We start from the raw sequence: 72,089 nt of genomic DNA, 5'->3' as shown, positions 1-72,089 counted from the left end.
GGACGAGACAGACCCGGGGCCGATGCCTTGTCTTCCTAGGGGTGGCATCTTGCTAGAAAGGAAACATAAGGAAGGTTGGAGCGAAAATAAAAGTGAGCGTCAAAAAAGGATTAAGTGTCGCCGGGCGAGGGCTTGGTAGGTTTTTGGGTACCGAGACAGGTCCTGAGGCCGATGCACTATTCTCCTTGGGTTACTACGCTCAGCTCCCTCCTTTTTACATGCCCGAGTATGTCAATAAAATAAAAGCCCTAAGAGCAGAAATGTGTTACAAGCCAATACTTCTTGATCAGGCTATAGGAGTCCTCGCCTAGTAGGAGCTCCTGGTTGTGTTATCCTTAGTTAGGTAGGTAGTTTAGACCACCACTTAGGGCAACCTCTTTGATAGTTCTTTTTAGTTTGGCCGTGTTGGAACAGTTGGTCAGTGACTAGTTTTGGATCTTTTATCAGATTATGCTAGGCCTACTCCTTGTGGATGTCATGCCTTGGTTTAGGGTGAGCATTGTGTTGTGTTTAGTATGTACTTATTTTGTATCAGCTTGATGCTTCCTTTGGTTGTTATGTGCAGATCAAATAGCTAAAAATTACAAAAATCAAGGGAAAAATATTCAACGTCGAAGGCGGCGGCTCGATCTAGGACGATTTTAAGCGCCAAAGTGCTTTAAAGGCGCCCGAGCGACACTTGTTAATTTTTCATAATTTTTCAGAGTGTCGTGCAGGTTGACAAGAGTTACTGGCTGATGTGAGATGTTAAGCCGGACGCCTAGGATTTTTCAAAGCTCGAATCGGAGTTCGGACGGGGAAATGGCCAAGAAACCGGTCAAGATTTGAAGAGGTGGACCAAACTTTGGCCAAATTGAGTGGTGAACTTTGGGGGCTCAAATTTTATCCCACTTAACATTTTGAAGATGAAAAAACGTGAAAAAACATGGAGGAGGCGTGAAGGAAGATGGCGCCCGAAATTTGCGCTTCTTGGATGGAGAGGCATTATGTAGCCTGCAAACAACCATGGCAATTGATCATGGGGCTTCAATCTCCCCTGGATGCTGAGTCTATCGCCGTGCTTCGCTCCTCCGATGGTGGTCTCTATGAAGAATTCTGATTTCAATCTTTCTCTCTCCTCGCTCTCTCTCCCCTAAGGGCAGATTCATGTGGTGAAAAAGGAGAAGGAGAATGGATGACGGATGCTTGTCCAATGAAGACCGGATTGCTCCGTGGTTCAAGAGGAAGGAAGATTGCTGATTGTGAACTGTCATGAGCATTAATGGTGGCTGGAAATCAATCCTGAGACATGGCAAATAAAAACCCGCAACCCACAAAGAACAGTAATCTCATTTTTACAAAGAAAATTGATGTTTTATGCAATTTGCTTCATGAATACTTGTTCCCATGGGATGATTATGCATTATAATGTTGTTTGCAATGTCTTCCAACTGTTTGAAATCAGAAAATTAGAAAATCATAAGTGTTGTGAATTAATAGTGTAAAACCCGTAAAATACACGAAATATGGAGAAATTTGGTGTTTTTGAGATATAAATGGAAAATATAATAAGACACACCAACTAAATTTGTGTTTTTGCTACAAATGAACTTAAGGGCCACAGCTCACAACTCATTTTGAATTTTCAGTCATTTAATATTGCGAAAAAATACAAGAAAAATAGAGAAAATGGGTAAAAATAGGGGGAAAATGGATTTTGAGTGCCAAAAATTAAGAAAAAATAAGATTCATGGTTGTGGATGTATGGGGGGTCTGAATTATGAGGTTTAGCCTTAGTTCAACTCTACCTTTATGTTCTAGTGAGTTTTTATGGCTTTTTCTACAAAAAAAATGTGGAAATGAACCCTAAACCTATGCACCATGCACAACCTAAACGGGTGAGGGGGTAGAGTATATGAAAGGTGTTTAAATGTTGAATGAAATTATGAAAAGCTTGCTGATTTTATGCATACCACTTAGGTGGGTCGATAATTAAAAAATTAAGAACCTAGTAGCACAAGGGTTTCTCGGTGCTAGGTTCATGCAACGCCACATATGAGCGATAGTCAAATTCATTGAAAGAATGCTTTTGCACTAAGCACAAATGCTGATTTTTCATTGTTTGAGCACGTGGACATTCACAATTTGCATGAAGCATGAATTTTAGAAGGGTATCAGACAATACCTCCTGGATGCATGGTGATTGCTTTCTAGAGAAACATGACCAACGTTGAGTAAGTAAGGTTGCCCAAGCTGCAGGCTAGGCGTTGAGTCTAGGGGAAAGAAAGTGAGGTAAGGTACATTCCTGGATACAATCAATTGGTACCTTGAGTGGAAATATGTGCGATGTTGTGTTATATATGTTTAGTGACGCATCGAGGGGCCAATCCCCAGGGTGTAGGAGAGTCGCAGTGAGGTAGCGGCAGTCAGCCATGGGAGGACCTCCTATGTTTGTACTTCGTGCTATTTGGAAATGTACTAGGGACTCCCTCTGAGGAGTGTTAATTGGGTTAGAGTTGGACTACGATACGTGATACAAACGCAAGATGTTTAGGAAGATGATGTATGTGTCATCCACGCTCCTCACCGCGAGGCCGTGGGGTTGTTGAGCGCATGATAGAGGTTCGACTAGTGCATGAGCTAGTGCCGGCCCGTTTTAGGTCCTATCATTGTTCTTGTCGAGCTTGTCAATGATGGGGCTTCCACTGTTCTCTGCCATTATTACAAAATTAATACCAACAACAAGCAAATCTTGGGCAACCCTCGACCTGTAATGTACAGCAATACACCAGACAACCTTTTTCACTGTCTGCTCAACAATACATGCAATTTGCAACCATTTTGCACATAAACCTTGTGTTTACTCACTGGTAAACACCTTTGAACTTATAGATCTAAAATCTGTAACCTGTGCACCCACTTTTGGTCAATACAGTCGAAATCACAGTGTACCTTGAAACTGTTGTCCGCAACCTTGCAGATCTAAAACGGGGCCTAAAACGGCCTCAGATGCCCAAAATAACTGCGGGAGAGCCCTAAAGGGCATATCTGCAGAATACATAGCGCTCTTCGCGAACACCAAATCTCACTGCAATCCGAGATTTTTGCTCGACCATGCTTCCGATGCCTCCACAGGCACTATCCAAGAGAGAGAGTGGAAGAATGGGAGAGCTTCTTACCCGTGGCTTGCTTGCTCGAACCTTGCTTCTTATCCTTCGCTTCAGCATTCAAAATCAACCTCTCTCAGTGGCGTGGCTCTGATACCATGTTAAGAATCGCGTGGTGGGGGGAATTGCTCAAGATGATGCGCCAAACACACACAGAATGCACAAGGAGAAGCTCACTCAAGAGACAAGAAGAGAGATGGAGGCCAAAACGTTTTCTTGCTGGTTTCTTCTTCTTCTTTCACACACTTTACAATGTACACAAAGTATAGATAAGATGCAACATAAAAGAAAGTGGCCTACTAACTCAAACAATGCATAACCGACTACACTAGTCGACTGGCGCTATAACTATACCAGCTATAAATAGGTGTAACAACCTGAATATACTAAGTAATGAGTCAGTGGCCATGTGAGAGTCATAATGACCACCGACGTGCTGTGTAGACATGTGGACCCATCTAACCAGATGGTCCATCATCAATGTCCCCATGTGTTGAGCTTGTCATCTCAACATTTTGTTCCCATGGCAATTTATCCTTACAATTCTCGCCATGAAAATATAATCACTTGGATATTCATCCAAAACCACAACTGATCCATAAGTATCCTTTGGGAAACAATCAAGCTGAAATAACCAACCTAACATCCTTTAACTAGAAAAATATCATTTCCTAATCCAACAAGTAATCATCTGCTTACTAACCTCTTTTCCATCTCAACCAAGGTCAACCCTCATTAGAAACATCAATGGTAAACCATCTCAATAGTTCCAAGCAACATGCTTAGCATAAGTCAACTACCATAAAGTTCGCTCTCCCCCTTAGGTTAGGGCTTCGCAAGGCCAATTTAACAAATTCCTTCTAGATCCTTCAAATGATCTAAGTGGTCTTCCCCTTGATCTTGATTTTATCAAGGCTAACATTGCCCTATTGTTTCAAACATAGACAAGTCTGGTGGTTTGTACAACATTCCTGTTAAGGTGAAGTTCATTTCGTAAATACCCTCAGCATTCTTCCTTAGGTCGATTGCAACCCGCAAGATCCGATACCTTGGGAATTGGGGTTTTCCCTAAGTTCACCTTTGCTTGTAAGGAACAAGAATCTACGTAGTCGAATGCCAATTCAACTCGTGCTTTTCGAGTTATGGGCTGGTGATCCGCCCTTTCCAACGACCTTAGCATCGATTAGGTCTTCATAGGAAATTTTCCCTAGATAGTTTACCTATCTAACTCCTAAATGTTGTTGCGCATTGAGTCCACTAGGACGTCCTTACCCTAGAATGTAAGTCTCCCCTTCCTGGAAGAACAAGAGAATTTTTTCGTCCCAAGTTCTAATGCATTTAAACTATATTTACAAACTTATAATTTACCATAAATCCCGAGTCTTAGAAAAACCTGATTTTGATCCACACGTGTTGAGACATTAACAGTTCCACTTGATTCGGTCTGCTTCTTTTCCCCTTTCATAGCTCCCACTCTCGTACTTCGATCACATCAAACGAGCTCTCGTCCTCCTTCCTCAAAGTGTGATCCTTGCAAGGAACTGCATAGCTTTGCTAGGAATTCGACAGCCCTCAATTTGAAGGGAATAGTGGCAATGTTCCCGCGGTTTAAGTGAGGGGGAAGGATGAGTAGGAACAAGGCTTAAGGAGGGGGGAGACCTTAGAAGGTTCTAGAATCTTCTCTTTCTCTCTCATTCTTTCTCTTCTTCTTCTTCTTCTCCTCTCTCTCCCTCTTCTTCTCCTTCTCTCTCCCTCTTCTTCTCCTTCTTTCTCTCCCTTCCTCTTCTTCTCCTTCTCCTCCCTCTTCTTCTTCTCCTTCTTCTCCTTCTCTCTCTCCCTCTTCTTCTTCCTCTTCTCTCCTTCTCCTCTCTCTCTCCCTCTTCTTCTTCTTCTCTTCTTCTCCTCTCTCCCTCTTCTTCTCCTTCTTCTCCTCCTTCTTCTTCTCCTTCTCCTTCTCCCTCTCCCTCTTCTTCTTCTCCTTTTTATTCTTCTTCTTCTCCTCTCTCTCCCTCTTCTTCTTCTCCTTCTTCTCCTTCTCTCTCCCTCTTCTTCTCCTTCTTTCTCTCCCTTCCTCTTCTTCTCCTCTCTCTCCCTCTTATTCTCCTTCTTTCTCTCCCTTCCTCTTCTTCTTCTTCTTCTTCTTCTCCTTCTCTCTCTCCCTCTTCTTCTCCTCTCTCCCTCTTCTTCTCCTTCTTCTTCTCCTTCTCTCTCTCCCTCTTCTTCTTCTTCTTCTTCTTCTTCTTCTTCTTCTTCTTCTTCTTCTTCTTCTTCTTCTCCTCCTCTCTCTCTCTCTCTCCCTCAACGTTGATCACGGGAGGGGGGGTTTCTCCGCCTGACGATGAGGAGGGGGGGTTTGAAGACTAGGGTAGGGGCTGCTGCGTTGAAGCCGAGGAGGAGGAGGCCACCGTCCGTTGAGGAGGAGGGGAGAAGCTGCAGCCGATGAATCTGGAGGGGGGGAGTGTGCTATGCCACAGTCGAGGGAGGGGGGACCACTCTATTCTCGCAGACAGAGGAGGGGGCTACGCTCTTCCGACCGAGGGAGGGGGGAGGCTTCCCTTTATGGGAGGGGGAGGAGGGTGGTATGGCCACCACCCCTCCCACCTGGGGGGCTACATGCCCCTTATCACTCACTTCACTCCCTCTCTCTCTCTCCCCGACGTGCTGTCAATGGTGGGAGAGAGAGAGGGAGTTAAAAAGATTTGCATTAAAATTAATTTTTTAAAAAGAGGGGGGTATATTACAATTTGGATCTTGTTCCTTATTTTGAACTTCCCAGAATTCTTGATACTTGGTCTTGAATTTGGATGTTGTTCCTTATTTTGAACTTCCCAGAACAATTGTTGATAGTGTGGGTCCTTATTTGCTTCATCCTTAGTCAAATCAATGATAGGATTAGTCAACATTAATACCATTGTAGCCAGATTTTTTGCACTAGATGGTTCTTCAGTGATAAGACGATTAAGGAAGGCTTTATGACTAAGGGCATTTGCTACTACATTTTCTTTACCAGGTCTGAACTTAATTTCAAAGTCATACTCTTGCAAAATTTCAATCCACTATCGTTGCCTCATATTAAGACTAGACTGAGTAAAAATTCACTTAAGAATTTTATGATCTATGACTAAGGAAAACTTATTTTCAAGCAAGTAATGTCTCCATAATTTGAGAACATGAATCATAGCTAACAACTCCAGGTCATGAGTAGCATAACTCTTTTCATGGACTTTCAACTTTCTTGAAGAGTAAGCTATGGGATGACTTTCTTGCATTAGTACGTATCCCAAAGTAAGAGAACTGGCATTCGTGACAACCTCAAATTCCTTGCTTAATTCAAGTAGCCTTAAGATAGGAGCAATTATCAAACTATGCTTTAGTTGCTCAAAGGTAGATTTTCCAATCAGCATCCAAAAAATAGCAACTTGCTTTTTGAATAGGTTTGTAAGAGGTGTTGCAATTTGGGCATAGTTTCTGATGAATATCCTATACCATCCTGTTAGACCTAGAAACTTCTCACTTCCTTGATAGTGGTTTGGGGTGGCCAATCTTGAACATCCTTGGCCTTGGCAAGATCTACTAGTATACCTTCAGCAGACACTATGAATTCCAAGTATTCAATATTCCTTTTGAAGAAGGCACACTTCTTCTTTTTGGCATACAACTTGTGTGTTCTCATTGCCTCTGGGACAATGCAAAGATGTGGTTCATGATCTTCTTCCTCCTTAGAATAAGTTAGGACATCATCGAAGAATACAAGAACAAAATCATTGAGATGAGTTTTGAAAATGTCTTGCATTAACGTGTCGAAGGTGGCTGGAGTATTTGTCAAACCAAATGACATCACAATGAATTTGAAATGACTATATCTTGTGTTGAAGGTGGTTTTAGAAATATCTTCATCCTTGATTTTGATTTGATAATATCCTGACCAAAGATCGATCTTAGAAAAGATCCTTACTCCTTGTACACGATCAAGAAGCTCATTCATCCTTGGGATCAAGTACTTATTCTTTATTCTTACATGGTTTAGCCCTTGATAGTTGATACAAAGAAGGAGAGTTCCATCTTTCTTCTTCTGGAATAATATTGGGGCTCCCCATGGTGACCTACCTGGCCAAATATACCCTTGATCTAGCAGTTATTTGAGTTGCTCTTTTTAGTTTGATGGCTTCAAGATGAAAGGTGAGAAGGATCAAAGCTTGCACGTGAGAGCTATGGCGGGAGAGCAAGAGCAAGAAAGATAGACAAGAAATGGGAACTCCAACAGTCACAATGTGTGGCCAGGCCTTCCTTTATTCAAACTGTCACTAAAAGAATAAAGAATAAAGTGATGGTGACGAGCGCCCACCACGTGTAGTGTGCAGTGGCAGTGACTGTCAGTGTAGTAACACACGGGCGGCAGGCAAATCTGCCCTAGTGAGGAGTGAAAAGATAAAAGAAAAAAGATAGTACAACATGTATACATGTACAACAGGATGAGGAAAGACGTCATCTCATCCCACGCCCATCAACCTCTTGAGGAAGGCAAAGCGCTCTGTAGAGAGGCTTTTTGTGAGCAGATCTACAGGATTTTGGTTAGTCGAGATCTTGACAAGGCCAACAGATTTCTCCTCAATGACCCCATGTATGAAGTGATACCTCACCTCAATGTGTTTGGTCTTCGCATGGAAGACCGGATTCTTAGCTAACTGAATAGCACTCATAGAATTCGAATGCAATGAGGGATAGCATCAATAACAAGGTCAGCAATCAAACGACCCAACCAAATGGCCTTCTTACAAGCCTCAGTGGCTGCAACATACTCCGCCTTTGTAGTAGAAAGGGTCATGCATTTCTGCACCCTGGACATCCAAGAAACAACACCTCCAATATAGATGAATACATAGTCAAAAGTGGACTTCCTACTATCGGCATGTCCTGCATAATTAGAATCAGTGTACCCCACGACTCTTGTATCCTAGCTGCCATAGCATATGCACATATCTGCAGTGCCCTTCAGGTACCTCATGATACCCTTCACGGCATCCCAATGCTTCTTGCCAGGTGTAGCCATATAGCGTGCCACAACACCAACTGCAAAGGCAATATCTGGACGAGTGGCTATCATGGCATACATAAGACTGCCCACTACGGATGCATAGGGAATCTTGGCCATCTCGGCCCTTTGCTCATCTGTCTGCAAACAATCAGCTATGATACCTTCACATAAGAAGGCAGTGAACAGCCAATAGGCTTTACGTCCTGCATGTGGAAGCGCTCAAGGACTTTATGAATGTACTCCCTCTGTGACAAGTAGAGGAGTCCCTGATATCTGTTGCATCTAATGTGCATACCAAGTATGTGAGAAGCATGTCCCAGATCTTTCATCTCAAAGCTCTTCTTGAGCTGAGCCTTAAGAGCATCTAGCTTATCATGAGCTTTTCCTGCTATCAGCATATCATCCACATAGAGTACCAAAATCAATAAAGAACCATCACAGGCTTTTTTCTGTAAAGATATGGATCCATAGCACTCCTACTGTAGCCATATGACTGCATAAAGGCATCAAACTTATGATACCACTCCCTAGGTGGCTGCTTCAAGCCATAAAGACTTTTATTCAATTTGCACACTAGGTGCTCCCTGCCAGTTTCTGCAAAGCCCTTAGGCTTCTCCATATAAATCTCATCATGCAAGTCCCCATGTAAGAAAGCCGTCTTGACATCCATTTGGTATAAATCCAAGTCAAGCTGAGCAACCAAAGCCAAGACTAAGCGTAGGGTGGTCATCTTAACCACAGGAGAAAAGACCTCATCAAAGTCTACACCATCCTCCTTCTTAAAACCCTTTAGTACCAATCTAGCCTTGTATGCCGGCTTGGGATGTCCAAGGGTACTTTTCAACTTGTACACCCACTTGCATGGCAAAGCCTTCTTGCCCTTAGGCAAGGAAACCAAATCCCAAGTCTCATTCTTATGTAAGGAGTCTATCTTAGATTGCATAGCCCTCTCCCAAGAGTGACTATCACCCTTGTGCATAGCCTCATTATAAGTGAAAGGCTCTCCTACATCTGTAACCAAGACATAATGCATTGAGGGTTGAAATCTATCAGGTGGACGTCTATCTCTAGTAGACCATCTCATGGAAGGCTTTGCTGCCTGCCCAGCTGCCTGTCCAACACCCTGATCATGAGCATCTACTGCAGCTGTAGGCTATCCAACTGGCTGTGCAGGAGCTCTCGGCTCCTCCTGAAATATGACCCTATGGATCTCAACAACTCTCTCAGGCATTCCTATGCATCTTGTCTTCAAGGAAGACTACATCATGACTGCGGATGACTTTTCACGCTTGCAGATCTCAGAGACGGTAACCCATCTCGCCTGCATCCCCATAACCAAGGAAAATGCATTTGACACTCTTAGGATCCAACTTATTTCACTTGTCCCTGGGCACATGGCAAAATGCCTCAAATCCAAAGACATGAATATGCGCATAAGAGGGAGGTTTTCTAGTCCATACCTCCTCTGCAACCTGGAAATCCAAACCACTAGAAGGTGATCTGTTTATGATATGCACAGCTGTACTAACTGCCTCAGCCCAAAATCTCTGTGGTAGGCCTACATGGCTAAGCATACTGCGTACACGCTCCTGGATAGTTCTATTCATCCACTCAGCCAAACCATTTTGGAGGGGTGTAGGGGGCAGTCAACTGACGCTTATTACCCCTCTCACCACATAACTGCTCAAAAGCACGTGAGACATACTCACCCCCATTATCTGTCCTTAGGCATTTTAGCCTATACCCAGACTGGTTCTCAACCAATGCAAGCCATCTCTGAAACACAATCAAGACATCGGATTTCAGCTTAATAGGATAAGCCCAAACTTTCCATGAAAAATTATCTATGAAAGTAACAAAATACTTCGCACCACCCATAGACTAACAAGGCATGGGCCCACAGACATCAGAACGTACCAAAATGCCAAGGGCTCACTCATGTGTGGCCTACCAGACTTCTTATAAGTAGACTTAGACTGGTTGCCATAAAGACAATGCTCACATAAATCAAAACATGCATAATCATGGAGCGATAAGTACTGCGAACCAGAAAGCATTTTCATTCCCTTCAAAGACTTATGGCCCAAACGGGCATACCAAAGAGATACATGTGGGATAGAACCCATAGACAAAACATGGTCAAGGGAAGAAGCAGATACAATCAAGGGATAGAGGCTGCCAGCCTTGGCACCTCTCGCAATCATAAGTCTGCCATGAGTGATCTTCCATGCAGAGTCTCCAAAAGATACATAATAACCTGCATCATCAAGCTGTCCAGCTGACATGAGACTGCATGTCAAAGCAAGTACATGACGTACATCCTGCATAATAAAACTGTTGCCAGAAGGAAACTACAGCCTAATATCACCAATGCCCACAATATCAAGAGACCTGTCATCACCCAAGCGCATAGAACCCAAAACAATACGGTATGAATGAAACCACTCTTGGCAAGGTGTCACATGAAAGGAGGCACCTGAGTCCAAGAGCCAACACAGTGCATACATAGAGCGTATCTCTGTCATCTGCAAAGCACTAGAAGAAGATGCAAGGATATAATCATCATCAACATCCTCAAGCTGCATAACATTGATCTCTTCAATTTTAACACTCAACTGTGTAGGCACTATGCCGCGATCAGAAGAATTATCCTACACTTTGTCTTTCCCCTTATCTTTGTGCCTTTCATTGCATAGTTCATGGCATTGTGGCCTAATATGGCCCTTTTTCCCACAATGGTGACAAGTAACATCAGCATTCGTGCCACGGGATTTGCTATGTGACTTCCCACGAGACTTGGACCGAGATTTCTAAGAATCCCGTCCACGGCCACTGCCACTGCCATGCTTTCCATATCCATCATTCTTGCCTCTAACTGTCATAGCATGCCACACACAAAAGGCATCAAAATTCTTACTATTAACCTCTTCCTGCAGAAGAGCACTTTCAACATCAGATAATTTCAAGGTAGCAGCAAAGGCACATAATGCAGTGAGGAATACATCCCATGACTCATTAAGAGTACAAAGCAAGAAAAGAGGAGTGACATCCTCTGCAAAAGTGAGGTCCTGCAAAGTCAAGTTCTTGAGTATAGCATGGAACTGGCTCAAGTGAGTAGACATAGTCACATTCTCCTTCATGCGCAGATCCATAAGCTGCTTCAGCCAATACATCTGACTCGTTGGACTTTTCTTGTCATAGAGATTCTTGATTTTATCCCACAACTTCCATGCACTCTGTTCTTCCTCAAATACATTGTAATGAACATGTTCTGTGAGAGGTAATACAATAGTGGACTTGCATAATTCATCAAGCTCAAGCCATTCCTCATCTAGCATAGTTGCAGGTGGCTGCCTGCTCAACCTCAATGGTTTGATCTGTGATTTCTGCACCAACACCTGCCAAATCTGGCTCTTCCAATAAGAGTAATTCGTACCATCAAGCTTAATGATGTTGAAAATAGCATGATTAGTGGATGAACTCGCCATAATGCAGGCTGGAAGACTATAGACCGCTCAAAACTGCTTGCTACTTACTGTAGAAAATGACCAAAAAATCACAAAAATCGAGAGAAAATGGCGAGAAAAGTGTAATCAAAGATGATAGCCACCAAATACTGGTGAAAGTACATCATTTCAAAATATTTCAGCATGAAAAATCCATGTTAGTCGGGAGTTGTATACTTGCTGTAATAAATGATAGTAGGATACTATGGAGTCAATTGCTGACCAAATCACTGCACCAAGTCAATAAATGACAGCCAAGACATGACCAGCCATAAATGGGCATAAATCAACACCAAATAGTCATCAAGACCTTGAGCAAACACCCAAACATGTCACCAAAGCATCCGTCAATGAGTAGGTATACCCCTTGGACAGTAGGGCAAAGTATATATAACACTCGCAAGACCTGACACCAGTAGGTGTATGCTCACAAGAGTGTAAAGCCCAAGCTCAGGTCAAAAGCAACTCCAAGATATCAATGCATGAACCATGCAACATTTAAGTGTAAGAGATCCCAATGTCTGAAGTATCTGCAAAATGCTCAAATAGCATAAACCTCCTGCTCAATGTCGGTCAAGCATACAAGATTCTCCCATTGGCACAAAAGGCGGATAAACGAGATCAACATCTCAATCAAACCAAGTCAAAGTACCAAAGATAGGTAACCAAGACAATGCCTCAATAGCATCCCAAGAGCATGACGGCTACAAAGCAACTGTAGGTAGCATCCATGAGCAAGACATACATCCCAATAAAGATCTCTAACAACCAAAATGACATCCAATACAAAATTTTGAAATAGCAAATGAGAATCCAAGCCAAGTCTTCAGAGAGCACTAAAGCTCAACAAGTACATGGTACACTATGCCAAGACAAATGCATCAAGCCGTAGGCGTCACGTAAGCATGTACCCAAAGAGCATATAACTGTTAAAGCACTGACCAATGTCAGGCATAGACAGATGTCAATAAGTGCGGGCTGAAATAAGCTCGAGCTTACAAAATCATCCAAATCCAATGACAAGCTCGAAGTTGTCCCTCGATGATCAATACATCATAGCATAACCCAAGACATACACCCGGAACCAATAGGCATATGTCAAAGCATGAAAGATAGCTTCAGCCCAAGAGTATTTAGCATACATTTACCATTATAAACTGTGTATTTCCAGCCCCCAATCAGGCCAAAATCATAGCATGACATGTAGCTTCAATCCCCCAATCAATCGGGATGCAATAGGCATCAAACTGGTTATGTAGTCATGCCCAAACAAGCATAGGCATAAACTATGAATGTAGCATTAGCATCAAATGTTTGTAGACTATTTATAATAGTCCTAAAACATTATTTTCAGCCACCAAACCAATGCCTAATCTCAAAGGATCAATTCCAAGTATCAATACATGTGCAAAAAGCCTGAAATGGAGCCCAAACAAGTGCTTAATGCCAAGCTGGAGCTGGAGCTGAAGTAACTAGTGCGTGGCTGAATGAAATTTGTCCAAAATTAGGTGTAGATCAGCATGATGATGCTGCTGCTTCTACTGGTCCATGTGGCAGGTCTAGAGAGATTGGAGGGCTCAAACATGAGCCAAAGAGGCCTTGGAACAAGTCTCTAGCAGCCCACAACCAGTGGCAAAGAGATATGAAGATTGGAAGCTTCAATGGTGACTGCCCTGTTTACCTAGACATGTAGACTGAAATAAATCTTTGAAATAATAAAGCAATACCTCAATGTCAATGCCTTGATGGTGCCTCAATAGGCCGGGAAGAAGCTTTGGGAAGCTGAGGAGTGATGGGAGCTCAAGAGAATGAGCTATGGGTGCTAGGAAGGAGACCCAATGCAAGTGGGGGGTCGATGGGAAGCTGAGAATGCCACGAGCCAAGCTCAAGAGTCGGGAAACCGAGGTCTAATACTAGTTGAAAGGTGAGAAGGATTGAAGCTTGCACGCGAAAACTATGGCGGGAGAGCAAGAGCAAGAAAGAGAGAGACAAGAAATGGGAACTCCAACAGTCACAATGTGTGACTGGGCCTTCCTTTATTCAAACTGTCAATAAAAGAATAAAGAATAAAGTGACGGTGATGGGCGCACCCCACCTGTAGGCGGTGATTGTCAGTGTAGTAATACATGGGCGGCTAGGCGGAGGCTCCTTTACCCCCAACACAAGAATAGACATTTTGTAAGGTATTTTTGCAATTGGAGCGGCTCCTGAAACAAGTTTGATCTCATGATCGAACTTCTCTTTCTAGAGGTAACTGAATTAGCTCTTTCGAAATACATCAGCATATTCTTTTAACTAGGATAGTTCTTCCTCTGTCTAACCATCTTGATTTATCTTGTTAAGCTTGATCAAGTAAACATGTAATCCTTTCTTCAAGCCTTTCACAATTCGAGAAGCTCTACCTTGGCAGTTTGAAGTGTAGAAAGCACTTCTTTCCATTTGCTAATTCCACAAGCAGTTTTGATGCATTTATTGTATCTATTCGTAACTTCTTAGCGCACTTGTGTAAAATAAATGCGTGTATACTTCCACAGTCAATCAAAAATTTAAATGATTTACCTCCGATGACTAGCTAGTGTCTGTATTATCAAATATTGACGATTTGGACCCTTCTTATGGAATGCAGCATGCACAGTTACTTTTTCAATATCTTCTTCCATAGCAGGGTCTTTCTCATTATTAATCTCTTTAAGGGTAATACTTGACCATAGTCTTGGCCTAGGCGATGGTTTCCACCAAGCTTTGGACAATCTCTACTGAAATGTCCTAACTCATTACAATGGAAGCACCTAAGACCATCCTTGCTTCCCTGGGTAGGAACAAAAGTTCCAATTGCATTGGATTTTGCCTTTTTCTTCTGGGCATGATGAAATTGACATTGGGTTCTTTTTGCTTGACCTTTGAATCCTCATTTGTTCTGGTTATTGTAGCTTGAGAACTTATTATTTTTTAGGCTTTGATTATACTTTCCGCACAATAGGAGCAGCTCGAATCAAAGCATCTTGGAGGTATGTTGGGCACATTGATTCTAGATGAGTGTTCAGAGGAGAATTCAGCCCATTGTTGCAAAACTTCAACAGTATCCATGGAGGGTGCATATTTAAGAAGTGAAACAGACTTAGAGTAATATGCCTCCAAAGGTCAGTCCTGTTTGCTTCAAATTAGAGAACTCATTCATTTTTTGGGTGCGACAAGCCGGAGGTCAATACCTTCCTCTTACAGCTTCTTTCAACAAATCCCAAGTAATGGTATTTTCAGGGACACCTTGATCTCGGCACCACTGCTTCTACTAGAGTCAAGCTTCTCCAATTAATTTTAGCTTAGCTATCATGGCTTAGTTGGCTGGGACAGCTCCAACAAGAGTAAAATAATCTTCCATGGATTCAATCCAAATTTCTGCATCATCTTCCACATTCTCGCCTCTCCCGTCAAATTTTGGAGGTTTGACTTGCTTCAAAAGATTCCTTTTTTCTTGGGCTTCATTGGGAATTATTGTGGGCGCAAGATTCTGGGAAATTTTCAACAAATCCCAAAATAAACTTTACGAAATGTATATAGCATTAAAATTAGAGTTTGATCCTCAAATTATTTCTTGCTTAATTTGTTGAAACAATTTCAAATAAAACTCTTTTCCCATTGCTAAAGTTAAACTGCAATTTCAAAGGTTCCAAGGGAAAAGTAGGGTTCCATTATTTCTCTGATTGATAAAGTATCAAAAAAATTTTATTTCAACGCATGTACAAGATAATCAAATGGAAAGAAATATATTATTCAGATAGCTCACAGTGCTTATCTTATTTTTTTCAGAAAAGGATTTCCTACTACAATCTAAGCATGACACTCTAATACATCCTTTATGAAGTAACTTGGATTCTGAGAGTAGATATCTAGGAATCTATATTTTTTAGGGAGATCAAGAAATCTATCATTTTTGTAGTTGTGACGGCTAGAGCGACCTATGACTTTCACTCTATTGGCAGTTGGAAGGATCTTTGTAACTTCCTCATAGATATATTGGTTTAGTTTGATCTTCTTACCCCTACTATACAGGGTTGAATTTACATTGGCTTCATAAAATAGATAGATCTTGACAACTTTAAGATCTTCCATCCATTTCACTCTTTTCATATTATTTTGAAGATAAACTAGACGGCTTGCATCGATATAGCAGTATCCTCTGTTAATCATCCACTATCTTTCATGATATAGAGGCGAGGGGTTGTACAACCGATCTAATATTCTCATCAGCTAATTCCTCCAGTCAAGGTTGGATCAATACATGACTGACATAAACTTTACTTGGAAGATTAAGAATCGTTACATTGTCATAATTCAAAAACATACATTAACAAAGAGAAGAAAACATGTCCTAAGCTGTACTTACAATCAAAGAAATTTTTTTAAAAGCTTACGTCGTATTCTATACTAGCGTGTGCTTTGATATTAACTGTGACGTGTCCAGCAAGCTCATTCCAAGGTGTACCTTTAGTATTCCATCAATAGGTTTTCCAAATGACGCTTCCCGATGCTTCCTTGCAGTATCACAGAGTTTTTCACTTAGACCATACTGAGTCTACATCGCAACAAAAGAGTTTCCGCCGAACCCACGAGGATCAACCTAAATTTTTGGGTTCCTAAAATCAATTGGGTCTCCTAACAATCAGCTAGCATTAGTAATTTCAAGTTCCCACTGCTTACGGGATTACTCAAACTCAAGTGGACTTGCCATTGCACTTGGTTCAAAGAGAATGGGAGATGAAGAGGAGTGCGGTACGTCAACCCTCCTACCCATAAGGCAAAATCCCATTCCGGCCCCCCTAAAACAAATGCAAGTCTGTTCTACCTAGCGACTAGTTGGTCAATTTATTGTTTTCTATTTCTATCTCACTGATTTAGAAAAGCTTCCAGCTAACCGGAACCACCCTATCATTGGACGGGACCCATCGGGGGTCATGCCCACCTGCTTTCCTTTTATGATGGTATCATCTATTTTTTAAAAGTAACTACATCACATTTATTGAAACATACACAACTAGCTTCCTTAATTAGTCTATTAAATCACAGGTTCCTTCACGTAATTTATCTCATGGACACGCATACAATTCAAACAACCCTTGAGTAAAATAAATTCCTTATTATATTGGAATTTTATTACAATTTTTCTATTTTTGATCCTATGAAAGATATATAGAAATCCATGAGGGTATTCTGTCCACCAAGATTCCACCCTTTTAACTAGTATTAGGGTTCCAAGATCCCATCCTGGGTCACGAAGGTGCTCCTCAGATTCTGAGAGTAATGCGAAATTTACGGCTAGAGCCCCCCGTGGCATCCACATTTCCTACTACTCGAGACTATACCTACGGATAGACATTTCTACAATGAATCCAACTTTAGCCTCTTGAAGCAATAACCATGACCCCCTTGGAGTACGGTCTCCTAGCTAGCTTCGGGATAGCTTAGTGCGATCTTTCCTTTTATCTTGGTTGTCACTGTTTTTAATTAGAGATCTAGATTCTAGCAAACACAAACAATTCTTTCAACCATATAATGATACAATGACAACCACACCATCGTACAGCTCACAACTTCACATAGCCAAGGTAGACCTTAGCCTAAGGTAACCTTATAATCTAATGAGAATTCTCCTCCCCATAAAGAAGTATTGAGTACAATATTTTAACTTTGTTAAGCAAGATATGAATTTTCCTTTTAGGGCTAACTTACCCAACATAAGCGATACCATTGCACAAACTATTTATGAAGAATATGAAATATCCTTCTATTTCAATTTTTGAGAGTTCGTAAGTAATACGATAGGTTGGGAGGGTCTAAGTTGTTCTTCACATTTTTAGATTCCATCCAATATCTTCTTAACATTGATCTGTCCTAAGAAATAGCCAATTTCCTAGTAAAAATATGGAGACGAGACGATTTACAGGGCTTTTAAATAGACTTTTGCAAGTATTAACCTTGCCGCGTTTGACAATAAATATATTGAGATATTTTATTTAACTAATCTTGAATGTGCATATAGTCCTTTACTTATTTCATGCAATATCTATCTACAATTATTTCTATCATAATTCTATGGATTATAATCTTGATTAATCTAATTACAACTCATATGTAGCAGTTATAACAGTTTATGCATGTACTAATCGTACACTCTCTAGATGAAAGCTGTCATTTCGTGTAAGTGTAAAAATGGAAGATAATATTTTATGTACTTAATTTTTATATGGATGTTGTCCATGCAATCTAAAAAGTAGTTCTTATACCATTTAATGCAAAACCTAAAACTTTATGTAAAATTGCAACAAAAACCTTATTATTTTATGTGGCGAAATGAAAATAATAACCTATTTCTGAGTCGTGAATAACCTGGTTTGGCACAACGACATTGAAAATTTCATCTTTGCTTGCACTCGCATTCGTCACACTCAATGTTTCATTGGTAATGGAACCTCTAGCAACCTCGGGCACTCCCCTATCTCTGGCAATACCTGTTCTTTGACCGAATGTGGTGGATCTCGTGGACTTTGCACCTCATTGCTTTGGAGCCATCGTTTGCAAGTGATCTTGAGAGAGAAAGAAGGAGGGATGAAATCAAGATGGAAGAGCATGAGAGAAGATTACCTAGTCGATGATCAAGACAGGGGGGTTGAGTTAACTCTTTCCCTCTCTAACCCTCTCTCTAACTTCCTCTCTCTCTCTCTCTCTCTCTCTCTCTCTCTCTCTCTCTCTCTCTCTCTCTCTCTCTCTCTCTCTCTCTCTCTCTCTCTCTCTCTCTCTCTCTCTCTCTCTCTCTCTCTCTCTCTCTCTCTAACTTCCTTTCGCAGCCTCTCGGGGTATCCTTCTTCCTCCTCATTAGAGTAGAGGGCACGCATTTATATAGGCAGAGGGGAGTGCATGCTACCTCTCCCTTCCCTTCTCTTTCTCCTCTCTTCGTGACAAAACAGCTCCTTCACTTAGAGTGGGAGCTTCTCTCTCTTTGTTTTCTTTTTTTAGAAAGTAGATGGTTGTGAGGTTGTTATGATAACTCTAATGATGATGATTAAGAACATGACAATGATGATAATAATGATGATGACGATGTTGATGATGATGATAAAGAAGATGATGATGCTAATGATGATGATAAAGAAGAAGAAGATGATGATGATGATGGTGATGATGATGTGATGATGATAAGGCCTACAGCTTGTTCGATTAGAAGGCGGCCCTTTTTTTGGCAGGATCTATTCAGATTGACATCTTTTTTTTAAAACATTAATCTAGTTGTTAGTTATAATGGTTAGTGAGACAAATACTAACCTTATGACTAACTTACTAATACATAACTTACTAACTAACTTACTAATTAACTTACTAACTTATAAACTAACTTACTAACTAATGTATAAACCAACCTTATAAACTAACTAACATTTATTGGAGGTGCAGGAATATTACGCTAACACCTTGATTTACATACATACAGAGAGCACCCCCAACCAATCTTTTGTGTGGTTCCTACAGCTCATATGCCCCAAGGATTGACCTCGAGATGCATCCCCTTAAACATGATGGGACCTAAAATGGGTCGGCACTAGCTATGGCACTAGCCGCGGACCTCATGCACACAATAGACAACCCCACCACATGGCCTCATGGCTAGGAGCATCTAAGACTCACTCTACACTAAATGCTAATGTTGATTCTGTGTTTGTTTTAGGTCATAGTCCAACGTTTACCATCCCTTCTCCTCAGAGGGAGATCCCATAACATATAGGCATAATACCTCGTAGCACAAACATAGGGAAGCACCTCTTGGCTGATTGTCACGGCTCCATTGCGACTCTTCTACACCTTGGGGATTGGCCCCAAGATGTGTCACTCCAACATAAAGTACACATGATGCAAGCTCCACTCTTTAGGTTTGAACATATTCCAGGAGATACCATGTGTCCTTACCAAACAATTCCCCAAGAAACCGATCGACTAGCCTATAGCTTAGGACGTCTTCACACTCTCAAGCGTAGATCATCATAGCAAAAAACAGGTGTTATGCATCCAATTATTTGTATTTTGATACCATGGTTGATATGCACATGCAAAAGTGGATGATCCTAATGTGCGCGAACATAATTTTCAATCAGAAACGTGGCGTGCACAACTAGGCTTTCCAACACTCATTTACTAACTCATTGCGACATGAGGGTTCATTGACAAGGAGATAGGGAAACCTGAGACTAAACTCATGCTTCGCCACCACCATAGATTCACAAACACTCGTTATATTTTTTCTTATTTTTATGAAGGGTTTTTCTATTTTTCCCCTTATTTTCACTTATTTTTAGCATTTATTTATCAATAATCACTATTATTTTTTAATTTTTCATAAAAATCATTTCATCATACCGAAACTCAATTTTAATTTCCATTTTCTCCCATAGGAACACATTTTCCCCTCCCGAAATGGCAAAACCATCATTTTACCCTTAAAAATCGCATTTTGGATTTTACGGGATTTAAATAGCACATGTAAATCATTACCAAATCAGAATTTTCTGATAAACAACAATTAAACATGATGCAACCAGTAGTCAAACAATTTTTCATCATATAGGAACATCATTTCCATCATAAAATGTCAAAAACCTTCATTTCCTTCATAAAAAATAGTCATACAGTGTTTCTACAAAACCTGAGACACATTGAATGACTATGTGACCAGCAGATGGAGCCGCCATCGCTCTCAATTCCATGCTGCACATCAATCTTCAGCATCTCCATTAAACTCCATCATCATTTTCTTCTTCAATCTCCTTTCCGATTCTTCCTTCAAGATAATGCGCATGAACAACCCATAGACAGGAGAGAGAGAGGGGGAGAGAGAAAGACTAATTTCTGATATGTCAATCCAGGCAGCCATTGGAGGATCAGAGAGTAGCGATGGAAGGTGAAGAAAGAGTGTAGATCATGTATGTATTGAAGTTCCATAGCCCCCTCCCTAAAAAAAAATCTGTGCCCTGCAGCACGTCACCATTTTTTCTTCTCCGGCCACAAAAAATCCCCCCCCCCAAAGTCAAATTTTGGGGGGGTGGGAGACCCCAAGGGTTGCCCCCCTTGGCTGTCAAGTCCTTGTAACGTATCCACTTTTCCACTTGTGGAACACGTCTTAGCAGCCCATCGGGAGGTGAGTCTAGAAAGCGCTACCTGGCACTTGCAAGGAATGACACAGGGTTTGTGATCTAGGTCTTCCCGAGTTTGCCCTGAAGTGGAAGTATCCAGCCATTTCCACTTAGGACCGACCTGAAGTCAGGGTTTCTTTCCTATCAGCCAAGTCTCTAGGAAGTAGCTAGCGTCAAGATCCAGATGAACCACTTTGCATAAGAACAACAAAGTCGAAGCGGATTTATGCTGCACTTGGTTCATGGAGAATGGGAAATGAGAGGGATGCAAAGCTCAACCTCTCTGCCCATAAGGCATAGTCCCATTCTGCTCCCCTAAAACATCATAAATCAGGATTCTAACTCTACTGACTCTAGGTCTTCACAGTTTCGTTATCGGGTCTTTTGAGAAAAGTTCCCAGCTAACCAGGACCACCCTTCCGTAGGACGGACCCAAGTCATGTCCACCGCACTTTCCTCGGTTTGCTTAGTTATCTAATTACCTACCACATTATGTTTGACATGCAAAAGTAGCTTCCTTAATCAATCAATTTAAACACAGGTTCCTTCACGCAACTTAGGCACTAACATTAAAAAAACAATGTCAAGCAAGTTCCTTTTTCAAATATCTGATCTTTATTTATCATAGTTTTGGAATACATCAAGTATCTTGCTTGAAGGCTATCCCAACAATCATCAGGATTGCTACTCCAAGTTTCGCCCGTGGACTAGTACACGGGCCTCGAGATCCCATCTCGAGTCACGTCGGCCTCTTGTGTGGGATCCGGAGGCAAGGAATTTATGGCCAGAGCCTCCCCTGGCACCCAAGTGTCCTCCCGCTCCAAGAAGCACCCACGGAGAGACCTCTTGCGGCGGGTTCGGTCCATGTATGCGGCGCAAGTAACAACCCCCTTGGATAGGGCCAGGCAGGCAGTCAGAGGTAAGTGAACCTGCCTCTCCCTCCAGGCTATTAACTTGAAGCATTAAGTGTTTGGCCTTGAATTAGTTCCTTGAGCAAGGAAGTTCAAACAATGTACCTAAGTATACAATCACGATCATTTCAGTGGTCGTTCATACGACCAACTGCTAAGGTGCGATTCCTTTTTCCCGAATACTCCCAGCATTCGATCCTGGATCGTTCGCAACTTGGCGAGATTCGAAGGGCTTGGCAAGCTTGGTTGCTTGTTTTCCCTTTTTCTTTGGGTTAGGGTTTGTACCCTACCGACCCCAATTATCCTTACCTTAGGTCACCTTGTAAAATAGAATCATGGACAACCTCATCATCCTCGGTTGGTCAATTTGCTTCTTGGCAATTCACAATTTCCCTAAGTTTGACAAATCGGTCCCCAAGAGAGAGAGTTATAGTAGGGCGACTACTCGACTACTTAACGAAACTAACTTGTAATTAGATCTCGCTTCCCTTGGCCTAAGATGTAGTAGTAGCATCTTATGATTTAGTTGCAATGGCATCTGACCTTGCAGACTAGTTTCACGGGATAGGTAGCCGTGCCTATCTTGAGGAATTACATCCCTTTGTTGATATTACTAGTATTTGTGTCCTAAGGCCTGGTACCCTCTCTTACTCGCAACATAGAACAATCTAAGTACGAGAATGTTGGATTAACTCTTAACCTATCTTTCATATTGAATGTAACTATCATTTCATGTATATTATATGCTTTTCATCAAATGAAATATAACCCTTTTCTATTCATACATCTACTTATGCATGCTTACCACTTTGTGAGAGAGAAGGTACTTGTAGGAGAGGTTGACTTTGTATATGTTAGTATAAAGGATTAGATAGCTGACATTTTCATAAAGACATTGGGTGCAAAGATGCTTCGAAAATTTCAATGCTTACTTGGAGTTACAAAGATACAATTGAGCTTGAGGGGGAATGTTGTGATGGCAAGCTCAACATGTGCAGACATTGATGATGGACTACCTAGTTATATGGGTCCACATGTCTACACTTAGCACATGTCAGTAGTTGCACCTACCTACAGTTGGCATAGTTATAGTGCCGATCGATTAGTATAGTCAATTATGCACTCTTTAACTTTGTGGACCATTTTCCTTTATGTTGTATCTTATGTATACTTTATGTACATGGTATTGTGTGTGAAAGAAGAAGAAGAAAGCCAATAAGAAAATGTTTTGGCCTACATCTCTCTTCTTGTATTCTTAAGTGGGCTTTCTCTTGTGTGTATGGTGTGTGCTTGGCACAACAGCTCAAAACAAGTCCCCCCATCACACGATTTCTTAACAAAGCATAGGGTAGTCATCTTGACTATATGAGAGAATATCTCATCAAAGTCAATCCCCTTCTCTTGCTTAAAATCCTTCGTAACCAATCTGGCCTTATATGCTGGCTTGAGAGAGCAAGGCTACTCTTCAACTTGTACACCTACTTGCATGGCAATGCATGTTTTCCATTAGGCAAATAAACCAAATCCCATGTATAGTTTCTCTGTAGTAAATCATACTTAGATTGCATGGTCCTCTCCCAAGAGTGACAATCACCTCTAGGCATAGCCTCCTCATAAGTACGAGGCTCACCAAAATTTGTCATTGTGACATAATGCACATAGGGCTCAAACAATCAGGACGATGTGAAGCTCCAATGGAGTGTCTCAAGACTAGTTGTGGGGCATGTATGGCATGTCCTCTTTGTCCAACATCATTATCCTACACAATAGTCAAATCATGGACCATTGCATCATCATCAGTTGTTTTGTAATAGGATGTCTAATTAGGGCTTGTTGCATTATAATAGGAGGCTTCTTTTAAAAGATTACCCTATATATCTCAGGTATGTATATTTTCCTTATGAAAAACAACATCATGACTACGAATAGCCTTTCAAGCCTATAGATCCCAAAGGCAATAGCCCATCTCACATGCATCACCATATCCAAGAAAGATACATTTGATAGACTTCAACCCAATTTATTGCATTTGTCTTTGGGAATATGGCATAAGGACTCACATCTAAAGACATGAAAGTGTATACATGAGGGAGGATTACGAAACTATACTCCTCTACGACTCTACCATCAATAGCAATGCATGGGGATCTATTAATCAAATTAACTACTATAGTAATAATAACTTCTTCAGCCCAAAAGTAGTGTGGTAAGCCTGTCTAACTAAGCATATTATAGACTTGTTTCCTAAATAGTCTTATTTATGCACTCTACAACACCATTCTAGAGTAGTGTATACAAGGCAATTAATTGAAACTTAATAGTCATCTCATCACAAAACTATTCAAATGCCTTAAAAGCATATTCATCCCCATTGTTAGATCATAGACATTTTAGTCTATCCCAAACTTGTTCTCAACCATAGCTAGAAAGCATTGAAACATAGCTAACAAAACTTATTTTTACTTTATAGGGGGCATGAAACCACAAACATTTGAATGCACAAGAGCTAATTGCTCAACCATGTATACAAAACCAAACTTTTTATGGGAGTTATGTGTCTACCTATGCCATATAAACAATGATCACAAGAATCAAAATATGAGTAGTCAAGAGGCAAAAAATACTACAAAAAAGTGAGTAGTTTCATTTCTTTAAGAGACATATGCCCAAGAGAGCAATGCTAAAGAGATACATGAGGCAAATTAGTCACAACCAAAACATGGTCAACATGCCCAAAGACAAGCAAGGAATAAAGGGTGCTAACCTTGGCAACTTGAGCAAGAATAAGACTACCACAAGTGATCTTCCATGCAGAATCACCAAACGAGACATGATACCTGTCATCATCCAACTATCCAACTAAGATAAAGCTTTTAGTCAAAGCTGGGATATCACATACATCATGAAGCACAAAAGGAGTATCAATACCAAACTATAGTTTGATGTCCCATGTAGTATCATCTCCTAGTATAATAGAAGCAATGATATTACAATAGGCATAAAACCAATGACAATACATGGCAACATGAAATGAAGCCCCCGAATCAAGAAGCCAATAGTGAGAGTAATAAGATAGAATATCAGTCAACTAAGTAGCATCAAGTGATGAAGTAGCAAGTATATAATCATTGAACTTGTACTCTAAGTCATTTACCTCCTCTATCTCCACATTGGACTTAGACCCAATGTTGCAATCATTAGAAGATTTAGCATTATCTTGCACTTTTTCCTTGCCTTTCTCATTGTGTCCATTATTAGACATTTTATGGCACTATGGTGCCACAATCATGATATGTCAAAGAGGACTTACAACCACAGGACTGACTACAAGATTGCCCATGAGATTGAGACTTGCCCCTATTGAATTGTGAGTCTCTACAATGGTTATTATTTTCATTTCTACCATTTTTGCCTCTAACTATGAGTGCATGAGATGTAAAGTTTGCATCGATATTCTTTCCATTCACTTCTTCTATAAGTAAAGCACTCTCTACATCACTACATTTAAAGCCATCTTTAGGAGGATTACTATTCATAACAGTATATAATGCATCCCACGACTCTGATAGTGTGACAAGCAAGAACAAGGACTATATTATCCTCAAATTGAATGCCCTATGCGATAAGCTAGCTGAAAATAGAGTGGAACTCATTCAAATAAGTAGACATAGGGTGACCTTCTTCATGCAAAGATCCACAAGCTTCTTCAACCAATACAATTGAAGAAGGTATATGGGAACTCCAATAGTTGTGATGTGTGATCTAACTTCCCTTATTCTATTGTCATGTAAAAAATAAAGGATTAAGCGACAATGATGGGTGGCCACCACCACCTACAAGGTGCATGTGTGGGTGATATGTATAAGTAAATATAGGTGACTAGGCAATGGTGGCCTTTAACCCCTAACATTTATTGTGCGAAGCCTCATATGGTGTGATAGACTAAAAGCCTTAGTGGGACACCTATTAGATACATAAGTTGCACATAAAAGGGCTTCAAGTAAAAAACCATGTGACAAAGTTTAACTTTTAATCATGTGTTGTGCCATTTCCATGAGTGATTTTTTCTGTCAATGATACCATCTTGCTGTGGTGTATATGGTATTGTACATTGGTGTTTTATCCCACATTCAGCCAAATATATATTTAATTCCTTAAACATATACCTACACTGTCCCCATCAGAATGGAGAGGGCCTACTTTACATCTTGACCTCATCCTCACACAAAATTTCATCTATGCTAACAAACTACTTGAAGCACAAAAATACTTCAAACTTAGCTTTTAAACCATAAATCCATGCATACTCGGAGTACTCATCACTGAAAGTCACAAAATATATGTAGTTACCAAAAGATGCTATTTGCATTGGGTCACAAACATCACTATATGTGCAAGTTGCAATTTGCAAATAGCTCTCAATGAACCATTTTTTGGAAATAAAGTACATTGCATTTTGCCCAATATACAACCTTCACAAATGTGCTTTCTAGCTACCACAACAATTGACAATGAAGACATTATATTAGATTTTTACATATGCAACAAAATAGCAAAATTCAAATGATTAAAAAAATGCACATCAAAGTTTTGCATCTAAAACTACTTGCAAATCTACAACAATATATGCCATGTCTTTCACACATTTTCTATAGTTGTTGGGCTTATATAACCCATGATATAGTGAACTGAATGCAATAATTGTACGACCACAAGAGAGAAGACAAACTTTACATTTGTCATCAATACACTTCATAATCAAGCCAATTTTGGCATATGTATTTATTGACAACAAATTCTTTTTTATCTTTGGTACATACACAAAGCATCCATAAGTGTGAAAGTACTACCATTATTAGTAGCTAGTACAAATTTTAGAACTCCTTTGATTGGGTAAGAGGAGTTATTGGCACATGTCATAGTACTGTCCTTAGGGGTAGGCTAAAGAGAAGCAAACAAACCACATGGAGAAGTGATATGGTTCGTGGCACCATTATCAAAGTACCATACATCTAAATCCATAACATATATGCAAGAATAATGTAAAGAAGGGTCATAACTAGATTTCTATTAAATTTCCATTCTGTATCTGATACAACATTTACAGAATCTATCTTAGAAAAAGAGGTATATGTAACAACCATGCTAGCCTCTTTCTTCTTAGCCTCTTTCACAATCAATTTAGGACAACCCTTTATGACATGATCTTTTGCCAGTCTTCTTTGTCTTGGCAACAGTTTCATATTTTTTCTTACTAGAAAAAAATGAAGCTTTTTGTTTACCTTTCTGACTAGCCACAAAAGCTTGGTTAGCAACTCGTATAATGGACTTGTTTTGTCTAGATTGTTTTCTTATAGAAAAACAAAAACAAACTCATCAAAGGAGAAAGCATTTGGATTGACTTTTATCATCAAATAAAGAGTAGATACAAAACTCTGATAAGAATTAGGAAGATTAATCCCATCTACAATAATCAACTTCTCCTTAAGATCTTTGATATTTATTAAAAAAATTTATGGAGTCACCTTCATCCATATGTTCATTTTCTACCTACTTATGCAAGTAAGCAACACAAGTCTCATTTCTTCATTTTACAAACATGTATGAGTATCCCAAGTACCCTTAGTTGGCTTACATAATTGAATATATGGTGGGACCATGATACATTTAACAAATAATGCAATTAAATCATGAGCCTCTACGTCTTTGCCATCCCAATGAAATTGCTTCAAAGTAGGTGGTGGTGGCATTCTAACATCAACTAGAGCAACACTTAAACCTATTTGTATGATCTCAAAAGATTGATATGAAAAGCATAGTGGATTTTCTAAGTCATGCATAACTACATTAAATATTCTACAAAATTTATGGCCAACTTAGACATTGAGTGGGTCTCAATACTTTTAAATCAACTTTTCTTAATAAGAAGCACAACAAAGTCTCCCTCCTTGAATTACATTTTCATATTTTCTTTTTTACTTTGTTTAATGTGTTCTTCTTGTGCTTTTGTTTGGAATTTTGTACTTCAAATGAATTTGTGCTATGATATTATGTTATTGTTGTCAATTATAGGAATATCACCAAACAAGAGGGTTACATGTGTTGAAAGCAGGCCATGTACTACTTCAACATGGGAATGAGTCTTTGTGAGTATGTCATATGTTGTTTAGGATAGAGTGATCCATGTACGTACCTAAATCAAAAGTGTGAACTCTTGCAAAATACCTAGATTTTTGTTATTTTTTGGTTTAGTTTTCCATTAGGTTTTGGCTAAAGTGAAGATTTGGAATAGCTTGATCCATAAAGTAGTAACCAATCTCAATGACAAAAAGATAATTTGCAACTATTATCATGAGAGTGGATGCATAGCAAGTGATTGAAACCATTATAATAAGCCAAGGAGGTCTTGAACCAATAATATTAAAATCAAATACAAATGGAAGATAAAGAGCAATATGAAGTGTAACAAAACTAACCTTAGGGCCACCTACAAGACAAGGGGCATAAGACTAGGGCCATTTGAGGGTCTTATAGCTATTGAGGAAACTTACTTGCAACCCTTCCTCAATGTTACATTTATTTCTTGCAAATGTAACCAACACTTGTATTTTTAATATTCTATTACTTGTAATTTGAGGCTCAAAGAATCTTGATCTAGGAATATTTTTTTCCCACAAAAAAGAAATTATCAAATATTTCAATTTCATTCATCCTGCATGTCCACTAACTTGTAGCTGGAACATTTCATCATAAAAGACTACTTATAGAAGCTATTTCACAACCTTAATACACAAAGTCAAATATTGTAACTTCTTGTTGCAAAGTAAGATTGCTCCAACTTAGGATATAGAATGCCAACTTTTCATTGATAGAGCTGTCAAAATTTTATGAGTTGAACATTTTTAGACAAACAAGATTTGTACTAACTTAGAACGTGCAATGCAACTTTTTCAATAAACAAGTGAAGTGACTTTTTTCATATGACCTCTAAATGAAGCTTAAGAAAAATATATTTTTTGTTAACCATTGAATCACTCAATCCTAGTTACCTTGAAAGTAGCATAATAAATTTTTTAAAAAAGAAAAACCCTTGGACTTAAGGGTTTAGGAACAAAAAACAAAAGGTTCTTTCATTCCAAAATACTTTGTGGTTGATAATTTGTTAGTTAGAGGCACATCTTTAAACTTAGACACTTTAGCCTAAACCTTACTTTTAAATCAACAATATGTGTTGAAAATCATGCTACTACAATCACCTTCATGATCACCATTTTTTGTTTCAAAAAAACATCTTAAGATACTTTAATAAGGTATTTAGGGACTTTTTATGGACATATATTGATCCCAAATAACACTTTATCACTTGGGAGCAATTATTGCAAGACAAGAAAGAGGGTGGTCTAGGTATTGAAGGCCTCAAAATGAAGGCAACTATTTTCCCCATTGTCTTGTGTAACAGACTATCTTTCAATGAGCCATGGGCGTGCCTGATGTGGCATTGATGGCCAAGGCCTTAATTAGAAACTCTATGTGGAATGAAGCAAGCTATGTGTACATGCAAAAAGGTTTGGTGATGTAATATTCCCTCCATATGAGTTGAATTTCATTAGATGGGATTTGATATGAGAAAATACTTAAGGATAGGTTAAGGAGCAAGTTTCTAGTGTTGCCATCGGGAGAAAGAAAAGTGAAACCCTAATCCATCTCTTTTGGGACTATCCAGAGGTAGTTTTTGATAGCCTTAGGTAACTAGATGAAAGTTGTTAGATTCAATGAGAGAATCTCAATGAGACCATCCCTTTTTGGGGATGCGATAGGGCTCAAGGAAGAGCCATAAAATTTGTAGCATTAAGAGAGTGGCTAGATGGGCTAGACAATTTGGGTGTGGGAAAATGCGGTGTTGTTCAAAAAGCATTGTCCATTATTATTGCATAAATGAACAACTTTGTCTAGGTCCATGATTATTGCATAAATGACTACTTTGAGCAATTCATCATTTTAGTTTTATTCAACAAGCTACTTCTATAATGCTCTTGTTGAATTTTCCTTCATTTGGAATTACTACTTGTTTAGTTAGTCATTACTAGACCTGTAGATTAAGATGAACATAATCATTAAGATCCTCTTGAATTTGCCAACAAATTCTTGACAAATATTATTTCATACTTCCAAAGTAGGTATGGGGGGGTTGAACAACAATTCAAAAATCAAAATTGAACTCATTCACTTGTAGAATAGTTTCTATTGATGTTCCATGAAAACTACAATCTTTGTCTTGAGAAAAACTTTCTTGTTAATTTCAGATCAAACATGGCATCATTCTATGTCACGTTGTGTCCAAGAATGGGGTTGCAACTGACATGTAAAAAAATTGGGTTATCTTGGAGCTACCGCCATTACAAAATGCCAAGGGAGCTCAATGCTTCTTTGGAGACACTGGTTACTATAAACGCTTCATGCTTAAATATGCATCCATTGTAAGACCATTGTACAAGGTCTTGGTGAACTAGGAGTGGAACAAGGAATGGTGGCAAGCTTATGAAGCTTTGAAAATGACTCTAATTAGTGCATCTATTTTACAAGCCCTTGACTTTTTCAAAAATAGTGGGAACTTGGTCAATTACTTATAGAATTAAGCCTAGATGAAATGATTAATGTCAAAGTAGCTAAAGGTTTGAACGATCAAGGTTTTCAACAAGTAATAAAAGCATCATGCTTACTCATTTTGTATATTGCTTATCAAGAGAATGAAATACTAAACATTGTAAAAGAACATATATTTTGATACATGTCGAACTAGTTTGACTATAAGCAGACTAATTTTTGTAAAAGAACATATATTTTGATACATGTTGATCTAGTTTGACTATAAGCAAACTAATTTTTGGAATGAATGTTAACAAACTTTTTCTTGCTAATTAGAATAAGAAAAATCTTACCATGCATTTGAGAATAATTATGTAATACTTGTCATAAATAGGTTATAAAGCTTACATCCAAAGTCGAAATTGTGCTCATCTTATGTCTCCATTTATACAATGTTCACATCTATAAAATTGCGATAGGAAAGTTACACTGTAAAGATTGCATTGTATGATGAACTCAACATAGGTCCAACTCTAATTAATTGCCATCTCCAAACTATCCATGTGACACCATGGTCCTTCCCATGTGATATGCCGAAAAGTTTGTTTGCAAATCACTTATTATTAAATATACATATATTTTTGTAAACCATGTTTACTTAAATGTCCGAAACCATAAATGCAAGCTATTTCCACAAACTTGGGCATGATATGTTGTTATACACTTGTAGTTTGGCAAGGACCTAAAAAACCATCTAAAAATGCTTTAGGTCTAGTAAATTCAAATGACGCTTGCATCCACAATTAGTTTTAGGGGGACTCACAATTCTTCCATTTAGAATCCACACGCCATCTCCTATCAATGCCACCTCTTGTCATAAATGCAAAATGTTGGTGGGTATTCTTGAGCAATGGATGGTATCAATGCATGCGGAGTCAAAATGGATTGGCATGCAATTGAAACTTGTTAACCGGGTTCAAGCCTTGTTGAACATATCACTTACTTGGAGACCTACACTTACATGGTATGCTCGTGTAAGCTCCAACACTTGCTCACTAGAAAGCTTGATGGATCCTCCTCCACAATAGTATCCTTGAGCGAGAGCTTCATAGTGCAATTAGGCTCCATTGTTTATTTGGCTTGCAAGATGTTTTGTTTACAATAGGAAAAACTAGTAGAAACTTTTTGGGCTGACATTTGGAGGGGATGCACCCCCCTTGTAATAGGCACAAGAGCCTATCTAAATGTGAACACTCACTTGTTTCATGTTTTCATTTTCTTCTCCTAATCTAAATCAAAATAATTGTAACTTGTTGCTTCCTATCTAGTCTCGAAAGTAGAAGCCTAGTAGTTTGAACTTGGAGCTAGAACCATAAGGTGTTGGGCTAAGTCCCATCTATGTTGCATGTCTTGTATGCGGCTACTTATGTGTTTTGTTTTTGGGATATATGAGCGATGGGTCACAACCGAGTAAGAATTCTACATTGATATTGTGTAGAAATTCTCTATATGACCCTTTGTAATACAAACACTATGAGGTGGGGCCCTTTCTAATGCATTCTAGGAGAAACATGGGGAATCATTTTGAAGATTCCAAACATCGATGAGCTCATATGACCCCTTGTAATACAAACATTATAAGGTGGGCCCCTTTCTAATGCATTGTAGGAGAAACGTGGGGAATCATTTTGAAGATTCCAAACATCGATGAGATCCCCATGCCTTGTTAGTCCCACACTTTTGAATCTTAACTTGACCTATTTATTGTTGAAGGCGTATCATAAAAAGGAGACAAGAACATTCATGCAAAAGAAAGCATTGATAGACATAGTCATAGTCCAAGCATCTCAATAATCACTTTTAAGAGAGAGAGAGAGAGAGAGAGAGAGAGAGAGAGAGAGAGAGAGAGAGAGAGAGAGAGAGAGAGAGAGAGAGAGAGAGAGATTCACTCATAAGGTATCGAGTATCTATGTATTGTGTGGTACGCCTTTACATATCAAAGTTGGTAAGAGGGGCATTAGAAGTAGGATGCCAGGTACTCTTCCGTTTTGTTTAGCGGTGGTACCGTGATCATGGAAGATATGGCTAACAAGCAATGACTTCAATATTGATTTATCATTGGTGATCATGGAAGGTATGGCTAACAAGGAACAACTTCAATATTGATTTAACATTGAGCATTCTTTGGGTATGGAAAGCATTGAAGGATCAATTGGGAGCAGTTGCAATGATTCCGAAAGAGAAGTCGGTTTGGCAAAGAGAATAGTTGGAGTAGCCTCTCTTTTGAGGGGTGTTGTGATGACATGGTAAGAGGGAAGGGGGCCTTGATGTACACTTGATTCTTTTGTTATGGTATCAAGTTTTTGAGAGGGAGACTCTTTTATGTATGTGTGGGTAAATTTTGTAGCAAAAGTGGAGAGAGAGAGAGAGAGAGAGAGAGAGAGAGAGAGAGAGAGAGAGAGAGATTCAAAATTTCAAAATTCTGTTTAAGGTAGATACCTTAGCTTTTGTTTGTTCGCAGGGCGAGGACAAGTTCCTCCCTCTCGGCTTCCACCTCTGCGAACCGGAGGCTCATCTGCGAGTAGCGATCCTGTATGTCCCGCAGCTCCTCCTCCAGCTCGATGCTTCTCGCCCTCAGCCATGCCAGCTCCCCCACCACACTGCACCCACCACACACAAAACAACATAACAACAGTCACTGCAGGCTTTCCTAATCCATCATTCAAAAGCCATCAATCCCTTTGACACCCCAACATGAAGCTCCCTGGAAGCTTCCAATGTGCACGGTATGTGGTTACCGTTTTCTTTGAACTGTTTCTTGGATTCAAAATCGACTTGAATTATGCTTGTATGCAACAATATTTTTCTCCATGCCTTCAATCCTTAGGAGTTTTTGTATTTCTCCATGTGGGAAAAGGGGGTCTTTTCCCTTGGATTCCCTATTTTCCCCTTGATTTTCCCCTATAGTATTCAACATCGTGAGCTTCTGCTCAGAGGCACTGCATAACTCGCTAGGTCCCATTGGGGGCAGAGGCCTGCATTTCATGCTTTTCCCTTGTTTTTCCCTATGGTGCTCAACATCATGAGCTTCTGCTTGGGAGGCACCGGATACCTAGCTAGCTGTGGTTGGGGCCAAGGGGGTTGCTGGTCCCCACCCTGGGCCGGCAGCCCGCTGCCCCCAACCACACCTAGCTAGGTATACGGTCCCTCCTTCACAGAGCCTTATGATGTTGTCATAATCCACAACGTGAGGATTATAGTGGGAATTTATCTAGAACTTCTTGTGAATGTTCATGGTGTGCAGAACTATTGTCTCTGGATTTTCTCCATGCCTTCCATATGCATCATATGCAGTACCACTAAAACTGTATTAGATTGAATCAAAACTGACTTGATTTATGCCTTTTAGACCCATTAGTCCTTAAGATGAGACCTATTCAGCAATAATTCCTTCATGTCTTCAATCATCATTTTGTGCAGTACGGTGTCTTGGAACTATGATTCGATTGGATTGAATCAAACTCGACTTGAATTACACATTTGTTGGATTCTTAAGCGTGTTTTCTAATGTCTCTTATCTCACATCTAGTTGGAAATGCCATGTGCTCCTTTCTTGCTGATCCACGTTGGGGAGAATAATGAACAGGTTCATTAGTACTTATGCATGTTTGAGGAGATGCTGCTTGACAGGTAAAAGTCATAATCAATTTGGGTAAGCTTAACATCTGTGATTTGCTGACTCAACCATTTCATCTTGGTCGTTTTGCACATAACAACACGTGATGCTAATGAATGCATCTTCACTTGAGAAATATGTGCTACCTCAAACTTTAGAAACATAATTAAGAAGACATGTCTACACTCATTCAGGAAACCTGCAGATTAGATTGCAGATACAGAAAGGCATCTAATAAAGCTATCTGTGTCATATACCTCTGGAGCTGAGACTTGTACATATTGTTGGCCTCCGAAGCCTCTGCTAACTCAACCTCTAAGTTTCTTACTTTCTTTAACAGGCTCTCTTCAATCCCCTCCGTAGGAAAGCTTGAGAGTTTACTTTCAAGATGTTGTTTGTCCTGCAAAACACAAAACCATGTTTTTCCTACAATCACTTTTCTATACTCATGTGTGCTTACATGAACAAAAGTGTGAATATATTAGCATCAGTTAAAAAGCTCTATCTTATCAGATACAGAATATCAACATCTACTAATAGCATATTGGTTGAGCTCCTAGATGATAGCTGGGTCAACATGCTATCTCCATAGACTCATTGACTAAAACAACTTAATGATAGTATGAACTTGACATTATGGGTCATCTTACCATCTCTCAGAAGTATCACAATTTGTCAGGGTCATTGTAATGCACATGGGCACTGCCCACATACACGTGCTCATATGTTGGGCATGCAATGGGGTAGACAGGCGCAGATGACATGCTAGGAGAGCCATGTGGACAGAAGGATTGCATGAGGCAGATTGTATGTGTAGCATGGCAAGACAGGTCAGTAGTGGGCCCCATGTTTCTGGAAGCTGGAATAAGAACGGACTGTTGGCATTCGAAATCTTAATCACTGTAGTGTGGAATGTGATCAGCAAATGCATCTTCTACTTCACCTTCTGTTCGTACCTATTGTGAGGAGTAGCAAAGAGAAGTCTAGCTGGCATATTGGAATGTTTGTGAGACTGGTGATTCAGAGTGTTCATGGCAGATTGTGGCTGAAGACTGATTGAGGATGGGGGTGCAGTGCAGAAAAGCTGTTCCGTATCGGACAATGAGGCGGCTTTGAGGAATTAAGTGAAGAGTGCTAGTTCAAGCTTGGGCTCTTGAAGCCAATACTTGTGCAAATATCCATTAACTGCCGTAATAAAAATTTGAGGATCTCTTCAGCCTTTCTTGGGTTCTCTCATCATCTGTGTTGAATTGTGCGATAGGATTGTGAGTTCTCAGAGTCATCTTAAGAAAGTGTCTGCATGTATGTGGGTGCTTTTTTGGGCCATTGTGAAGTCTGTCAAGAGGGTGATGCATATATTGATGTGGCATGGATTCAGGTTGATAGTAATTTGTCTAAAAGATAACTATACATTTTCCAGTGTAAGGCACTGTGTTGCTTAATACCACTGAAAACAGACTCTTGGATCAACTACACTGAATAGAGCCTTCCTTTTTGACTAGTCAGTAGATTGTGTGATTGTTGGATATTCCCCCGATGCTCCCTATCCTGTCCTTTTTTTGTTGAAAGGGCATGTTTTTGAGGGGGGGGGGATTCTAACAATTTTCGTTTTTGATATTTACGAGCTTGATCGAAGAACTTTTGGTACATCCTTGACTTTGAGTTGCCTCAGGAACTTGGTTGCAGATGTTTATCAGAACTCAATTCTTTTGGCTTGTTGATCTAGCTGAATGAATCTATCCTTAAATCTTTCACTTAAATTTTTGAGCACCAATGCCCCAATTTACTGTTTTGACTTGAATGCCATTAAGATTATGAAAGGGGAGGTTTTTTCCATTTCTTTAAGATTTTATGGCGATGACTGAGAGAAGTCAGTACTCTCTAAGCATGGAACAACTATGCTCCGTGTCTTTACCTGCCTCCTCATTGTTCTGGCTTCTATCTTGACATGATCCCTGTGAGATGAAGTATTGCTAACAAATTTGATTGTCATTGGTGGGTGCAATGCTAGTGCTAGTTGTTGCTACTTCCAGCAAAAGTTGACCACACCACCTTTGGAGGTATTCATCATCTGGGGTTATGCTGAGCAGCTGAGTTACTGAAAGTGCCACATGGTGACTTAATGCTTTATTAGGAAAAATATTTTATCAGTGTTCCTTGGATTTTCTTTTTCGAGGGCTTAAGAATTGTCGCCTACTCTCTTCTTCAAGGTCCAAGGGCCTTACATGTGCTACAGATTAGATTTCTAGCTACAAATTTACTATTCAGCATGAATCTAGAGTTACTTCATAATCTAAAACCCTAGTGTCTAGGTGTTGGCCTTTGAATACAATCATGGGCTATCCACCATTGTATTCTTCATTAGCTTCATGGCTCTACTGGAGCCTTGGCATGTCCCTTGTTGCTAGGGGGTATGGAAGCTAGGATGTGTTTTCCTTTGCTATTGATTGGAGGTCTCTAGAGCATCTCTTGTAGCTAATGTGCACCTATTGTTTCTACTTCATTGCTAGTAATTGGTGATTTCATCTTCGAAATATGGTCCTTGGGCCACTAGGGAGAGAGTATTGCAATTCAGCAAAGTGATTCTTCTTGTGGCTCCCAATTGTCTTGTGTTAGAGCCTCTACAACTAGGCTCATGCTTCTTTAAATAACAAGCATAATTCTTCCATACAGAATCCTACTACTCTCACAATCGATGTTTGGTCTTCTAGGATCAAGAACTCCATTATAGATAAGCTCTAGAAAAGCAAAATGCTTGAATCTCTCTAGAGTTTATAGGAACTCCTACCTCGACATCATGATGTGACTTATCATTTCCTTAAACCCTCACTGATTGATGTCTCCTCATGGGGCTCCCTTCAAATGGTACATTACTTAAAGTGAATGAAGAAGTCCCCTAGGCCCTCTGGGCTTTGAATCACCAAATCACTCTTGTAAGGCCCCCTCTCAAACTAACGTTGAAGATTGTGGCACATGCATTGGTGAAGATTGCAAATGAAGAGGTAAAGAGAAGTAAAGAAGAAGGCCACTAGGTAAACAAAGATTAAACTAATATGGCAAGAGAAGGGAATCTATTTGAATAGCCTTTTTTTAAAGAGTGAACTATGAACAAGCTTCCTCAAGAAGGCATCATCACAACTTACTACCAACTCTCACATTTTGAGAACTAAGAGCTAATAGTTAATCACATAAAAGCAATGATGAGGATGGGTCAAGAAGATAGAGTTGGATCCCGCAGGCTAATCACTGGTGAGCAAATCTTTCGCATCTCTCGAGTGGTGGGATCTAAGAGGCCAGAGCTTCAACAACACGCTTCATGAAAATTTGTAGTTAATGCATAAATGAATAATTCTATTTTCTACAACTTTCAATCGGTTCAAAACATTAGGGTGGATGTTTGCATTAACAGAAATATACATTTTCAGCAAAGGTTGGTTTTCTATTTTGGAGTTGAGAGGTTGAGAGAGATCTTGTTGTCCCCTGATCCCATAATATTTCCTATTTTGGATTATAATATCTCCTATAGTAAACCTTTGATATGCCAAGGAAGGACTTTCCACTAGGGATAGCCTCACACAATATCAAGCTTGGGATTGCTAGATTAGAGGAATATATTAATTCCACAAATGCTGAAGAATGCCATAAAAGCACAATATTAGGTTAAAAATGCATTTCAAGGTAGGGCCAAGATTGTGGAGGCAGCCTTAAATTTTTCCATAATGACTTCTACTCTTAAAGTTGCCACCCTTGAGAGATGTGGATTTTTTCTTGGGGCATTACGATCTCATGCTTGTGTGGGTGATGGTTGTGGGCTGTCCTGCACTTTTCTTGGTGGACGGTGGAGCATTGAAACATTCGATCCAAGATAGGTTTTTGTCGAGGAATGTTATCTTTGATTGGTACTTAGTGGTGTAGCACAACTAGTGGAGCTAGCCTTTCGGCCTAGTAGGAAGGCCAAAGCTAAGAAATACCACTTAGGGGAATAGGTGAAGGACATGGCTAAGTTAGAAGGTTCGATATTTGAGATACTTTAAAGGTGGCTCCTCTCCTGAATGCCAATGTGATTTAGCCCAGCCATGGGCTCTATGATCACATGGGCTTGGTGGATCATGAGTCATACATTGTTCTCATTTGGAATGGGTCATGGCAAGTGTTGGGGCTATTGCATGTGCTTAAGCAACTAGTGGTTATTTTTCATCTCTAGGTGAAGTGGGAAGTTCGAAAGGGCAACTGTGCTATGATGGTCTATGTGTGAGCGCTTGAGAAGGAGTCTTCTTCTTCTTCACAATAAGGAAATTTGGATGAGACAAGCTTGGAATTGTTTTGAAAGTTTGACTGATTTTCTTGGATGAGTTACCTCGGGAGTTGCTCCATCAAGACCGAAGGATTTCAACATTGAGTTAGTTCCAAGAGTCGAACCTCCCTCAAAGGCACCCTATTGGACAAGCAAGGAGCTCGAGGAGCTTTGGGCATAGATTTAGGACCTTTTGGAGTGGGATTGTTTTAGGTTAGCTCTAGCCTATTTGGTGCTTCAATCTTGTTGGTCAAAAAGATGGATGGGAACTTGCACTTGTTTGTAGATTATAGGGTACTTAACAAGCTCATTATGAAAAGCAAGCTCCCTTGTAAATAGACGAGTTATTGCATCAGCTAGAAGGATCGATGAGTTTTAGCAAGCTAGAATTTGAAGTCCAATTATCATTAGATTTGGATTGCTTCAAAGGACATCCCAAAGATTGCATTTTTGAATCCATTTGGCTTGTTTGAGTTTTTAGAGCTTCCTTTTGGGCCATCCAATGCACTTGCTTACTTTTTCTAAGCTCATAGCTCAGGTGTTGCAGCCTCTCTTCGGGAAGTGTGTTATTGCTTTCTTAGATGGTATTGTGGTGTACCAAGAGGAGCATTATGTACATGCGGGATATCCTATAGTTGTTGCAAGGGAATAAGATTTTCTTGAACTAGAAGAGGTGTGAATTCTATATGATGTTGGTCTCTTTTTTGGGTCTCACAATTTCTGTGGGGGTGATTTCTATGGCTCCTAAGGTCAAGGCAATCATGGAGTGGCCTTGTTTGAAAGATGCATCAGAGATGTGCATGTTCTTGGGATTGACAATACTCTATTGTAGGCTCGTGGAGTACTACACATAGGTGACATTGCCTCTTATAGATGCCACAAACTTGAATGTGGGATATGAACCAAGCTTTCAAGGCATTGAAGGCCATCTACTCCTCAGACCCTTGGTTGAGATTGCCAGATCTCAAACCAACTTCCAAGCATGCTAGACCTCGAACTCAACGTTAGAAAGTGGCAAGGAAGCTTGAACCATTGCCTATTCTAGACTTGGCTTGGAGGAGATTTCGATGGATTTCGTTACCGGCCTTTGGAAGAGAAATCACAATGATGCAATCCTTACAATGGTGGACAGGTTCAACAAGCAAGTAAAGTTGACTGAAGATTCCATGCAAATTTGATGTGGATGCGGCAGAATTATGATTACCATGCTTCGTTTGTTACTGTTAGGATCATCATGTTGCATGGGAGGAGCATCTATAGGCGACCATTGGTTGAGAAGGCAATCAATGATACAGTCCATGACTCTACCCAAGCAGACACTATTTGAAATAGTCTATCAGCAGACAAACTTTTTCTCGTTCTATTCGTGCCTACTGCGAGGAGCAGCGAGGAGACATCTTGCTGGCAGACCAGAGTGTTTGTGAGATAGGACAATCTGGGTTGTTTGTGGCAGATTGCGGTAGAAGAGCAATCGAGGATGAGTAGTGCAGGTGTCAGAAAGCTTTTCTGAATAGGACAGTGAGGCAGCTTCTAGAGTCGAAGTGCGAGTGTGCTGGTTCATGCTTGGTCCTTCAAGCCATACTCATACAAATCTCTAACTAATGTGATCAAGATTTGAGGATCTTTTTCCCCTTTTTGGGCTCACTCGTCTTTTGTTGAGTTGTGCAAGCTAGGATCTTGTCTGTTACAAAGAGCTCACAACCAAGAGATGACATAAGCATGCACTGCTAACAATTCTCATTGAGATCCCTCCACCATAATCCTATGCTGAACCTTGGATGTTACAAGAGCACTTTGCATGAAGTTTGTCCTTTCTTCGATTCTTCTTAGTTTACCACAACAAGATATACCATGGTTTGATTGTGCTTGTCATTCTGGTATCATAGGCTATTTTGGCCACTAGCGCGCGCGCACACACACACACAGAGTTATGATATGTTCATTGAAGTTTGCAGTCAAAATCTGCTATATATCAGTTGTAGTTTTCTGTTTCAGAATTAGATATTGTATACTTCATATTCTATCATCCTCTTGTCCTTGTTTCAGGTTAGCTTTGTGGACAAGCCTATCATTGGCTGATTTACCGTCCTACACTTCTATTGCAAACAATGAGTCACAGCTGGCAATATGTGCATTCCTAAGCTATCAGGCTTTGCTATTCAGACTCCAGAGTTTACATACCCACAACCATCCTCGGATACTATCAGATTATGGGGGCTTGGAAAGATGCCCGTGTTAAGTTCAGGTTGCTGCTTCACTCTTGGTCTAATCTGACAGTCGAGGGTGTTGTAACAATATTCTGTAGTGTTTTGTCTGATAAGGTGTGTTTGTATGACATTCTCTGTTTTAAGTTGAATCTTTCAATTGTGAAAGTGCAAATATAAGAAGACGTTGTTAAGATGCACACCTTTTGCAGCTTTTGTATGTCATTTAGAAGTGCTTCCTGTGAACCAATTTTTGACAACAACTCACGTTCTCGTTGATTGAGTGCCTCGTTTTGATCCTGTAACCTCTGAAGCTGTAATGGTACAAAGTATAATTTCACTTTTTCCTGTTATGTGAATGTGTAGCCTTCTACATTTCTCATCGTTGATCTAAGTTGTGGGCTCTTAATGCCCATATAAAGAAACATGGTTGCGAGGTTCTTAAGACTAATAGATATATTCCATACCTCATTTTGAAGCCCTTCTAAATGAGAATCATCAACGGGCATTGTGTGATTCTCTTTCTCCAACTGAAAATTCTCTGTTTCCTTTTGTCTGAAGACATACTTTACTGCTTCTAGCTCAATGGACTTGTGTTTGAGCTCTCCCTGATCACAACCATGTCAACACTCAAAATGTCGTACCTTTTTGAAAGCCTTATTATAATACCGATTCTAGCTGAAGGAGATGCTACAGACAACCATGTCAATGCTCGAAACATAGTTACTTCTCTAGGAAGCAAGGCAGATAAGAGTGAACATTTTACCTCCAGAAATTTGACTTTGTTCCGAAGTTCTGCCAGCTCCTCATCTTCAGTTCGAGCAAGGTTCGACATTGGCCTTACCTTGCTAGCTCCTCTAGATAGAGACTTTGACAATGTATTGGAATGGCTAGTACCATTTGAATGCTTTTCTTCTTTTTTCTCCTTGAGATTTTTTTCTGTGGGAGAATGTAGGCCTGCTTTTTGCTGAAGTTCCTCTTCAAGAAAGAGGATTCTCTTTCTCATCTCATCCTTGCCTTCTTCTTGCTGAAGAAGCTTGTGCTTCAACTCTGCTACTTGCTTCCGCAGTCTTGTCTCATTTCTTTGTTCTATCTCAAAAGCTCCTTTTCTAGCTTTTCCCTTTTGTTGTTGGGAGCGTGAGCCCTTGCTTTCTGGCTTTTCATCGGCATCTTCATCACTAGTCTTAGTTTTATCTTTCAGTTTTGATATCTCCTCAACCAGCTGTCCATTTTTCAAGCTTGTTTCCTGAAGAGAACTTTCTAGGTGCATTCTCTGCAAATTCATCTCATGAAGGATGTTTCTTGAGTTCTCAAGCTCCGTGTTCAGATTCTCGTATTGCTGCAAATGTTTTGTTGCATTCTCATTTTCCTCTATAAGCTTACTTTTTTCACTTTCCAATGTAGAGATTTGGTCCTGCAACAGTGCTATTTTTTGATCCTGAACAATTTGCTGAGTTTGTAACTCACTCATTCTTTGGAGTGTTCCTCTCAGCTGTTCAAATGTTTGAAGTCCCAGATTGTTAATGTCATTGTTTGCTAAATCCAGCAGCTTTTCATGCATTTCTGCAAGATCAGCTGATAGTTGAGTGTCTTCCCAAGTCACATTTTCTGAAGTTGCTCTTTCGTCTTTGCTAGAGGCAGTCAGAGTCTTTATGTTCTGCATCCATGTCAGAAGCTTGTAAATAACCTTCTTACATTCAGCATTCTCCTCTTGGATGTTAGCCATTTGAAGCTGTGATGAGTTGACTGCCTCTTCCTGCTGGTTCTTGATGATCTGTAAGGTGGACTCAAGCTCCCTTTTGTAAATATGTACCTCTTCAAGCTCACTTGTAGCTGCTTCTGTCTCTTCTTGAGCCTTTAGACACCTAACCTTCAACTCCTTGATGATTTTGTCCTGGTGATTGTTTTCCATTTTCAAGTTCTGGACTACAACTTGCAAGTGGTGCATTTCTGCATTCAGAGACTCTATTTCCGCTGACATAGAATCTGATTTTTCTGCAGCCTTTTCACTTTCTGCAAGAGCATGTTGCAGTTCAACCTTTTTCTTTTGAAGCTCCATAATGCTACATTCGGAGGCTAAGACAGATCTGTTCAAACATTCATTCTCCTGTTTCAGACTGGATAACTGTGTTTCCAAATCCTTGATGTGGGAATTTTGCAGTTTGCTCTCTTGTTCTACATTGCTAAGTTTTTTAGCTATTTCTTCTTTAGCCCCTTGAACTGAAAATAATCTCTCCTGTGTATCCTTGAGCTGACTTTGGTTTGCATGCAACTCAACCATAAGAGTTTCTAGTTCACATTTGCATGCATGAAGTTCCTGAGCTGCAGTGGAAGCAGTAACTTCTGCCTGTTGTAATTGCTCTTGCAACTCAGTATTAAACTTCTCCAAAGTGTCAGTCCTTCCTTTGTCTATAATCAGCGAGGACAACTGCTCTTCAAGTTTTACAAATTCTGTTTCTAATTCAGGGTCACTCTCCCAAAGCTTGCTGTATGCTCCATCTGTTGAGAATGATTTTTCTTCGTTTCTCAATTGCTGCTGTAAAGCCTTACATGCATCAATCAAAGTATGCTTTAAGTTTGAATTCTCAATTTGTAAGTCCTTACTCCTGTTCATTGCATCTTCATAATCTCCAGTGATCTTTCTTATTTTCTCTCGCAATATTTTTAACTGTCCTTTCTGGGATGCAAGGACTGTACTACCTTTATCATTACTTATACTCTCTCTCATAGCATCTACTTCTTTCTGTAATGAGGAGTTTTCCACCTTGAGGGCATTCAATTGTGCTCGAAGATGTTTGTTTGTAGAACAGAGTGACATGATTGATTGCCTGATATCATTCAGAAGTGTCCTGCTGTCAGTGTCTGAAAACCCCACAGAGAACTCAACTTTATCTCTTAAACTCTTCAGAATAGCTTCAAGGTTTAGTTCCTGTGTATTTGATGACCAATGCCAATCTGAACTTATAGATGCCTCATTTGTTGAACTCTCAAGTTTTGATTCCAACTGATCAATCAGATTAGTCTGAGTGCTTATTTTGTCGGTTGCCTCTTTCATTTGTATCAGGAGATATAGGTTCTCCTCTGTAAGCTCCTGTAACTCTTTCTCAAGCTCAGTCAAGTGTTTTTTCTGCTCGTCAATGGTATCTTCCAACAACTCTTTATTCCAAATCTCTTGAAGTGATGAAGTACTCCTTTCTACCTGTTGGTGCTTCTCTTCACTTTGATGAACTTTCTGCATAATGCTTTCCTTCTCAACACAGTTAGGTTGTTTCTGATCCTTGGATGCAGGAAAGTCAGTTCTTGAATCTTTCAATTCTTTGTCGAGTTTGCGCATTGCCTCCTGCAAGTCTTGAATTTCTAACAAAAGCTGAGAGTTCGATTCATTAGTCTTTTGAAGTTGTAAGTCTAGACTTAGGCTCACACTTTTCTCATATGCCAGCTCCTCCTTTAGTTCCTTAATGGTCTGCCTTGCATCCTCCATTTCCAGCTGCACCTTCATCTGGCCATTGTCTCTCTCTTCTGAAGCTTGTTTGAAGGATCTAAGATGGTCAGCCTCAACCTTTGTACTTTCTAATTCGGATTGCAGAGCAGACAACTCAATGGTCAACTCTGAGACACATTTCGTTTCCTTAGCTAACTGCTGTTTTAGTCTGTCTACTTCACTGTTTGCTTTTCGAGCAATCTGCTCCCAGGTGATCACTTCCTTGCCAACCTGCTTTTCTATGTTTGGACTCATTGAGCTGCTTCTTCGATGGCTTCTAGCTGGTGGCCTTTCTGAATGCAGTCGGGGGCTACCTTGTGGACCACAGGCTTCTGAAGGCTTTTGTAGCCTGTATAGAGAATCCTCCATATTTGCGCCAAGTCTGCTCTGAAAAGGCCTTTCTAGATCAACTGGAGGTGTAGCACTCGAGTCACATCGTACAGACTCAAAACTATGACCACTGGTGCTAGTAGTCAGTGTGTACAAATCATCGTTTGTGTCATCATCAGAGTCTGGCCATTTGGCATGCTCACGTACAGTGATTACCGATTTTGAGTGGGCACTGTCAACATAATCTGTGGAGTGATTTTGCTTCTCTCCTCTTCTTGATCGCCAAGCCATGCCTTCAAAATTGCTCTGCTTTGTATATGAAGCAAACTCATCTTCTACCTGCAATTTCACATTACATTAACCAGTCAGAGTAATCACATTTGAACAATGACTCATCTTTCAGCTAGCTGACATGTATTCTCAACTTTAAAATAAGTGCCCAAAAAAGCTCACTTATCTGCAAAAGTAAGGGGGTTGGGAGCTTCTCAAATGGCCTCACAGAGTTGCATGATGTGAAGGGTTAGCACTAACAAGGACATTGTGAAACGTCCTGGGTGTATTGATCCAAGTCATGGTTGCTCTATTTAACCTTAGAAGTGGCTCGTATAGTCTTTGAAAATAGGAAAAGAGTTGAGAAGTATTGTCTGCTATGAAGAAGAAGAATCTAAAAGTAGATGTGCAAAAGGATGACTATAAAAGACCTAAAAAGGGCCAGAATGGGATGCTACTTTGTATTCCAGTTAGATTTTTTTGAGCATCAGATTTGGTGTGTAAACATTTAACCTTACGAACATATTATAACAGATAACAATGAGGCTTTCCCATTAGACTCTGAAGAAAATTACTGTGGCAGGGTAAGATTTCTGGTTGTTGTGAGAACTGGGAACATGATCAGTTCTCTTACATATGTTGCGTTGCTAACATGTCCAAGGATTGATAAACAGTGATAGTGTGTAATATCTTTTGCTCAGAGCTCTGCCGTAGCTTAGTGTCAACTACAAGCATAATGTTAATACTCTGATTGCAAATATGATTTGCCATGGTATTATTGACCTAGCATGCAAATTGTGGAGTAATAGATTTACATTCTGATACACAAGCACAGATTACCATCTTCATCAGACAGCAAAATTTCATGCGTTACACTTGTATGATCTGTCATACAAATCCTAACCTCAATGCCATCTGTGCAGGCTGCAACAAATCCTAAACTCAATGCCATCTGTGCAGGCTGCGCCATACTATGAACACTTTCCCAAAGACCTGACCTCAGCTTTGCATGAAAGGCATAGCAGCAGAGATCTCTTTGCATAATATGAGTAAAATTGACAAGTTTGCTTCCCAAGCCAGCAAGCATGGAAAGATCAAGTAGGCTGTTGAGTTGGGAACTGATCTGACTTGCATGTAGCTTGACACTTTAGTTTAAAAAAAAAAAACGTGTGTCCTTTGCAAGTGAAGAATTCAGATATGTTAAAAGACAACCTGATATGATCATCAGAGACTTCTTATCAGAGAATCTATAGAAAATTACTTACTTGACCAGCAGAAGCATCTTGCTTGACATCAACTTTTTCCTTTGCTCTGGTGGCCTTTAACTTGACTGATTTGAACATCGTACTTCTGTGTCTCAGTAGTTCGGCAGATGAGTAACGTTTTGGCCTGCCAAGTTATGGCAGTTGAACACAGAGGACAGAGTGGCACAGTGCACATTGAATTCACATCGCAATGATTTCTCTGTACGCACTACTGAGTTTGCAGTACAATTGCTTTATATCGACTGTGCTCTGTTTGTTGTGAACTTGCTACTGGATGCCGAGTTGGACAAGGTAGTAAACAGTGACAAACCAGGCGAAGTTTTTCTGACAATTGATTGAATCAAGGATTTTTACATGATGGGCAACACTGAGCAAGGAGCTGAAGTATTGTACATCTTCAACTGGGTACAAAGTTGGAAGGCTATGACATAAAGTTGGCACATGGGTGCAATTGTACATGGTTTGCAGTAGTGAAGAAAAGCAGAAAATGAGGTAGCGTGAGCATTCATAAGCTTCTTCAAGGTTGGTAATCCCGGGACAATGCCAATTTCACGTCAATTTTATGTCAGGATTTTTCACCGTATCACAGAGGGGCTGAAGGTTTGGGGCCTGGGCTTTCAGAAAGGAGTAATTATGCATTCATTGGTAAGGACGCAGAGGAAGATCCTAAGAGACAGGGCACAGTAGTTGGGGGGCTCTGTTGATAAGTTGGGTGGGAGCTCTATTGATAGTTGGGTGAGTGCTGTTTTTCTCCCCCTTTTTCCTGTTCATGTCCCTGTTTTGTGGCTGTGGGGAGAGAGGCCATGCTTGAAAGACCAACGTACAATTGATGGGTGTGTTTGATAATGTTGATTGGTAGAGAGAGAGAGCGAGAGAGAGAGACCTTTGGCCTTCCAACAAGGAAGCGTAACACAGTAACACCCACCCCACTGCCGCCTTAAGCTTCTAGGTTAAGATATGTCCATGAAAAAATTGCCCTGACTGGATTACTAACCTGATTATGTGCAAATTCCCTGCCTCTCTCGCTTGATTAATCATGGGTTAAACTGTCTGGTTGGTGTGCTTGCCATTGTTGTGATGGCTTGAACATTTGCTTAAAAGCCACTCAAAACGCCCCAACCAAGGGGCGGGGGGGGTAGCAACAAAAGAAACCCAATTCACTCCAATCTATGGAGCTGCTTTACCTCCCTTTGCAGCTCTCTGTCAGACAGACAAAGCCCAACATTCTCTCTCTATGATTTGCAGAACCCTTTGTCACTCTCAGGTTGATGCACGTGCACCAGGCAACCCCCTTAAAAGAAAAAGATTTGCGTTATTTAATTTGTTTTTCGAGCAAGATTTAACGACAATACGCAATCAAATTTCTGGTTTAAGTTGGTTAATGGGTTACGCAAACCATACCTCAAAATTGAAGGGTTCCCTTACTTTTCATATCGGATGCCCTAAGAGGAGCTCGCCTTTTCTCTTCAGAGGCGTATCACGGAGCTACTAAGTGTGGGGATTGAGCTTGCGACTTCTTAGAACACATGCACTTGTGACCCAACCCAACCATCTTACTACTATATTATTTTCGCTATAGGTTTGGAAAGTCTTGAACTTCTAGAGGGCCTTCTTGAACCTACCCTTTTTTTAAAACCTTCTTTTTTTAATCAAAACCCCTTTTCCTCCCCTCTTTCTCACGTGTAATCTTTTATTTTCTCTTCCTCCATTTTTTCATTAAAGCTTTTCCCCTCTTTCTCTCACTTCCTTTTTTAAAATTAAAACCCCATCCTCTCTCACTTATAATCTCTCTTTCTTTTCCCCCTCCCTTTTTTAATTAAATTCCTCATTTCCTCCTCTCTCTCTCTCTCTCTCTCTCTCTCTCTCTCATGTATAGGGTTTAGGTTCTCTCTCTCTCTCTCTCATGTATAGGGTTTAGGTTCTCTCTCTCTCATGTATAGGGTTTAGGTTCTCTCTCTCTTTTAATTAAATCAATTTTAAAAAAATCAAAATTTTCTCTTTCTCTCTCATAGTTAGATTAAACTATTTAATTTAAAATATCTTAAGTAAATATTTTTAAATTTAAAGTTTTTTAAACACAGTTTTTTACACACTTTAAGAGGGAGATAGAAGAAGAGAGAGAGAGAGAGAGAGAGAGAGAGAATAAAAAGAATAATATAATAATAAGAAGAATGATAAAAAGATAGAGAGGAGGGGGGAAAGAGAAAAGAGAATAGTATTTTTTTAATTAAATAGTTTTCTTCTCTCCCTTTTTTCCTCTCTCTTATGTGTAGGGCTTAGGTTCTCTCTCTCTCTCTCTCTCTCTCAGTTAGATTAAACTTTTTAATTTAAACTTTTTTAAATTAAAATAAGGAGAGAGAGTGAAAGAGAGAAATATACATAGAGCAAAAAAGAAAGAAGAGAGGGAGGGGCAATAGAGAGAATTATAGAGAGAGGAAAAGGAAGGAGAGGGGGGGATAAGAAACGGGGGGGAGAGAGAACAAAAGGAGAGATAAAATAATAAGAGAGAATTTGAATACATAGAGAGAATTACAGAGAGAAAATATCAAATTTGAAAGAAAGAGAAGAAAAAAAATTGAAGAGAAAAAAGAGGAGAGAGAGAGTAAGAAAGAGAGAGAAGAAGAATAAGAAAAAGAAAGAGGAAAAGAATAAGAGAGATGGAAAAAAAGAGAAAAGTCTTTTTTAAATTTAAATATTTTTTTAGAGAGGACGGAAGAGGAGAGAGGGGGAAAGAGAGAGAGAAAATATAAAATTTAAAAGAGAAAAAAAAGAAGAAAGGGGAGGAGAAGAGAAGGGATATATATATATATATATATATATATATATATAAAATAAAAGGAGAGAGAGGAGAAGAAAAGAGAATATAAACATAAAGAGAGAATTATATATAGAAAAAAGATAAAATTTATATACTTTAAGAGAGATTGGGGAGGGGGGGAAGTGAAAGAAGAAGAAGAATAAGGAGAGAGAGAGAGAGAGAGAGAGAGAGAGAGAGAGAGAGAGAAAGAAAAGAAAAAAATTTAAAAAGAGAATGAAGAGAAATAATTTAAAAAAAAGAAAAGAGGAGAGGAAGAGATAAGGAAAAGAGAGGAGAGAGGGGGGAGAATAAAAGGAGAGAGAGATAGAGAGAAGAAAAGCGGGGAGAGAGAGAGAGAGATTGAGAGAAGAAAAGCTCTTATTGACTTATCAACCATAGTATTCATTTAACTTGTGCATTTGCTTAGTTAAATGAATACTATGGTTAATAAGTCAATAAGAGCTATCAAAATACTTTGTATATGAAATTAGTATGATTCCCACCAAGATGGGATCCACCTCAAGATATTAAAAGCATTAATTGTCTTACATAGTTTAAACTACTTGTTATGTTAATTAAGAAAAATATGATTTACAAACAAGAATTAGATTTCTAATTTTAATGAAGATCTAAAAAGAGATTGGAAACATCAACATTGATTGCATAGCTTGAACTACATTTCATCCTTATTAAATGCTAAAAGTTATCAATACTTAAAAGTAAGTGTGGGAACTTATTTAGAAATTGGCCAATAAATTCAGTCTTTATGCTAAAGGATTGACTCTAATTATTTCTTTGGAGTTGAAGGGTAAACTCAACCAAGGTGAATATTAGTATTATTAAAAAAAGTTTAAAATGTAATACATGACAATATTAGGTAAATAGTTATGTGCATGTGTGACATTATTTATTCAAGATAAAATATCATTCCTAGTTTTTGATAATAAGTTTGGATGTTATAAGAAACAACATGTTGCAAATGGTGATTTCAATTTTTATCTCAAAAGAATGCTATGAACTGTGCTTTTGTATTTATTGAAAACATATTCTAAAAAATTATCCAAGCTATATGTGAAGTTTTTGCATTCCTGATATGTCTAAATATAGTATTGTCAATGACTGCAAATAGCTAATATATTACATTTTTGTCTTTTTTGCATTCCATTCTTTTCACATTTTTAATTCATTTACAATCTCAAGGATACTTAGATTTCTCTTGAGATGAACTCATAAAGGTCATTTTCAATCAGGAAGTTCGTCATCTAGAACTTCCATGAAGAGCAGTTGTTCTTGTCTAGCTTCTTGATGATGAGATTTCCACTGTTCTCTACCATTATGACAAAAATAATACAAAACAGCAAACAAGTCTTCTGCAACCTTTTACAACAAGTGCATAACAATATACAAAGTAACCTTTTTCACTGATTGCTCAATAGTATATGTAATGTGCAACTTGTTTGTAGATAAAACTTATGTTTGCTTTCTAGCAAATACCTCAAAAATTATATTATTAAAAATTTGCAACCTATGCACCAACTTTTGGTCAATACAATTGAAATTGTAGTATATCTTGAAACTATTGTCCGCAATGTTGCAGCTCTAAAATTGAGCCTGAAATGGCCTTAGATGTTCAAAAACTCACACCGAATCATAGTATATTATGTGTGATTGAGCATGGAGTTCATCTTCATAAGCATTTTGATTGCCAGGATACATTGCATTGAGTTGTCAACATCATATATTCGATTTTCACTTGTGCTGGATTTCATATGTTTTTGCTGTTTTGATATACACATCTAGTAACAAGTTGGGAAGACTTTTGACAATATATGAAAATTTCCAAGCCTTTGCATTTTCCCATATCTCTTAGTTCTTTAGGGGGTAAACTAGACAACAATTGTGCAAGGTGGTAGATTTCACATTGAATGGAACACTAAAAATAAATTTTCCAAAATACAAAGACAACTCTCCTCATAGATTAAAAATGGTACAAAAAAAGTTCAATTGCCTTAGTAGCTATATCATTCTTATTGCGATAAAAACTCATCCTAGAGTATACATGACAAAAGAGCTTAAGGAATGGTTGTAGGGCTAGTTCAATGCTAAAGATCATATGGGATTCGCTAGAGGCTTTCCTAACACAATTTGATTGTCAATATGTGTTAAGGAGCTTCTAGGATGGAGCCAATGGAATACCTTGCAATTTATGGCTTAGCCATTTATAATATTCAATTCAAGCCTAAATACATATGTAAATAATTGAGACATAAGCATTCTCAAATCCTTACATTAGAAAGCCTCATTTGGATGCAGCTAAACACATATTGAGGTATGTGAAGTTCACTTTACATTATTTACTTTTTTATGAGGCAGGTAAGGATGTACAAATATTTGGATACATAGATAGAGATTGGGCTAATAGCATGTCAGATAGAAGATCTATCAGCGGATTTATGTTTTCCCTTGGTAGTGCAACAATTACATGGAGTAGTAAAAAGCAACCTACAATTGCTTTATTAAGTACAGAGGCTGAGTATAGAGGTGTTGCTATGGTAACATGTGAAGTGGTATGGTTGCAAAAAGTTATTGGGTGATTTGGATGTGCAAGGAGGTGGTCCAGTTGTCATTCATTGTGACAACATGAGCAACATACACTTAGCTAGGAACCCAGTGTTCCATGCTAGGACAAAATACATTGAGGTGCACTACCACTTTGTGAGAGAGAAGGTACTTATAAGAGAGATTGACTTGGTATATGTCAGCACACAAGATCAGATAGTTGACATTTTCACAAAGGAATTGGGTGTAGAGAAGCATAAAAAATTCGAAGCTTACTTGGAGTTGTAGAGATACAGTTGAGCCTGAGGGGGAGTGTTGAGATAGCAAGCTTAACACTGTGTGGACATTGATGATGGACCACTTGGCTAGATGGGTTCGTACGTCTACACTTAGCATGTTGGTGTTCATTATGATTCTCACAGGACCATCGACTTATCACTTATTATATTTAGTTTGTTGCACCTACCTATAGCTGGCGTAGTTATAGTACGAGTCAATTAGTATACTATGTTATGTGTTGTTTGACTTAATAAGCCACTTTCCTTTATGTTATCTTATCTATACTTTGTGTACATTGTATTGTGTGTGGAAGAAGAAGAAGAAACTAACAACAAAAGGTTTTGGTCTCCATATCTCTTTTGTGCTCTTGTGTATGGTGTGTGTTTGGCGCAATAGCTCAAGCAAGTCCCCCCACCACACGATTCTTGAAATCAAACTCACCCAACCACCTTTCTCACTCTACTTGAGATTCCTTATTTGGTGATGAAAATCCCAACTCTCGTGCATGTAAAATACAATGTGTGTACAATAAAAGGTGCTCTCTCAAGTGCATGTACTTCTAAGTTTTTTGCATATTGTTATAACGGGCATTATGCTGTGCTAGTGCTCAATGATGGTGCAAAGAGTGCATTTAACTTAACCCATGGTATGGAAGTAATTGAAAAAATCAAGAGATGACCTCCCCCAAGTGTATTGTATTTGACATTGCAACATGAAGTGCTCGTGAATCCATAATCTCTATGATGTGCAAAGATATCAGCTAGATAGTATACTTGATTCATGATTCTAGAAGCTATTATGGGAGCACTAGATTATGCTCTAGAGACTAGATTAGATGCAAGATTTGTTACAAGAAATTTGATTACAAGATAATCCCAAGTAGGGGCACAAGTTACAATGATAACTTAATAAGATATGAAAAATCCCACAACCTGGGAGACCATAGGTATAGATAATAGGACTCAATAGGATATGAAGGATTCCATAACCCGAGACCATAGGTATGGATACAATGTATTAGAATTACAAGATCTCCCTCGATGGGGATGAATAAGATATAAGATAGTACTAGACAAGATCTCTTACTATGAGATTACAAGGTGACAAGACAATAGAAGTATAATGGAAGATAAGATAATGCTAGATACCATGACTAGACAAGATCTAGAACTAGAACTCAAAGTTACTTACTTGGAGGTCTCAACTCCTTGAGCTCCCAAGACTGGCACTGGTAAGACTAAGGAGCTCTATGGCGAGCCCCTCCTTTTATAGGTGTTGGAGGGTGGCTAAAGATCTTTTAGAATGTTCCATGATGACATCATTAATGATATAGGTGATGACATGGCATATCTTCTAGAAGGTTCTATGATGACATGGCAAGGGTGCGTTGGCATGGTTGGCTCTAGGATGTTCGATTAAGGGTGCATTTGCATGGGGTATGGATTCATATGGCATGAGCAAGAATTAGTTCGTACACTTGATCATGGCATGTTCATGACATCATTCCCTCCTCTAGCACCGAGTTCCATAAAGAGTGGCTTCGTGGTTTGGTCCAAGTTTTGTTGGATTCCTCTTGTGAAATTATTTTAACTTTGAGAGGTGCTCCTCGAAGATATTTTGTAGGTTCCCAAGTGCGATTATTGATGTCATATCCTTTCCAGTGAATAAGGTATTCCAATTGATCTCAGGAGATCCTCGAGTCTAAGACATGTTTGACCTTAAAATAATCGTGATATTCAATTTGGATAGGTGATAGAAGATTAGATCTCTCCCCTCAATGGTGAGCTTTGGTATGGCTAAAGCAAGGAAACATGGAAGACTCGGTGGATCTTCATGGTGCTAGGGAGTTGGAGTCAATACAAAACTAGATTGATCTAGGCTATGATAGTGAAGGGCCCAAATCTTTGGTGGTCTAGCTTGGTGGAGGCCTTGTTGTTTAGAGGTTATACTTGAGTCACAATACTTTATCACTTACTTTGTATGCTGGATATTGGAGACAATGCTTGTTCGCATAGTAATTACACTGAGTCTGAGTCTTTTAGATTTGTTGCTTGAGTTCTTGATGTATATTTGCTAGGTGTAGCACTTTATCTCACGCGGCAAGGCTCTTTACTCGATTGGAGAGATGTAAATCCATCCTTGGATGCTGGCCATAGTTTGCAAAGAAAGGAGTTTGCTTGGTAGATGCATGGATACTATTCCTATCAGCAAACTCTACAAAGAGCAATAGCTCAAACCGATCATTTTGATGGTAGTTGATGGTGCAACAAAGATATTGTTCCAAGACTTGATTTACCCATTCTATTTGACCATTAGTCTATGGATGATTGGTTGTGGATAACTTAACTTGGACTCCAAGGAGGTTGCAATGACTCTTCAAAAACTAGATATGAATTGGGGATCGTGATTGCTGATGATGTCGTCTGGGAGTCTATGTAATTTGAAAAAGTATTCGAGGAAGAGTCTAGCAGTAGTAGTTGCACCTATGATGGTCTTGGTGGTAGGGATAAAATGTGTCATTTTTGTGAACCTATCAACCACAATAAGAATAGAGTCATATTTGTATGTTTGGGAGGATCTGTTATGGAATCCATGGACAGAGAGACTAGGGTCATGTAGGAATATGCAAGGGTTGCGGAGGCCATGTGGTTTAATATGAGATACGTTGCCATTGTCACAGGTATCACATGATTTTAGATATTCCTTAACTTCTTTCCATATCTAGGGCCACCAAAAATCTCTTGAAATAAGCTCTAAGGTCTTATTGACTACAAAGTGTCCTGTTGCTGGGGTGTTATGGCATTGTCGGAGTATGTGGAGTCTTGGCTTTCCTAGAGGGATGTAAAGTAGATCCTTATAGTATAACAACCCATTAGTTTCCTGTTGCAACTCACAAACTTCATTTCCTTTTTCCTCTTGACTTTTTCTCTTAACATTATTGGCCAAATCATCATGCAGCAGCAGGGCTTCATGGATTAATTGGATCAAGATAGGCATCTTGGTGACAACTGGAGATGGTTGCTAGAGGTGCTTTGGCTTGAGTAGTATTTCTCATTTTTGATCAAAAGCCTCTTCTTCCTTCTTAGGTGCCAGGTAGGATCTTCTTAATAAAGCATCTAATTGTTGGCATTATTGGCACCACAGATGATATATGATGACAAAGCCAAACCTAGATAAGAAGTTACTCTAGCAGGATTGTCTTTGATTGAGGATGTAGATTGTCATAAAGAATTCTAGATTTTTGTGATTTGTATAGATGATAACTTTATGGGTTGCACCCTTTAGATGATGACACCAAGTATCAAAGGCATCTACAATGGCAAGAAGTTCTTTGTCATGGATCTCATAATTTATCTCTGGAGGGGAGGACTTCCTTGAGTGGAATGCCACTGGATGCATATGACCATCATCTCCATCATGCTAGGAAAAGATGGCTCCTAAGGCATAGTGTGATGCATTGGTCTCCAAGAAAAATGGCTTGGTAGGATCTACGTGGACAAGGATTGGGGAAGTGGTGAAAGTAGTCTTTAGGGTGGTTTGAAAGGCCTTCTCGGCTTCTAGTGTCCATGAGAACTTTGAGTTTCTTGTGAGTTTGTTGAGTGGTGTGACTATCTCTGAGTAATCCTTGATAAATATCATGTAGAAGTTGGCAAAGCCAAGGAAACATTGGACATCGCGAACACATGTGGATGTCTGCTAGTCACGAATATTCTCGATCTTCTTGGGGTGCATGAAGAATCCTCTCTAGGAGACATTGTACCCCAAGAATTCCACTTCTGTCTGATGGAAAAAACGCTTCTCAAGTTTTGCATATAGTCCTTTTTCTTTGAGGTTTTCCAAAACTAATTTTACATGGTGCTCATGCTCCTTTGGATATTTTGAGAATATCAAGATATCATCCAAGTATATAACTAAAAATCATCTATATGCTCTCGAAAGATATCTTCATCATATGTTGAAACATTGTAGGAGCATTAGTGAGATCGAAAGGCAAAACAATATACTTGAAGTGACCATATCTTGTGTGGAAGGCTATCTTCCATTCCTCTCCTTCTCTGATGCATACACAAGATTGTAACCCCCTTGTAGATTAATGTTTGTGAATATCTTGTCTTTTTCAAGGCATCACAAGAGCTTTGGTATCAATGGCAAAGGGTATCAATTCTTGACTGTTATCTTGTTGAGTCCTTGATAATCCACACACATTCAAAGTGACCCATCTTTGTTCTTAACGAATAGAATTGGGGCTCCAGCAGGAGACTTCAAGTGCCTAATGAACCCCTTGGCTAAGTTCTTATTAATGTTCTTGCATACTTCAGCTAGTTCATTAGGGGATAGCCTTTAGATGGGTCCAAAAGGTGCCCCCTCATAGAGTTCTATAGCACAATCATATGGTATGTGTTTGTGCAAGATATGTGCATTCTTTTTTTCAAAGACATCTTAGAATTCTTGATACTGGCTTGGTAGCTTGACTCACTCAGCCTTACTAGGTTCTTGAGTTGGTATATGATATATCATGTAGGTCGGTACCTGCCTTGCTATATGCATAAAGGCTTTGGCTCCTAGATATACTGACTTTTCTTGATTTTCATGATGTGTAATCTTTTTCTTAATGCAATCAATTTCTAGATTGTGTTTCTTTAGCCAAGGCATCCCAAGGATGATTGGATTTGTGGGACTAGATATGACATTAAAGCATATACGAGATTTGTGATTGCCAAGTGTTACCATGAGTAGTCAGGTTTCCTTGGTAATATCTCTAGATGCTAGAGGTCTTCCATCCATGACTTTATTTGTTGTAGGATTGGTCTTTTGAAGTACTAGAATTTGGTATCCATTAGGGCCAAAAACACTTCCAAAAATGCACTTTTGTTAATCACGGGATTAAGAAACAGGCCAAAGAGAGTTTGCCACGTGTGCAAGAATATGGTATTCTTGTCTCCTCTTTTTTAGAGATAGTGGAGTCCATTTCGTGATTCTCTCTTATTTTTTAGCCAAAATCCCCAAAGTCTGACATGTTTTGGAGTCCCAAAGATCTTATTTACTCACAAATTTGACAAAATATGTAATAGAGATGTGATGAAATTAATAATGAGTTTTTTGTAAGTCGGGAGATATTTCAATATTCTTTTTGGCGCCCAATACATATTCATTTGTGTTCTTGAAGATACTTTTTAGTTCATTCACCCCTCTTTGAGCTTCTTTCTCTACGCTTTCATTCTTTTCATGGCTTCCTCTAGGTGCCTTAATACACTCTTGCACATTCTATAGCCAGGGAGCAGATGGAAATTGGGAGACCAAAACCTTTAGTGCAAACGATTGGGTTACCATGCTACAATCTTACAAGGGCTCTCATAAGGTGAAAAGAAGAAAACGAGATGATATAAAACATCACTGGAAGGGGCGTATCGTTGCCTTCAAAATTATGCCCGATGGGTGGTTTTTCAAGGTGCAACATGTTTACATGGCCAAGGATATGCACTTGCCTCCAAACAAACGCGTTCCCCAACAAACACATTGTAAGTTATTAGTTGAATAATGTATGTAATTCTTTTCCATTTAGGCAAGTACTAACAACCGATTCGTCATTGCAGATATCTTTCCGTCAACAAGTATTGAATGGCAACCTGTGGAAAGCCTAAGTGGGACTTTCCATGCCATTCATAAGGTATTGGCAGACATTATTAATGCCGATCAAACTATGTCTTTTTTTAGTGAATGCAAGGTTTTTATATATTATGCACAGTATGTGGTTCCCTCTAGAGCGGATAGGTATGGGCATATCAAAGATTTGCCATTGCCAAGTCTTTTATCTCTAAACTGGGAGATTCCTGACAAGGCAATAGTGCAGAGTTTCAAATTCAAAATATCTCAGGATATTCAAAAGTCCATGATAGCTAGAAGGATCTCAAGAAGAATACGTTTATCATGGTTTGTACCCCTTCATATCTTTGTGGCTTGCTTCAAAACAGCAAATTTACAAAGAACAAAGGTATCCTGGCTAAGTAGAAACTTTTCGGAAGAGGATTTGGACAACATTATAGGGATGCTTTGGAAATTTAGAGAGTGCGACCATAAGGGTGATATCTTGAGGTGCAGTGCATGCCCTCAATCCTTGGCTTTGGCTTACAGTATCCCTCGCCAAACTCTTGCTTTGGGCTTTGATTATAGGAGATACAAACTAAGATTGGGTATTTGGGTTCCCTTGGATTCCGATACAGATTGCACACCGTATAAACTTGGGGTGCACATTTTGCCACATGAAGAAGCAAAGGAGGTGAATGTTACTTCCAATTTGAGTCTGAAAGATGTGAGGGATACCTTGGAATTGCTAGACAATACATCCCGTAGATATAAGTTCAAAGTGAATGGCATAACAATTGGTAAAAGAACCGAGCACTCTTTCTCTTGTATGAGTTGTTTGTCTCCCATAATTGTGAGTTTTGAGCCTTGAGAATGAAAACTTTGCAGGAATTTATCTTAATTGAGTGATTGTCCTTAAGATATTTCTTAGTGGAAACTCATAAGCTATCATGATGCAAGTTGCCTTTCGAATGTATAGAGATAAATGTACATTACATTCTATTTATAAGTGAAAAAGAAGTTCATTACATCATGAGGTACAAAAATGTCATATAAATGTACAAAGCCAAAATAATAAGGCTTGTGTATGCTTATGTTTGCTCTTTTGATTCTTCTTTATCTACTGCCTTCTCCTTTGTTGGCTTTATGGCTTCTTTATCGATTTCTTCAAAGATGTTTTTCCTCATAGGGCATTTCTTCTTTGATTGTTGAAAGAATTTCATCTTCACATGTACTCTCTTTTCTTGGGGCTTAAGAGGGGATGGATCAAATTTCAGAGGAGAAAGCGTTGGCATTCCTTTTCTTTTAGACTCAGCAGCAGTGGTCTTTGTGGCTACCTTGCCATTGCCATTGCCATTGCCATTGCCATTGCCATTTCCCTTGCCCTTGCCATTGCCGTTACCATTGTCATTGCCGTTACCATTGCCTTTGCCATTGCCATTGCCATTGCCATTGCCATTGCCATTGCCATTGCCATTGCCATTGCCATTGCCATTGCCATTGCCATTGCCATTGCCATTGCCATTGCCCTTGGCCATTGAAGTTTTGGGAGGAAGAGGGGAGTCAGGATCATATGGTGCTGCCTTGTCCAAAATCAACTCAATGCACCTCTCCCTTATCCACCAAACATACGAATCAGGATAGTCTCTACACTGTAAGAATAAATGTTATAAGTTAGTGAAAAGACATTATGATAAGGATCACACAAAAATCAAATGAAATTAATAACTTACATTCACTCCTTCTATTTGTAGCAACTTTGAATCCACTGTTCTACAAATATTTGATATAACTCTCCATCCACAAGAATGCACATCACTTTGCAATGGTACTTCTTGTAGAAGAAACATATAATGCTTTTGAGGATCAGTAAGATCCTCATATGTAGTAACCAAAAACGTAGAAACAAGTCTACCAGCACTACAAAAGGGAGCTTTGTTAGTTCAAAATATAATTTGTAAATATAATCAAAGCAAGTAATTTTCTTTCAACCATTCGTGCTTGGCCATGAACACCGCTGAGAGAGTTCATAAAGATAATTTCTCTAGTAAGACAGTTGATATAGATAAGACTCCAATGCCCTCTGCAAATTCAAAATAGAGGTGAGCACAAGGGTGAAAACAAATGAATATAAATTTTCCTCTATAGAAAAGAAAAATACATTTCTACATAAGGAAAAAAGATGTGGTAATTTGTCACACTATTAAAAGTACAAAAGAATGGTGCAATATTAGACCTAGATCTTGCAAATAGTTCCACTGAGAGAAGTGGATCAACAATATATATGGCTCTACGGATATCAGGAGTGAGAGGAGAGACGAATGCCTTGCAGTCAATAGAAAAAGCTATTTGAAAGCTAGCACACTTGCCTTAGGATGTGTGCTTATGCAAGAAGGTCATCTCGTAGCTTACTCTTCAAGGAAACTGAAGAGCCATGAAAGAAACTATGCTACCCACGATCTGGAGACTGTTGGTTGTCATACGTGCTCTCAAATTTTGGAGACACTACTTGCTGGGTAACAAATTTACCTTAGTGACGGATCACAAAAGTCTTAAATGGATTTTCACCCAGAATGAGCTCAATATGAGGCAATGTCAATGGATTGAAGTGCTGGAAGAATATGATTTTGAAATCAAATACCGGCCTGGAAAGGAGAATGTAGTTGCCGATGCACTCAGTCGCGCAAGGCATTTCTGAATTCTCTGATTTTGCAAGATCCATCAATAGCAAGATCTCTAGCCACAAAGGTATCCATGCCAGGCAACCCAATTCTTGAGCTAGTTAGAGAAGAGGCATATCATGACCCAACCTATCAGAAATTGCTAAGGGAGATCCCCATCAAGAATCAAGACCAGAAGCTACAAACAAAGTATCAAGAATTCTCTATCAATAGTGGACTTATCTACTATAGGACAAGATTATGTATCCCGGCAAGCCAATCACTCAAGTAGAAGATACTTTGGGAAGCCCATGACTCCCCTTTCTCAGGACATCCTGGCTATGCCAAGACCCTTAATGTGGTCAGAAAGAGCTATTATTGGGATAGGGTCAAAGGTGACGTTCTTAAGTATGTCACGGAATGTTTGTCTTGTCAACGCATTAAGGCCGAACATGTCGAAATGCCATGGAAATTGCAACCACTTGACATTCCCCAAATGAAATGGGAATTCATTAGTATGGACTTTGTTGTTGGCTTGCCCCAAGTTCAAGGAGGATACGACTTCATTATGGTCGTGGTAGATATGCTCACCAAGGTTGCACATCTTATCCCTGTTAAGACAAACTATAAAGCCTCAGACATCGCAAGGTTATTCATCAAGGAAATATTCAAACTACATGGGTTACCCAGAATAATCATTAGCGATCTTGACTCTCTCTTCACCTCACACTTCTGGAGGGCTATCTTTGAGGCCATTGGGACTCAACTCTATTTCAGTACAGCTTACCATCCCCAAACCGATGGTCAAATGGAATGAGTCAACAAAGTCATTGAAGATATGCTTAGGGCACACTACTTTCGCAAACCCAAAAATTGGATTCAATATTTGCCACTGGTTGAGTTTACCTACAATGCTTCTTACCAACAAAGCATTCAAATGACTCCTTTTCAAGCATTGTATGGGCACGATTTTTGTAGTCCTTTGAGCTTTTCGGATCCAACTTTGAGGGTTGAAGCTTCAAAGCAGATGCTGGAAGACATGGATGACCAAATCAAGTCAATAAGACAGGACATCCAAGCTACCAAGGACAGACAGAAGGCTTACGTAGACCTGAAATGGCAAGACAGATCCTTCGTTGAGGGTGATATGGTCTTCATTCGCGTATGTCCAAAGAAGAGTTCCCTATCCTTGGGTGAATGCAAAAAGCTAAGTCCAAGGTATTGTGGAGCCTACAAGATTCTCAAGTGCCTAGGGCCTAATGCTTACAGACTGCAACTCCTTGAAAACCTAAAGGTTCATAATGTATTCCATATTAGTCTATTGAAAAAGTATGTGCCTAACCCTAGTCACATGCTTGATGATCAACAAGTTATAAATCCAAGCCAAAGAGTCCTTGAGCTACGGCCTTACAAGATCTTAGATGTTAGGGAGAGACATTTGAGATCCAGGACCTTGAGAGAATACCTCGTCCAGTGGAAAGATTACCCCAAAGAGGATGCCACTTGGATGGATGAAAGTACTCTCAACCAACAATACCCCTAGTTCTTCTCGAGATGAGGACATCTCGATTTCTTTAAGGGGGAGAGAATGTAATATTTTTGCATGAAATATTAATGATCCTAGACCCCGCACATCCCGCGCAAGAGAAATTTCGAGTGATCTCCTACAAACAAAAACTTTCGGCTAAGTGCTCCCTCTGCGTGCACTAACGAACTCTAGCCTGTGTCGTGTATAGGAAGCCGTGGCTAAAAACTATAAACCACACGGGAACACCCCTTTGTGGGACAAAAAGATAATAAACTTAGTGCAATTTTTTAAATTAAACTCCCCTTCCCTTCAGCCATTGCATGGCGGGGAGAGGGAGTATAAGTGGGTGTATGGAGGGGCATGGGGGAGGGAATCATGCACCTGCCACTTGTGTGGCTGCCCTCCCTCCTTAGACCTATATGAACCCCCCCTCCCAAGCTTGAGAGGAGAGAGGAGGATCGTGCCGTGCTGTCTCGCCGCCTGTGGAAGCTGCCTGCCATCATCGCCATAGCTGCCGCCACCATCCATTTGCTGCCGCCAGGCTGTTGATCCATCGCCTCCATCGTCGTCGTCGTCATCATCATCATCATCATCATCATCATCATCATCATCGTCGTCGTCATCATCGTCGTCGTCATCCTTATCATCTTCTCTCTCCACATCATCTGCCTGTAAACAGAGGCTTGGAAGCCTCTATTGGAAGCTTCCATTAAGGCTTCCATAGGCCTTATTCACCCGTGCCTTCCCCAAGTTTTTAAAACCATGTCCTGCAATGCTTGTGTCCTACACGGAGGAGGAGATATTGGACAGAAGTGACTTTGTAACGTGTAAGAGAGCCAAGAGGAAGTTCTCTGAATCGAAATCTGCTGCACTAATGGCTCCCAAGCAAAAGATGAGAGGAGCACACGCGGGAGCTTCGAGCCCGAGTACGCGAGTGGACACGCCCCGATTCTTAATGCCCAGATTCCGATAACATTCCCGCATGAAAGGATGCATTAAGCATGTCTTTAACTCTCCTAGGCAAGTTTGAATACATTGGAAGTACTTGCAAAGTTAGAAGAAAGTATTTGCGTCTTTAAAAGGAAAGATCGTCTTAAATCGTGGGTTGGTTAGATCAACCAAGTAATTCACATATAATTGAATAGCTTACATGAGAATCGTAAGGGTATGATAAGTTAGCATATGACGATCACCTCAATGTGCTAGGTAGGGTTAAGCTATGATAAAATTCTACCTAGTATCGCACTTGGGTTGCCAACTTAAAACTTCCAATCTCAAAGGTCCTACCCATATTTATGAAATGTTAGGATTATTTAAAAACCGTGCAAGAATGATCTAGAGTTCTCACCCTAAGGGTCAGTTGACCAAATGCTAGATTTCTGCATGGGATCTAGGAACCCTATGGCCAAAACGTTTATCAACCTAGCAGGGTTAGGTTTTGGATTGGGTCAATAGGACTCCCAAACCCTATATCTTGGTCAAAGGTATTCTTGATCAAGGAACACCTTGTGTTAGGTGTTGACACCTATCTCATGCAACAAGTTGCAACGTCGCATGGTCTTGTGTCTAAATCATAAAATAGTATTGCTACTCCTTAGATCAAGTTTGGCGAGTTCTAATCACAAGTCAAATTTCCTAAGAATTGAGAAGACATCCCGCTTCAACACTCATCCTTGAAGACTGATTGTCAAGCCAGGGTAGCAATGAATTTCCAAGGAAAGCAATTGACCAACTAAGTTAGGGTGACGAGGTTGCCCAGGTTTTATTGTCTAAGTCATAAGGATACTTAAGGTAGTGACAATTTGGATCAACAGGGTATAAACCCTAACCCAAGGAAATTTAAGGGGTAAACAAGCAACTCAGCTTACAAAACCCTTGGGATCTCACCAAGTCGCGATTGATCCAAGATCGAATGTTGGAAGTATTCGAGGAGAAGGAACTACACGTTAGCAGTTGGGCATACAAACAACCACTGGAATGTTCTTGATTGTACACTTAGGAGCACTCTTTGTACTTCTTTGCTCAAGGAACTAATACTGGAAAAAAAATAACTAATGCTTCAGGTTGAAAGCCTGGAGAGACAGGCAGCATTAGTTACTGTTGGGGGTAAAGGCGCCTCTGCCATGCCGCCCCGTGTATTACTACATTGACAGTACCCGCCACTGCACACTGCAGGTGGCGGGCACCCGTCACGTCACTTTATTCTTTATTCTTTTAGTGACAGTTTGAATAAAGGAAGGCCCGGTCACACATTGTGACTGTTGGAGTTCCCATTTCTTGTCTCTCTCTTTTCTTGCTCTTGCTCTCCCGCCATAGCTCGCATGCAAGCTTCGATCCTTCTCACCTTTCAACTGGTATCAGAGCTTGGGATTCTCTTGCTCGAGCTCAACTCGGTGCTTCCCGACCTTCGCATCGACTCGCTTCATGCATTGGGTCTCCATCCCGGCAGCCATATCCGATCTCCCCGAGCTCCCGTCACTCCTCGGCTTCCTGAGCACCTTCCCAGCCTATTGAGACACCTTCAAGGCATTGATACTGAGGTATTTGATCATTCTTTCAGGGTTTTATTTCAGTCTACAGGTTGCAAGCAGCAAGGGCAGCCATGGCTTCAAACCCTTGAAGCTTATTCTCCTCATATTGTGCCTTACACCTATCAAGGCTCAAAGAGGCTTGTCATAGGCCTTTGATAGGCCCTTCTTGAGCCCCCCATTACCCCCTTTTCAGCCCATGTGGAGCAGCAGCAAGTTCAGCACCAACAGGGCATATTGCATCATTTTTTTCCAGGCTGTGAGCACTCATCTACTTCAGCTCCACACTTGGCCATTGCTTCTTGCTCTCTACCTTGATCAAGAGGGCTATAGACTTCATGTTTGATGTCATTCAAGCTTTGGGCATTGGTCTTGATCATTCGGGGCTGATCTCTTCAGATTTGGGACTGTCATAAACTGTCATAATAGGCTGAAAATAGGGCAGCACCATTGGCATTAGCATTTGTTGCTTATACTCCATTCCCGTTGTGCTATTTGATGCCCGTATGCGGTCTACATGATGCCTAGTGCCTTGGGAATGTATGCACATGATTATGCCATGATTTTGGCCTGAAATATTGGCTGATTTGGGATTGTTATTTACTGTTATACAGTGCTAGAAATAGGGCAGCCACACTTGGCATTGGCATTTGATGCTTATACTCTACTCCGGTTACCTTATTTGATGCCCGTATGCGGTCTACTTCCTACTCGGATGTATTGGGGATGTATGCATTTGGTTTGACCATGATTTTGGCTTGAATTCGGGGCTGAAATCTACTGTTTAGAATAGTAAATACATGCTGGAATAATAGTGGGCTGAAGGTACTTTATAGGCTTTGGCACTTACCTACCGATACCGGATGTATGCTTTGAGCTTTGGCATGATGTCTCTGACATTTGGGGACGACTTGGAGCATATGTATGAGATTATGGGATGCTTTTGAGCTTCGCATTAGCTCCGTCTTCACTAGCATTTGGACCGACTTGGCATGCTCGTGGACCGCCTATGCCTCATGTCTCTGCTTGACAGTTAGGCTTTTGCATTACATGCTTTGGTTCGTGACATATGCTATTTGGTTCGTGTATGCCATACCGACATTTGGAGCTTGGATTTGGATGTATTTGAGCATTCCCGGCTTACTTGATCACTGATCTTGGTTGCTATTTGGATGTCATTGAGTTGACCGAGAGCTTATTTGGGCTTATGTATTGCTTCATGGTTAATACGACCGGTGCTTCATGTATGTCATGCTCTCTTGGATGCGCTTGATGCATTGACAGGGTCACTTATCATTGGTGCTTTCTCTTGGGTTGTTTGAGCTTCTGAGCTCGCTTTGTATGCCTTTTGTGCCAGTGGGAGCATTTTACATGCTTGCTTGACCTTTGATAGTTGCATGCTATTGGAGCACTTACATGTATTTGGAGCAGTTTATGTCTTGAGCAGCTACATACGCATTGAGACTTTGGGATCATACTCCGATCTTTATGGATATGCATTGATGTACTCTTGGTTCATAGGATGCTTATGAGCTGAGTCTCATATTTGGATCTTTCTCTTTGAGCAGACACCTATTTGTGTCAGGTTTTGGCAGTTACAGGAACACTTTGCCTAGAGTGTCTGGGGGTGTGCCTTTCACTGGCAGATGTTATTTTGACATGCTTCGGTGTTGAGCTCATGTTCTTTTCACTGTCATTGGCCTTGCTTATGTCTGTTTCATGCTGGCTTTGGACCTAGCATTGTTTGCTTGATATTGGATCCTATTTTGGGACAGTTTGCTCTCTAGATTGCATACCTGCAATTTATTATAGCAAGCAGTTATTGGTGGACTGAGGTGTACTTTTCATGCTGAAATATCCTGATTTGGTGTACCGCACCTAGTACTAAGTGGGCAGCAACTTTTGACACACTTTTCTCGCCCTTTGGACCCCGTTTTGGTCATTTTTGGGCAGTTTCTACAATAAAACAGCAAGCAGTTTTGGACTGTTTGGGCATTTCCAGCCTGCATAATGGCGTCATCTTCGCATGATAGTGCCATCTTTAACATTACAAAGTTGGATGGTACTAACTACTCTTACTGGAAGAGTCAAATTTGGCAGGTCTTGGTGCAGAAATCTCAGATTAAGCCACTTCGGTTGAGTGGGGAGCAGCCTGAAACTATGGACAATGACGACTAGCTTGAACTTGATGAGCTATGCAAGTCCACGATTGTATTGTCTCTCACTGAACAGGTACATTATAATGTATTTGAGGAAGCATAGAGTGCATGGGATCTATGGAATAAGATAAAAAATCTTTATGATAAGAAAAGTTCGGCAAGTCAGATGTACTGGTTGAAGCAGCTTATGGATCTGCGCATGAAGGATAATGCGACTATGTCTGCTCACTTGAGCCAGTTCCATGCTACACTGAAGAACCTGACTTCGCAGGATATCACCTTTGGAGAGGAAGTAACTCCTCTTTTCTTGCTTGGGACTTTGAATGAGTCATGGGATGTTTTTCATACTGCTCTTTGTGCCTCTAGTGCTACTCTAAAATTGGCAGATGTTGAGAGTGCTCTTCTTCAGGAAGAGGTGAATCGCAAAAACTTGGATGCCTCTCGTGGTATTCATGCTTTGACAGTTAGAGGCAAGAATGACAGGTATGACCGTGGTAATGGCTAAGGCCGTGACTCGCAGAAGGGTCGGTCTAAATCTCGTGGCAAGTCGCGTAGTAAGTCGCGTGGGTGCAATGAAAATGTCACTTGTCATCATTGTGGGAAAAAGGGCCATATTAGACCACATTGTCATGAGTTGCGCAATGAGAAGCGCAAGGATAAGGGGAAAGATAAAGTGCAGGAGAAGTCCTCTGATCGCAGCATAGTACCTGCGAAGTCCAGCGTCAAGATTGAGGAAATTAATGTCATGCAGACTGAGGAGTCCGACGGTGGTGATGAGTTTATAATTGTAGCTAGTTCTTCTGATGCTTCACACTTGACTGAGACATCTAGTATGTATGCACAGTGCTGGTTATTGGATTGCGGAGCATCCTTCCATGTGACGCCTTACTGTGAGTGGTTCCACTCTTACCGCATTATATTTGGTTCAGTCAGACTTGGAGACGACAGGTCTCTTGACATTGTGGGCATGGGTGATATTCAGTTGCAGTTTTCCACTGGCAGTTCCTTTTTGCTTAGGGATGTACGTCATGTACCTACGCTTACGCGCAGTCTTATGTCTGCAGGACAGTTGGATGATGCAGGGTTTCATGTCTGTTTTGGAAATTCTGCTTGGGAGATCACCAAAAGCAGACTTGTGCTTGCTAGAGGCGCCAAGGCTGGCAGCCTCTATCCTCTTGTTGTATTTGGGTCTTCTGTAGACCATGTTTTGGCAGTGGGCTCTATCCCACATGTATCACTTTGGCATGCCCGTTTGGGGCATATGTCTTTAAAGGGAATGAAAATGTTATCTGGTTTGCAGTATCTTCCGCCTTTGGATTATGCATGTTTTGACTCGTGTGATCATTGTCTTTATGCTAAGCAGAATAGGTCTACACATAAGAAATCGGGTAGGCCACGCATGAGTGAGCCTTGGCATTGGTGCATTTCGATGTTTGTGGGCCTATGCCTTGCATGTCTATGGGTGGCGCAAAGTACTTTGTTACCTTCATTGATGATTTTTCTAGGAAAGTGTGGGCTTATCCCATAAAGCAGAAGTCCGATGTCTTGGCAGTTTTTCAGAGATGGCTTGCTCTTGTTGAGAACCAGACTGGGTATAGGCTGAAATGCCTTAGGACTGACAATGGGGGAGAATATGTCTCACGTGCTTTTGAGCAGTTTTGTGATGACAGGGGTATTAAGCGTCAGTTGACCGCCCCTTACACCCCACCCCAGAATGGTTTGGCTGAGAGCATGAACAGGACTATTCAGGAGCGTGTGCGCTCTATGCTTAGCCATGCAGGCCTACCCTAGAGTTTTTGGGCTGAGGCAGTTAGTACGGCAGTGCATGTCATAAACCGATCGCCTTCCAGTGGATTGGATTTCCAGGTTGCAGAGGAAGTTTGGGCTGGTAAGCCACCCTCTTATGCGCATCTCCGTGTCTTTGGATGTGAGCCATTCTGCCATGTGCCCAAGGACAAGAGGAGTAAATTGGATCCAAAGAGCATTAAATGCATATTCCTTGGCTATGGTGAGTCAGGAGAGATGGGCTATCGCCTATGGGATCCGCAGGCGCGGAAAATAGTACGCAGCCATGATGTCGTCTTCCATGAAGACAAGATGCACAGGCAGCCTGAGAAGGTGGTTGAGATCCACAGAGTGATCTTTCAGGAGGAGCCTAGAGCTCCAGCACAGCCAGTAGTATAGCCTGCAGAGCAGTTCCTCCACAGGGCCAGGGTGTTGGACAGGTAGTTAGACAGGTAGCAGAGCCTGCGGTGAGACGGTCTGCTAGAGACAGACGTCCACCTAACAGATTTCAGCCCTCTATGCATTATGTTTTGGTTACAGATGTAGGAGAGCCTTTCACTTATGATGAGGCTATGCGCAAGGGTGACAGTCACTCCTGGGAGAGGGCTATGCAGTCTGAGATAGACTCCCTGCATAAGAATGAGACTTGGGATTTGGTTGCCTTGCCTAAGGGCAAGAAAGCTTTGCCATGCAAGTGGGTGTACAAGCTGAAAAGTACCCCTGGACACCCCAAGCCGGCATACAAGGCTAGATTGGTAGCAAAGGGTTTTAAGGAGGAACATGGTGTGGACTTTGATGAGGTCTTCTCTCCTGTGGTTAAGATGACTACCCTACGCTTAGTCTTGGCTTTGGTTGCACAGCTTGACTTAGATCTATATCAGATGAATGTCAAGACGGCTTTTCTACATGGGGACTTGCATGATGAAATTTATATGGATCAGCCTAAGGGCTTTGCAGAACTTGGCAGGGAGCACCTAGTGTGCAAGTTGAAGAAGAGCTTGTATGGCTTAAAGCAGGCACCTAGGGAATGGTATCATAAGTTTGATGCCTTTATGCAATCACAGGGCTATAGCAGGAGTGCTATGGATCCATGTCTTTACACGAAGAAAGCCCGTGATGGCAGTTTGCTTATCTTGGTACTCTATGTTGATGATATGCTGATAGTAGGGAAAGCTCATGATGAGCTAGATGCTCTTAAATCTCAGCTGAAGAAGAGATTTGAGATGAAGGATTTGGGACAGGCCTCACATATACTTGGGATGCGCATTAAGCACGATAGGCATAAGGGGCTTTTGTATCTCTCACAGCAGGAGTACATTCATAAAGTCCTTGAGCGCTTCCGCATGCAGGACGTAAAGCCTATTGGCTGTCCATTACCTTCTTATGTGAAGGTGTCATAGGCGGATTGTCCGCAGATAGATGAGCAGAGGGCCGAGATGGCCAAGATCCCTTATGCTTCAGCCGTGGGCAGTTTGATGTATGCCATGATAGCCACTCGTCCAGATATTGCGCATGCAGTTGGTGTTGTGGCACGCTATATGGCTACACCTGGCAGCAGACATTGGGATGCCGTGAAGGGTATCATGAGGTACCTGAAGGGCATAGCAGATATGTGTATTTGCTATGGCAGCCAGGATACAAGGGTTGTGGGGTACACTGACTCCAATTATGCAGGACATGCAGATAGTAGGAAGTCCACTTCTGGCTATGTATTCACCTATGCTGGAGGGGCTGTCTCTTGGATGTCCAGGGTTCAGAAGTGTACGGCTTTGTCTACCACTGAGGCCGAGTATGTTGCAACCACAGAGGCTTGCAAGGAGGCCATATGGTTAGGCCATCTAGTTGCTGACCTTGGGATTGATGCTACACCTACACTGCATTCGGATTCTATGAGTGCCATTCAGTTGGCTAAGAATCCGGTCTTCCATGCGAAGACGAAACACATTGAGGTGAGGTATCATTTCATACGTGGTGTCGTGGAGGACAAGTCTGTTGACCTTGTCAAGATCTCCACTGACGAGAATCCTGCAGATCTACTCACGAAGAGCCTCACTACTGAGCGCTTTGCCTTCCTCAGGAGGTTGATGGGCATTGGATGAGATGTCGCCTTTCCTCATCCCTTGTACCTATGTACATTTGTACTGTCTTTTCTTTTTTCTTTTCTCTCTCACTAGGGCAGATTCGCCTTTAAGTGGGAGGTTGTTGGGGGTAAAGGCGCCTCTGCCGTGCCGCCTCGTGCATTACTACACTGACAGTACCCGCCACTGCACATTGCAGGTGGCAGGCGCCCGTCACGTCACTTTATTCTTTATTCTTTTAGTGACATTTTGAATAAAGGAAGGCCCGGTCACACATTGTGACTGTTGGAGTTCCCATTTCTTGTCTCTCTCTTTTCTTGCTCTTGCTCCCCCGACATAGCTCGCGTGCAAGCTTTGATCCTTCTCACCTTTCAGTTACCTCCGACTATCTACCTGACCCTATCCAAGGGGGTTGTTAGCTGCATCGGGTACGTGGACTAAACCCGCCGCGAGAGGTCTCTCCGTGGGTGCTACTTGGAGCAGGAGGATGCCTAGGTGCCAGGGGAGGCTCTAGCCATAAATCCCTTGCCTCCGGATCCTGTACAAGAGGCTGACGCGACCCGAGATGGGATCTTGAGGCTCACATACTAGTCAACGGGCGGAACTTGGGATAGCGATCCCTGAGGATTGCTAGAATAGCCTTCGGGTGGATTATATGATGTATTCCAAAGACTGATAAATAAAGATCAAATGTTGAAAAGGAACTTGCTTGACATTGTTTTTCTATGTGAATGCCTAAGTTATGTGAAGGAACCAGTGATTAATTGGTTAATTAAAGAAGCTATTTTTGCTTGTCAAACCAAATGTGGTAGGTAATTAGATAACTAAAGCAACTCAAGGAAAGTCTGGTGGATGTGACATTGGGTCCGTCCTACGGAAGGGTGGTCCCCGTTGGTTGGGAACTTTTCTCAAGGAAATTGACAGCGAGGTAACAATGACCTAGAATCTAGAGAGCTAGAGTCCCGATTTATGCTGCTTTAGGGGAACATAATAGGACTATGCCTTACAGGCAGAGAGGACGAGCTTTGCATCCCTCTCGTTTCCAATTCTCCTTGAACCAATTGCAGTATAAATCCACTTCGACCCTGATGTTTCTGCACTAGCAGTTCATTTGGGGCTCGACGCTAATTACCTTCTAGAAACTTGACCATTAGGAAAACCCTGATTTAGGTCGGTCCTTAGTGGGAATAGCCGGAATGCTTCTACTTTGTGGCAGACTCGGGAAGACCTAGATCGCAAACCTCGTGTCATTCCTTGGGAGTGCCGGGCGGTGCTTTCTAGGCTCTCTTCCCGATGGGCTGCTAAGACGTGTCCTACAAATGGATAGGGAGACATATTACAAGTTGGTCGTATGAATGACCATAGAAATGATTGTGATTGTACACTTAGGTACATTGTTGAACTTCTTTGCTCAAGGAACTAATTCAAGGCAAAACACTTAATGCTTCAGATTAAAAGCCTGGAGAGAGAGGCAGGTTCAGTTACCTCCGACTGCCTACCTAGACCTATCCAAGGGGATTGTTAGCCGCGCCAGGTACATTGACCAGACCCACCGTGAGAGGTCTCTCCGTGGGTGCTACTTGGAGCGGGAGGATGCTTGGGTGCCAGGGGAGGCTCTGGCTGTAAATTCCTTGCCTCCGGATCTTGCACAAGAGGCCGATGTGACTCGAGATGGGATCTCGAGGCCCGTGTACTAGTCTATGAGCGAAACTTGGAGCAGTAATCCTGTTGATTGCTGGGATAGCTTTTGGGCAAGATACTTGATGTATTCCAAGACTATGATAAATAAAGATCAGATATTTGAAAAAGGAACTTGCTTGACATTGTTTTTTTATGTTAATACCTAAGTTGCGTGAAGGAACCTATGTTTAAATTGATTAATTAAGAAAGTTGCTTTTGCATGTCAAACATAATGTGGTAGGTAATTAGATAACTAAGTAACCTGAGGAAAGTGCAGTGGAGGTGACTTGGGTCCGTCCTATAGAAGGGTGGTCCCGATTAGCTAGGAACTTTTCTCAAAAGACGTGATAACGAAACTGTGAAGACCTAGCGTCAGTAGAGTTAGAATCCCGATTTATGCTATTTTAGGGGAGTGGAATGGGACTATGCCTTATGGGCAGAGAGGTTGAGCTTCTCATCCCTCTCATTTCCCATTCTCCTTGAACCAAGTGCAGCATAAATCTGCTTCGACTCTGTTGTTCCTATGCAAAGTGGTTCATCTGGAGCTTGACGCTAGCTACTGCTTAGAGACTT

At 40.4% G+C, this 72,089-nt stretch overlaps 1 protein-coding gene and 1 long non-coding RNA gene across 3 annotated transcripts; one reads left to right on the top strand and one right to left on the bottom strand.

The window, feature by feature from the left end:
- Nucleotides 1–32,770: 32,770 nt before the first annotated feature.
- Nucleotides 32,771–47,143, bottom strand: LOC148029215 (uncharacterized). Of its 2 annotated transcripts, none has more exons than XM_087687993.1 (6): nucleotides 45,881–47,143; nucleotides 41,301–44,684; nucleotides 41,002–41,142; nucleotides 40,738–40,848; nucleotides 34,294–34,436; nucleotides 32,771–33,020 (listed from the first exon to the last, which is right to left on the bottom strand). In XM_087687993.1, the coding sequence occupies exons 1-6, from the start codon at nucleotides 45,956–45,958 to the stop codon at nucleotides 32,861–32,863; spliced, it is 4,017 nt and encodes a 1,338-aa protein (XP_087544119.1). In that variant the 5' UTR covers nucleotides 45,959–47,143; the 3' UTR covers nucleotides 32,771–32,860. The 2 variants fall into 2 exon arrangements, with proteins under 2 accessions (XP_087544119.1, XP_087544118.1); XM_087687992.1 differs by lacking the exon at nucleotides 45,881–47,143 and adding an exon at nucleotides 45,520–45,725.
- Nucleotides 33,016–45,649, top strand: LOC148029216 (uncharacterized). Its single transcript, XR_015692391.1, has 3 exons — nucleotides 33,016–33,146; nucleotides 40,377–40,575; nucleotides 45,539–45,649. It is a non-coding gene; the product is annotated as an uncharacterized LOC148029216 (long non-coding RNA).
- Nucleotides 47,144–72,089: the final 24,946 nt, after the last annotated feature.

Source organism: Lygodium microphyllum, chromosome 11, assembly GCF_053477565.2.
Source record: "Lygodium microphyllum isolate KBCC chromosome 11, Lygodium_microphyllum_v1.1.10, whole genome shotgun sequence".
NCBI classification, from domain to species: Eukaryota; Viridiplantae; Streptophyta; class Polypodiopsida; order Schizaeales; family Lygodiaceae; genus Lygodium; species Lygodium microphyllum.
Note: the sequence above shows the minus strand (reverse complement) of the source record. Positions and strands in the feature narration are given on the sequence as shown.

Bases quoted from the DNA above. Each gene is read 5' to 3' on its own strand.
- LOC148029215 (XM_087687992.1), bottom strand. From the start codon at position 45,702: ATGCTTGCTGGCTTGGGAAGCAAACTTGTCAATTTTACTCATATTATG. The intron at 44,685-45,519 runs GTTAGGATTTGT...GTGAAATTGCAG, and splicing joins CCTGCACAGATGGCATTGAG to GTAGAAGATGAGTTTGCTTC. The intron at 41,143-41,300 runs GTAAAATGTTCA...GGTTGTGATCAG, and splicing joins ACAAAGTCAAATTTCTGGAG to GGAGAGCTCAAACACAAGTC.